Genomic DNA, 69,525 nt, shown 5'->3' on the forward strand with positions numbered 1-69,525 from the left:
ACCTAAAATGAATATCCTTGTGCCTCACACTGGCAGGCAAGCTTTATGTGAAAGCTCCAGAGAAAAGTCTACTTAAAAGGTCATCAAGTTGCAGGCAAATCCAGCTCTATGCAGCTATATCCCTGAGGTTCCTGTTTTCCTGCTTGTACACGTCATGTTTCTGCCCCCTCCTTCTGTCACATGCCTACCCCTTTGTAAGCTTCTGGAATCTTCTTCTACTTTAAGTACATCTGCCTCTAAGAACCCTTTTCATTACTTTGGAGTTACCCAAACAATCCAGGATCATCTATTAAAAAACAAAAAGACAAAAAAACTCAAAGATTTACTTTATGATGTATGGGGGTTTTGCTTGCATGTGTTTGTATACCATACAGGTGCCTGGTGCTTAAGGAAGACAGAAGAGGATATCAGGTCCCCTGCAACTGGAGTTGTGGAGAGTTGTGAGCCACCAGTGGGCACTAGGACGTGAACCTGGGTCCTCTACATTAGGTTTCAAACCTGGGATAAATGGCTGAGATATGTATCTATCACATCAAAGTGGACCTGGCTGCCAAGTTCTCCCCATGTGTGCCCCTCAGTCTCTACCTGTTACAGGGTCCTCCTGGGTGGCATACCTAGCTTCCTACCCCTCAACTTCTCCAGCCCAGGGGCTAGAGTGCCCTTCCCTGTCATCCTTCCTTATATAATCTAGCCATTTGGGTTACCTGATCTTTTTCATTTACTCTTTTTGACCCTCCTGGATGATGCACCTGGTTCTTCTTTCTTTCCTCTCTTTTTTCCTCCCTCCTCTGCTTACTTGAGCCAGGGTCATTACACCCTGGACTCTCCCAGCTGTGTCTGCCACTGGCTATGCTCTCCCTTTTATCTACAGTAAAATTTTCCTTCCCCATACCTAGGAGCAATCATATCCTTTTCCTCTCTCTTGTCTTTTTTCTTTTCCTTCCTTCCTTTCTTCCTTTCTTTCCTTTTCTTTTTCTTTTCTTTTTTTTCTTTTTTTCTTTTTTTTCGAGATAGGATTTCTCTGTGTAGCCTTGGCTAAACTGAAACTCACTCTGTAGACCAGGCTGGCCTGGAACTCAGAAATCGCCTGCCTCTGCCTCCCAAGTGCTGGGATTAAAGTCGTGTGCCACCAGCGCCCAGCCCTGGTTTTGTTACTATTATTTTTAACTCTACTAGAGCAGTCTTCCTTAAATAAACTTTTCTTGCCTTTTGAATCTTTTTTGTTTTGTTTGTTTTTGTTTTTCCAAGACAAGATTTCTTTGTGTAGCTATGGTTGTCCTGGAACACTGTAGACTAGGTAGAACAGGGTAGCCTCAAACTCACAGTAATCTGCTCACCTCTGCTTCAGGAGTGCTGTGATTAAAGGCATGACCCACCATTGCCCAGCTGTCTTTTGAATCTTTACTTCAGAAAAATTTATTACTGCACCCCTAGATAGTTTTGGAGGGTTTTTTTTTTTTTTTTTTTTTTTTTTTGAAGTTTATATTTCTTTCTTTATTTATTTATTTTTGTGTTTTTTTTTTTTAAGTTTTTTTTTGTTTATATGAGCACAATGCGGCTGTCTTCAGACACACACTATAAGAGTGCATCAGATCTCGTTACAGATGCTTGTAAGCCACCATGTGGTTCCTGGGAACTGAACTCGGGACCTCTGAAGAGCAGTCGGTGCTCTTAACTGCTGAGCCATCTCTCCAGACCTATTTTTGTTTTTTGAAACAGGTTTCTCCATGTAGCCCTGGCTGTCCTGGAACTCACTCTCTAGACCAGGCTGGCCTCAAAATCACAGTGACCCAACTACCTACCTCTGTCTCACGAGTGCAGAGATTAAAGGCATGTGCCACCCAGATTTGGGGGGAATGGTTTTAGAATCTGAACTCCTTCTTCTCAGATTAATCTGGTGATACTTCATAGACCTACAGTGTAAAGCTCAATGGTAGTCCAGGATAGGGCTGAGCCTGTGTGTTGCTATTGGAGGCTCCAAGTTGGAAGATACAATTTATAAAGGAAGATGAGGAAGCCCGAAGTTAAGGAGGGCCCAGGTGGCATAGCAGTCTAATAAGAAGGTGAGGGAACCACATGGGCACAGAGAAGGGTCATTTAGCTGAGGAGAAATGAACAAAGAGAAGGCTGTCCAGTATGAGGGAAGTGATTCATAGGGGAAGTCAAAGTCTCTTTTTTGGGCTCAGAATCTGGAGAGACAAAGATGCCAGACCATTATGCTTGGTCATTTTGCTGTTAATTATTTCAACCCAGGATCTCATGCATGCAAGCCATTGTCCCAGCTCTTTTACTCGGGTGGTTTTTTTGTTTTGTTTTGTTTGATTTTTCAAGACAGGGTTTCTCTGTGTAGCCCTGGCTGTCCTGAAACTCACTCTGTAGACTAGGCTGGCCTCAAACTCAGAAATCCACCTGCCTCTGCCTCTGCCTCCCAAGCTCTGGGATTAAAGGTGTGCGCCACCACTGCCTGGCTTTTTGTTTTGTTTTGATGAACAGGTTCTTACAGCTGAGGCTGTCTTAAACTCCTTCCAGCTTCTCCCTCTCAAGGTATAGGATCACAAGCATTCTTAGCTGTTAAATTTTGAGTTCTTTTCTTTTTCCTTTTTCAAATAGCATTTTGTGTAGCCCAGACTGGGCTCAACTCTGGTGTCTGGGGGTGATCTTGAACTTCTGACGCTTCTGCCTCAGCCTCTCAAGTGTGTGACCCAATGCACATGCTTTCTGTGATGCTGAGGATCAGACCCAACGCCTCTGACCCAAGGCAAGCACTCTAGCAATTGACCTACATTCCCAGTTCTAGATTTAGGTTCTAATAAGATTTACCTGGCTTGCCGGGCAGTGGTCGCGCATGCCTTTAATCCCAGCACTTGGAAGGCAGAGGCAGGTGGATTTCTGAGTTCAAGGCCAGCCTGGTCTACAGAATGAGTTCCAGGACAGCCAGGGCTACACAGAGAAACCTTGTTTTGAAAAAAACAAAACAAACAAACAACAACAACAAAAAGATTTACCTGGTTCAAGAAAAAAAGCCAGGTTCAGAACTAAGTGTTTTTAGTTAGGAGAGATGACAGAGGTTCTGTTTAGTCAACAAAATGATGGACTGGGTATTAGGTCTATCTTGCACCTTACTGACCCAAATTGGTATAGTTATGCTCTAATTGTATTTTAAGAAAAAAGTTTTTATTTAACAGGAAGAGTGATATGTAGGAGGAACTAAGGTAGGAGGACTAAGGAGAGGAAGAAGAGTAAGGAGAGGAGGAGAAGGAGAGAAGGAGCTGGGGGGGGGGAGGGGAACATGGAGGCGGATGTTGGAGTGTCTCCACCAGCCAAAGATAGTTGATATATCAAGGTTGGGTATTGGGTTACACTTCTAATTGTATGGGCATCTTGTTATTGAGCATTACCAAACTTATAAAGCCTTTGATTAACATTTTAAAAAAATAGTATAAAAGCAAATATGAGAAGTGGGGATGGGATAGGGGTTTTCTAGGGAGGGGAAATGGGGAAAGGGGATGGCATCTGAAATGTAAATAAAATATCCAATAAAGATTTTTCACATTAAAAAAAAAAAAAAAAAAGATTCACCTGGCTCACACTTCAGCAGACTGTCAAACACATTTACAACACAGCTATCCAGCATGGCTCCGGGATGGAGAACAAAACATCCTGATATCTTCCTCCTGAGGCACCACACACTAGACTCCAGTACCACTTACACAGAGACCCAGGGCTCTATGCCTCTCCCCAGCCTTACTTACTAGTACTTGGCCTTAAATGGTGGCTGATTGATTGCCCCAAGAATAAAGGGGAAGGGAAGGCCAACCCACCACTTGATAGGTTTGGTTCATGGGTGACTTGAACAACAAAAGGACTGCTTAGGAACCCCTTTTGAATGACTCTCTGGCTAGGCACTTAGTTCCAGCCGCTTGGTACCTGACTACTTTCGACCCCACTTCATGCCCTACATTCTGTCCTATTCTGATCTGTGGCCAAGCTGTGGTTCTTCAACCATTCATTTATAGAGCAGTAAATTCCTGCTCTGGGTGGGGTGAGGTGGGAGCACCGAATGAGGATGTTTCCTTGGGAAGGTGGACCTGCCTGTGTTCCTTAGAGGTCTGCAGAGAAGCTCTGCAAAAGCTTCTTCATCAAAAAAAAAAAAAAAAAAAAAAAAAGCTTCTTCATCTGGGGTGGGAGCATAAGCAACTCAAGAGAAACTTCCTCTCCCGTGTAGGAGAAAAGCCACCAGAACAGTTCCAAGCCTTCCGCCTGCGGATCCCAGCGCCCTCTCCAGACCCGCTCAGAGTCCTGAGGGCGTGGCCGGAGGATTGATTGACAGCTCACTCGGACGGCCTGGAGACGCTGGAAGCGTGCTCCAGCCTACTGATCCCTAGCTCTACCATCCGCAGCTTCTGCGATTTGGTTCTGGCGTAGACCAGACCGGAAGTTCTGCTCAACGACGGTCTATTCTTAAGAGGAACACCGGAAACGTGCTCACGACTATCGTTCCGCCTGCGCCGCGGCTATCGGTTCCGCTTCGGGGCCCGGAAGTGCGGCCTTCAAGTTGACAAGCAGGAGGCAGCCACCGCAGGGCCTGGTGCCTGAGGAGTCGGAGGTAGGGTCGAGCTGGCATCCCCCTGCCTCAGAGTCACAGAAGAGGCTGGGGCGTGTCAGGAAAGGGATGCCCGCGTGAGGATAGGTGTGCACGTTGCGAACGCAAGAGGGCGCTGCAGGATCGGGGCAGGGTGCGGGCAAGGGTGCGGAGGCGGGAAAGTGGGGGCCGACATAACGGGCCTGAAGGAGGCTCTGGCATAGAGTGGGCATGATACAGGTTAATGGAGCAAGGTGCATGACACGGATGAGGGAGTTGCGGTGGAGAGAGTGTGCCTTTGTCCTGGGGCGTCCAGGATGCTTGCTGCATCCGAGGAGTCCAGGCGCCCGGGAAATAGGGTGAGGGTGGGTTTAAGGAGGAGTTATGGGTTGGCACATTATTTGGAAAAGGAGGGCGCTTGGCAGACGCAGGTTCAAAGCCTTGGTCCGTTTGAAGAATTAATTCATCGTCATTGAGGTCCCTGATAAAGTAGGTTCACAGGCTCCCTCTGGCTGCCGCGTGAGGGAAAGGCCTGGGGGTGGGGGTGTGGAAGGGACCTGTATGGTGACTTCCAGCAGCCCAGGCAGTGGTAACTGGCACAATGTATACAATACTCTGAGACAAAGGGAGGAATCTGGCCGAGCCAGAGGGAAGGATTTTATTTTATTTTATTTTGGTTTTTTTTTTTGGGGGGGGGGTTGTTGTTGTTGTTTGTTTTGGTTTTGGTTTTTCGAGACAGGGTTTCTCTGTGTAGCCCTGGCTGTCCTGGAACTCACTCTGTAGACCAGGCTGGCCTCGAACTCAAATCCACCTGCCTCTGCCTTCCAAGTGCTGGGATTAAAGGCGTGCGCCACCACTGCCAGGCGGGAAGGATGTTTTTGTGTTAAGGATCTAGAAACTTGAGTCTGAGATCTCAGTAGTCCCTTTGTAAGGGCTAGGATTTAATGGGGCCCTGCTCTGGGGCCATGGCCCTAGAGAGACAGGCTGGTGGACAGTGGTCAGATGTCAGGGCGTATCCTGTATCTTAATTCTCTTCCCTTAGAGCAGTGTATGCAATCTGATTCAAGGAAACACCCCCTTTTTTTTTTTGCTGAATAAAGAAACAGGCCTAGAGACCTGGAGTTATCTGCTTGATGGGTTAACTGACAAATCTGATTCCCAGCTTCTTTGCGGGGGGTGGGAGGGGGGTTAGGTGTGTGTGTGACAGAAGAATATGTTCCCATTTCCATCCCAGTTGCTCAGTATGAGGTAGTCTCAGGTTCGTAAGAAGTATGGGGATTGCTAAACTACACTGAGTTTGAGCTTGATGGCCTTTTACATCCCTTCTGCAGTTTCAAAGCCCAAAGTGAGCACCTCTTAGGTGATGTAAAGAAAAGACAGGGTTGCAAAGGCCTTGCTTGGGTATGACGGGCACAGATACTTAGCCTGAAGAGGTGCTTCCAAATCATTCTGCCAGAAGGCAAGTTCACCTCCACCCTTCTGAAAACCTCCACGTAACACTTGTTAATGGAACCTGGTTCTTGAGGAAGTCATAGATCTGCTTGGTGCCTTAGTGATGCTAGGATAAGGAAATCTGACTAAGGTAGACAAGAAAAAAAAGCCACCCCCACTGTCTCCTCATCTTGCAGATGGCGGCCACAGAGGCCGTGCACCACATCCACCTACAGAACTTTTCACGCTCACTACTAGAGACTCTCAATGGGCAGAGACTAGGCGGTCACTTCTGCGATGTGACCGTGCGTATCCGTGAGGCTTCTCTGCGTGCTCATCGCTGTGTGCTGGCTGCGGGCTCACCCTTCTTTCAGGATAAGTTGCTGCTTGGCCATTCGGAGATTCGTGTGCCACCAGTGGTGCCTGCGCAAACCGTGCGCCAGCTGGTTGAGTTCTTGTACAGCGGCTCGTTGGTGGTGGCACAGGGCGAAGCCCTGCAGGTACTCACTGCAGCATCGGTGCTTCGCATCCAGACCGTCATTGACGAGTGCACACAGATCATCGCTCGTGCCCGTGTCCCCAACACCCCGGCGCCTGCGCCTCTGCCACCACCACCTGTGCCCCCTCCACTCGCACCCGCGCAGCTGCGCCACCGTCTGCGCCACTTGCTGGCCGCCCGCCCCCCAGGCCATCCCAACGCTGCGCACAGCCGCAAGCAGCGCCAGCCGGCGCGTCTTCAGCTACCTGCACCCTCAGCACCCATCAAGGCCGAGGGGCCTGATGCAGAGCCGGCGCTGACTGCGGCCCCTGAAGATAGAGGTGAAGAGGATGAAGACGAGGAGACGGATGAAGAAACCGACGCTGAAGAAGGTGAAGGCGGCGGCGGTAGTGGCGCCGGTGGCCCAGGTGAGGGCCAGGCTCCTCCTGCCTTCCCCGACTGTGCAGGGGGCTTCCTCACCGCTGCAGCTGACAGCGCGCGAGAGGATCCTCCTGCATCCACTAGCATCACTGATTATAGTGGTGCCGGGAGAGAGTTCCTTCGGGGTACTGGGGTCACTGAAGATGTGTTCCCAGATAGTTATGTGTCTGCTTGGCATGAGGAAGGCAGCGGAGGTCCAGAAGGTTGTCCGGTGGAAACGTCTGCTCCACCTGACTGTGCCCTGGCTGGGCCTCGCCCAACCGGTGTGAAGACCCCTGGTCCCCCCGTGGCTCTCTTTCCCTTTCACTTGGGTGCTCCGGGTCCCCCAGCGCCAACACCTCCTACTCCATCTGGGCCAGCCCCTGCACCCCCGCCCACCTTCTACCCCACCCTCCAGCCAGATGCAGCCCCCAGTGCTCAGCTGGCAGAAACGCAGGCTTTGCCTGCTGCTCCTGCTGCTCAGGCTACAGCCATCTCAGGCACTCCTGTGCGCGCCCCTGGTGCCTCAAGTGCTGAGCAACCGGCCTATGAGTGTAGCCACTGCCGCAAGACGTTCAGCTCGCGGAAAAACTACACCAAGCACATGTTCATCCACTCTGGTGAGTGGGAAAAGAAATCGCTTTACTTGCACAGATTTTCAAGATCTTTAATCATTGGAGATTTGGTTCCTGGGTGGGATTAGGCACTGGAGAAGCTTTGTTTTGTGTTAACCCTAAAAACCTAGAGGTTTGGCTTCTTTCTGTGAAGGGGTCGATTGGGAAGTGAGAGCCTGCCTTTCTAAAAAAGCCTTCAAGGCCTTTGGAAAGCTAGACTCAGCCTGGGGTGGCCAGATTAAAGGAAGTGTGGGTGGCCAGTTTCTGCTCTAGGAGCTACGGGAAGAGCCTTGAGGTGAAGGAATATAGGACTATTTCTCTGAGTTGGGGAAGAAGAGTCCTTGAGGTTGGGCAAGATCTGTGTGTGTAGCCCAAACGGGCAGTGGGTGCCGTTCCAGACAGGGTTCTTCTTTAAGGGTCCCTGGTAGACAATGGCATAGTTAAATGGTGATGCGGGTGCAAGAGGGGGATTCCCTGCAGAGCAGGATTCCAGCGTGGTTTCCTTAACAAGCAAAAGGGTCCTGACCTGACCCAGGAGGGGAGAATAGAGAAGTCCCTACAGGACAGGCTCCAGGGAGATCAAGCCAGACTAACATGTGGTTTGCTTTGTCTTCTGTAGGAGAGAAGCCACATCAGTGTGCTGTGTGTTGGCGATCCTTCTCTCTACGAGACTACCTGCTCAAACATATGGTCACACACACTGGTGTGCGAGCCTTCCAATGTGCAGTGTGTGCCAAGCGCTTCACTCAGAAGAGCTCACTCAACGTGCACATGCGTACACATAGGCCTGAACGAGCACCCTGCCCGGCCTGTGGCAAAGTTTTCTCACACCGAGCACTGCTGGAGAGACACCTGGCAGCTCACCCTGCACCTTGATTGGGAGCCAGCTTCACACATCTGGCTGGTATAGTCAGACGCCTTGGACTAGGTCCATTCCACCAAGAAGGCTCTGGAGTACAGACCCTTTCCCTTCCCCACTCGGACCCTGTTTTCCCTGTGGACTTGGGACCCAGAACCCTATTTCTCTCCTACACTTGCTTAGCTTCTCTCGATGGGACAGCGAGATGATCAGGGCCCCTCCCAGCTCAGAGACCATTTCCAGGTTGAGCTGGGCAAACACATTCTTGGAACCTGATGCTGGATTTGTGACCCAACCCCTGCCAGGTATGGTGTCTAGAGTTGTCCTCTGCCCCTGTGCTGGGCTAGAATTCTCTGACCTCACCCCCAGTCTGGGGCCACCCTTCCCTCATTAGGCACCTATGGAGGCCCAGATGGACCTACCTTGGGACTTTAGAATTCCAATCTAATAAAGTACATTGGGCCAGTACATGCCTCGTAGGCTTTCTGGGCTGTGGGGTTGGGGCTTGGTCCCTGTGTCCCTGACTCACACTTTTGCAGTGCTCTGAGATTTCCTGAGCAGGTAGGCACAATTTGGTTTGATACCCTAGTCTTGTATTTTGGAATTTATGTGGGTAGATAGGCTGCATATATAACAGTCCTGAAGTGTTCAGCCCTGTGGGCAGGGGAGTCCCAGTCCCAATGTTGGCTGCTACATTTCTACAATGCAGAAATGGAGCCCCCTTTCAGCCAGAAACCCTTTAGATTTAAGATTCCACCTCCCCCATTTTGACGGACATGAATATTGGACACTTACCTGTGAGATGCTTAGGAGGGTTCTTTGGGGGCCAGGCTGCTTTGAGGGCATTTGAACCCTGGATGTTAAGCACTAAGTACTAGAGAACCCAGAGTGAACTGGATGGCTGTATCAGGTGAGTGGGAAGCAAAAATGGCTAGGACCCAACTTGCCAATTGAATAATCTAGTGATCTAATGTCAAAGAAATCAGTGTTAGTATCAGCTCAGAGAGGCATCATCCTCCCTGTCTCCTTCTCATATCTTATGCATCTGTACCTCACTGTAAGGATCTGGTGCCAGGGAAAGAAGGGCTCTAGCCTGCAAGGCCAGGCCCCAGCTCTACCTGTGTCTTCTGGGCCCATAGAGTTCCTCTGTGGCTGGGTATCAAAAGCATTGCTCAGTTTCTGAGTCCCAACGTTATGAAATCTGCTTAGATTCAGCACAACTCAAATAGCAAGTCAAAACAAAAGTGTAATCCATCAGCTACTGATAGGTCAGGAATGCAGACTCCCGTCCCACCCTCAGCCAGAGTGTTGCACAGCTTTTAAGCCTTAATTGTGCATTTTTGCAATATCAAAATAAAGTACTCTTTTGGTTTCAAGATCATAATTTGTAGAATTATGTAGAAGACCAAAGAGCACAGTCATAATTTGTAGAAGGCAAAACCTAGTTTTAACAGTGTAAACAATTAGTGTCTCTAAAATCAATACCAAGTGCATTACCCTTATGTTACAAAGTCTGGCTGCCAGTAAAATATGTTCTTGTATATGAATACAGCTTTAATACCTCATTAAACAAATATAAACCTGGTTTTTAAGACAGGACAGGAATTATGCCTACATCAGAAGAGGGCATCAGATCCCATTACAGATAGCTGTGAGACACCATGTGGTTGCCTGGAAGAGTAGTCAGTGCTCTTAACCTCTGAGCCATCTCTCCAACCCGAATTATATAATCTTAAACGTTTTGTTACTGATGTTACAGACTTTTAACCCTACCCAATAATTTACAAACCAAAAATACATAACCATGACACACAGACCATAGTAAACTCACTCATTTAAGACCAGTCAGAAACAAGTATGCAGTAGCCAGAACATTTATAGGTTTAAAACAGACAGACAAAACTTTCCTGACCTCCCCCAGCTGTAATTTCAAGGGAGGAGCAACTAGCTACCTGCTTAATCCAATTCTCGTGGGCACAGCAGACCTGTAGTGGAATGAGCTGCTGGCTTCCCTACTGGAGAAAGCTGCCCACCAGCCCAAGCACTGCCTTCTGCAACCACATTATTTCACTGTTCTGGTCTTGCTATGGTAGTAACAGCATGGAATGAGTTAAGACTAAGTAAAGGGGTGGATGACAGATGAAGTTTGACCCATTTCTCTGAATATGAAACACAAGAGCAACAATGAAATGAAACAAACTACAGACACAAACTGACAGACATGGACAAACCCTGCATGCTCAGGATAGCCAATACACTGGATGAAGAGGTGGAAGAGAACAAGATGTCCCAGCAGCAGGACCCATACCAGATGCCCTACCAAAGGGGCCCAGGAGGCAGATGAGGTGTCCCTCAATCCTCTCAGACTCTGAAAGCAGTACTGCCTCCAGCCTCCTTCAGTGAGTCAGCCAGTGGTGCTCTAAACAGAACCAGAAACAGGCTTACCTCTGGAGGTCTTGAATAAATCCGGGATTTCCCAGCCAATGCAACAAATGTTGTGGAGTCTATCTAGATCCAGCACAACTCAAAACAGTAAACAAAAATTGTTTTGTATTGCAATCAAGCCACTATTGATAGATCAGAGATACAGAACAGCCTCAGGAGTTGAACTGTGACCTCGAGGTAGAATGTTAACAACACTTTTAAGCCTCAAAGCTACAGGCATCTATGCCAAGTTACACTTACAATTTTCTACTAATCACGATTCTAGGATGAAGGACTTTCTTGGGGGCATCTCCCTATGTGGTACATTTATCCTGTTTTCACTCTTTGATTTATTTAACTGTGGTGGAGCGACTTACCTGGCATACAACTTACCAACCAGGATGGCAGTTACCCAAGGAGGCCTTGAGAACTTCAATGTTATTTGACCCCTATTCAAAATGGAAGCTTTATGCAAAATGGCTTCAGTTTGGTTCCTTCTTACACCAAATCTCAATCCACAGGAATACCAGTAGAGCAGGCTCATGATGGAGAGCAGAAGTATGTTTAAATCCAGAAGATAAAGGTGTTCTAAGTATTCACTAAGTTGTTAACTGTCTATCTAACAGGCAGCCTATTCCCCGAACAAAGGGCTCAGTTTCATAAGTCAGGCAAATAAAACCACATCTGACTTTTCACTTGGCTAGAGTCAGGCAGGTCTTATTTCCCGGCTCCCTAGTTTCCCATACCTAACAGACAAGAGCTAGAGACAAATGTTAGCCCTAAGAGGAGGGTGGTTGGTGGTGTCCAAGGGGGTGGGGCAGTCCGGGTGATCAGGCAGGGGGATGGAACTGTAGGAGGACTCCCAGCCAGTAAGAATTAAGTAACAAAAGGACAGAGTCCAGGGGTTGCATGCAGTTGCTGATAGTATTTGGTCATACCTGGGGAGTGGGTAGACAGATTTCCTTAAAGGCAGGAAGTTAGGGCTTTGGAGCGTTAGAGCTGAGACTGCACATCAGCTACTTCAGAGAGAGCCAGTGCCATGGGTGTTTGGAAGAAACTAACCTTCCTACTGCTGTTGCTGCTTTTGCTGGTTGGCTTGGGGCAACCCATATGGCCAGCAGCTACGGCTCTGGCCCTACGTTGGTTCCTGGGAGACCCCATGTGCTTTGTGCTGCTTGGCTTGGCCTTGCTGGGCAGACCCTGGATCGGCTCCTGGATGCCCCACTGGCTGAGCCTGACAGGAACAGCTCTTACATTATTCTTATTACCTCCACAGCCACCTCCAGGGCTACGCTGGCTGCACAAAGATGTGGCCTTCGCCTTCAAAATGGTTTTCTATGGCCTGAAGCTCAGGCGATGCCTTAACAAACATCCTCCAGAGACCTTTGTGGATGCTTTAGAGCGGCAAGCGCAGGCACGGCCTGACCGGGCTGCCTTGGTGTATACTGGGGCCGAGGGCTGCTCAATCACAAATAGCCAGCTGGATGCCAGGTCCTGTCAGGCAGCATGGGCTCTGAAAGCAAGGCTGAAGGATGCCACAGTCCAGGAGGCAAGAGATGCTGCTGCTATCTTAGTACTTCCGTCCAAGACCATTTCGGCTTTGAGTGTGTTTCTGGGGCTTGCCAAGTTGGGCTGCCCTGTGGCCTGGATCAACCCACACAGCCGAGGGATGCCCTTGCTACACTCTGTGCGGATCTCTGGGGCCAGTGTGCTGATTGTAGATCCAGGTGAGTGCCCCGGAGGCAGAAAGGGCAGAAAGGGACAGAAGCAAGGGAGGTCAGAAGTTTCTGGAAGCTAGGCAGAGAGCCTTTTGTTGTATCTATTCCCAGGCCATGCAATCAGGGTCAAAAGGTAGGTTACCAGGAAAGTAATTCTAGGATCACCACTTGGGAGTCCTTCTCTTCTCTAAATCTTTCAACTCTATTTAACTAATTTTTAGTTAATTTTTTTTTTTTGAAGTTTTTGCTTGCTGTTGTTTTCAAGGCAGGATCTCATGATGTGAAGCTCTGGCTATTTTGGAACTCAGTATGTAGATCAGGATGGCCCTGAGCCTACAGAAATCAAGCTGCCACTGCCTCCCAAGTGCTTGGAATAAAGGTGTGGGCCACTATGTCCAGCTTTATTTGAATAAGTTAATATTTTACCAATTATAAGGTTCCTTTTATTTTTAAACTCTATTTATTATTTATTTATTTATTTATTTAGAGACAGGGTTTCTCTGTGTAGCCCTGGCTGTCTTCGAACTCTCTCTGTAGACCAGGCTGGCCCCAAATCACAGAGATCCACCTGCCTCTGCCTTCCCAGTGCTGGGATTAAAGGTGTGTTCACCACCATCCAGCATTATAGGGTTCTTTATCTAGGAACAAGAAAGCTTTTCTCTGGGATCTGCTTTTTTTGTCTCTGGGTTTCCTTGACTTTGGAAGAAGCTAAGATTTGCCTCTTTTCTCCTCTGATGGTCTCTGTAGACCTCCAGGAGAGCCTGGAAGAAATCCTTCCCAAGCTGCTAGCTGAGAACATCCACTGCTTCTACCTTGGCCACAGCTCACCTACTCCAGGTGTAGAGGCTCTGGAAGCTGCCCTGGATGCTGCGCCTTCTGACCCAGTGCCTGCCAACCTTCGAGCTAAGATTACGTGGAAATCCCCTGCCATGTTCATCTATACTTCAGGGACCACTGGTGAGGATGCCTGTGGTCCTGCTCTGACCCTCCACCCTCTGATCTTGACCCCATTCATCTTGCACCATGCCTTCAGTTTGTCCTCTGACACCCAACTCTGCCCTTGATCTGGACCTCTGCCTTTGACTCTGACCCCCTAATGTGGCTCTATTTTGTTTTGATTTATTACTCCCAGTCTGAAAACCAATCAGAGAGTGGGATTTGGTGCTGTTCACATGTAAATGCCAGGACTCAGAAGGTCAAGAGACAAGAAGATCCAGAGTTCAGAGTCTGCTCATTTCAGTGGAGCACATACTAAGATTGGACCAATACATGAATTAGCATATCCCCTTGCAAGCAGTACAGGCTAATTCACAAAGCATTCCATTCAGTGTCTTTAAAAGGGAATAAATGTTCAAGCTGGGCCTGGTAGCCAATGCCTGTAATTTCAGCACTTGGGAGGCAGAGGCAGATGGCTCTCTTGAGTTTGAGGACAGCCTGGTCTACAGATCAAGTTTGAGAACAGCCAGGGCACAGAGAAGCACTGTCTCAATAAACAAACAAACAAATAAATACATACAAATATATAAATACATAAAGGAATGATGATTCTTTTTGGCAGAAAGAAAGGAAAGATGGAAAGAAAGAGGGAAGAAAGTATAGGGAATCCACTTGAGAAGACTGCTCAGACATGCATTAAGCCAGAGGCGATTCTTTATTAGCTAGCTGGTGACTGCTGTAGGTGTTGAGAATCTCAGTGTAGACCAGAGCCTTTTTCACGGTGAGCTTCTAATCACAAAAAACACATTCTAGGTTGACATACTTCAGTTAACAAGAACAGTTAGCACAGAAGCTAGAAAGCAAAGATTATTACATTTAGAGACTTTCTCAGAACTATGGACTTTGATGGTCCTTGTCTTAGTTCTCGTAGGTGGTGCTGTCTATGTGCTGAGTTTTACAGCCTGAAAGATATTTCCATCTTGGAGTCAGCTGTGCTAAGTCCTCAGGGCCTACTAAGGTCCAGGGCCTCCCTACAGAAAGGAAGGAAAGGAGGCAGGGTGAGAGTGAGGGAGAAAGAAAAGAAGGTTGGATGGATTGAAGACCAGTCTAAATTACATAGTGAGTTCAGGCTAGCTTGAGCCACAGAGAGATATCTTGTCTCAAAATAAAACATACTGAAAAAAAAAAAAAACACACTCAACCACAAATTTTCATGCTTTACTGTTATTCCTATTTTGGTACTTTGAGACAGAGTCTTGCTCTAGCAGCCCCAACTGGCTTTGAACTCTCTACACGGTTGCCTCACCCTCTTGAGTGCTGGAATTACAGGTTTGCATCACATTACCCAGAAAATCTCCATCCCTGGTCTCCTTTGAGAGGTTCAAACCCAGGCAGACCTGACTGTGGAGACTCACCCTGCAGTTGTGGTCTCTCTTCCTACCCAACCTTTATGGCTCTTTCATTGTCTAGGACTTCCGAAGCCAGCTATCCTGTCACATGAGCGGGTCATACAAGTGAGCAGCATGTTGTCCTTCTGTGGGTGCACACCTGATGATGTGATCTATGATGTCCTGCCTCTGTACCACACAATAGGGCTTGTCCTTGGAGTCCTTGGATGCTTACAACTTGGTAAGTCCTTTAAGGATCTCCCTAGCACACAGGACCACAGTGGGTATTAGTGTGGGACAATCAAAAGAACAAGATGCTATCCTCTTTACCTTCAGTTTGTTTTCCCTGTTCCAGATTTTGGGTCACATTGCTTGGCATACAGCCTCTGGTGACCTCAAACCTCTGATTATTTTGATCATACCTTCCAAGAACTGAATTACAGATCTGAACTACCATGTCCAATTTTAGAAACTTTATTTACTTATTTTCCTAGAAAGATGGTGTCTCACTATGTAGCCATGTCTGGCACAGAACTCAATTTGTAGATTGGGCTGGTTTCACAGAGATCTATTGGCCTCTAACTTTGGAGTGTTGGAATCGAAGGCACGTACTGCCATGCCTGGCTAGATGTTATCTTTATGCTTATAAATATCACAGTATGCATCTGTAATAAAAACTGATAACTATTAAATTTAATAGTGACCTTTTGATGTTAGTTGATGCCTACATCTTGTCAGAGTTTCCAAATTCTGTAATTAATTACATTTTCTCTGTTAAAACAGTACCCTCCTCTTGTCCCTTGCATTTCTTGTTAGATCAAAAATGTTAGCCTGCCAGTGGTGGCGCACGCCTTTAATCCCAGCACTTGGGAGGCAGAGGCAGGTGGATTTCTGAGTTCCAGGACAGCCTGATCTACAGAGTGAGTTCCAGGACAGCCAGGGCTATACAGAGAAACACTGTCTTGAAAAACAAAACAACAACAACAAAAAACCAAAAACAACAAAAATGCCATTGGTTTTTACTGGTGACTAATACCCATATGCTCAATACAACACTCAGGAGACAGAAGCTGGAGAACCACTGCAGCTCAAGCTCAGCCTGGTCTATATACATAGCAAGGTCTAAGCCAACCATGGCTCATTTGGTTTTCAGCACCAATATCACAGGACTCCCAATCACCTGTCACTCTAGCTCTAGGAAGTCTGACACCTTTTTCTGGCCTCTACCATGTGTAACACACACACACACACACACACACACACAGAGAGAGAGAGAGAGAGAGAGAGAGACTCATGCCAACATATACATAAAAAACAAATAAACAAATCTCTCATAAAAAATCAAAACAGGACAAAAATAAAATGTCTTCTAGAGGCTAGTATAGTTTATTTATTGTGTAGGGTTGGGGATGGAGCCTAGGACCTGGTACATGCTAGGCCGCCCTGTAGTGAACTCAGGGCAAATGCTCTACTATTAAGCCATACTCCCAGCCCCTCTCTGGGAGATTTTAGGTAAAAGCTCTACCACTGAGCCAAACTCATAGCACCTCACTGGTGAATTTTAGGTGTGTGTTGGTCAATGCCAAAAAGTGTGGCATTATTTTGCATTTGAAATACCACAATCAGGTAATCACATAGCTAGCTGCTCACAGCAAAATGGAATATGATCATCCATTTTTCCCGACCAGGAGCCACCTGTGTCCTGGCCCCCAAGTTCTCTGCCTCCCGATTCTGGTCTGACTGCCGTCAGCATGGTGTGACAGTCATCCTGTATGTGGGTGAAATCCTGCGATACTTGTGTAATCGTCCTGAGGTAAGGCTCTAAAATGAACTCTCCAACATGTAACTCATAGGCATGGAACCCCAGATGACTTTCCAAAGTTATCAGACAAAGATTTAGGTAAGGAGTGAAGACATTTACTCAGATATAGAATATAGGTTTAGCATGTGTAAGACCTGGCATCAAAGACAGACTCAGCTATGGGTCTCTTGGCTATACAGAGAGTTGAATGTTAGCCTGGACTACACTGAGACTATATCAAGACAGAGTCTCATAGGACAAGTTCCAAACACTCTCCACATTTTCTAGTGGGCCGCTTTGATGGTTAGTCACCTGGGCTAGTATGTGTTAGATTCCTTTTCTCGTAAAATACAAAAACAACCTAAGGGGAGCAGGAATTTAGAGAAGCTCATCATATCACATCCACAGTCAACAGTCTCAAGTAATGAATTAATGTATACATGCTAATACCCACTTTGATGTTTCTCCTTCATTCAATCCAGCCTATAAAATTATACTACCCACATCCAGGATGGGTCTTCCAAAGTCAATCTCTCACATGCATGCTGAAAGAGTTAAAAAATTTTAAACCTTCCACAGATGGAGTCAAGAGTGAAGATCAGCTTGTTCTGTACTCTGGGTCCTAGGAAACTAGCTATCCACAAGACAAAATAAATAAGATAAGAGTTCAGAGCTGGGAGTTCAGGACAGTGTAACCAAACGCTATGGGGACCAGGAACTAAAAACTAACCATAAGATAGATTGAACGTATAGGCTCTTAGAGAATAGCCTGTTCCTTGTACCCTGTCACAAACTAAATAATGGGCTGGGACTTTCCACAGGTGCTCTCCAATAGCCCTCCCTTACTCCCCCTGGGTTGTGGTTCCCCCCTGAGTTGTGGTTTTGGGCTTTAAATTCTCTCTGTCTCCAAAGCCCTGGGGTCAGACCCCATTGCCCCTGCGTGGGCTACAGGTCTTGACCTCAGTATACTGATTAAAATATACCTCTTGCTGATTACATCAAGTTTGGTGTCTTGCAGTTAATGGGTGGCCTCGAATTCCCAAGGCTTGGGTGAGGGCCTCCATTCGTGGGGGCCTTACAGTGCTACAGGCTAATCTAACCTACACAATCCTTCACTGAGACTCTCCACAGGTGACTCTAGATTGTGCCAAGATGACAAACTATCACAACAGGTGACTGTACTTTGTCCAGTTTCAGTAGCTTCATTTGGAAAACGTAGATAAGAACAGTCCCAATCTGGACCTTACTTAGCCCTGGATCTCAGTTTACAAAAACAACTACTAATAATAGATACTGGAAAGGAAAAAAAAAATACTTCCTACCTGAATGGGGGATCTGTAAACATGAAATGAACTGACTATATGAAGTACCTAGAACAATTTGGCTCAGGATAAACACACTAGATGTGAGATGCTCTTATTCTTACAGTGCAGTGAGCTGTGGTCTCTAGGAAACTATCTCTAGTCAATACACCCCTCCCCCAGTCTCTCCCTACCCCTTCAGTCTCAGATCAAAAGCCCCATGAAACCCCTTTCCAGGAAAGTGCATTCCACAGGTCACACTTCAAGATTTCAAGTAATTCCCCAGTTCACCTAGAGAATGAACGTCACCAACAGAAATGTTTATAGATCATGGCTTCCTAATCTACATAGTGCCAGATGATCAATAGTTTGCCTGACATTAAGATCATATTAGTTTGTCATCCTGGCACAATCTAGAGTCACCTGTGGGAGTCTCGGTGAAGGATTGTGTAGGTTAGATTAGCCTGTGGCACGCATGTGAGAGATTGACTTTGGAAGACCCATCATGGGTGTGAGTGGTGTAATTTTATAGGCTGGCCTGGATACTCCAGTTCCTCCTAGCTAAGTAAGTCTGCAGATAAAACCTACTTCAAGCAACTTTCTCTAGGCAAAACTCCCCTATAATGTCTGCAGGGATACTTTAGGTAAAGGTTCTAGTAATTTTTTTTCTAAGATAGGATCCTCCCTATATAGTCCGAACTGGCTATGTGGCTTATTTTGAAATCCAACTAATAATCCTCCTGCCTCAGTTTCCTAACTAGAGGGATTATAGGCATGCCTTGCACCCATGTTTAACTGTTCTTAAGTACCACAGATAGAGTCCCTAAGTATAGGTCTCACCACCACTTTCCAGGTAACTCCCAATTAACACCGAAACTACCTTCTTCAGAAAGAGTTCCTAGCCATACCTCCCAGGGTACCACCTGTGACCATTCTCTGCTTGTCCCTGCAGCAACCAGAAGACAAGATACACACAGTGCACTTGGCAATGGGCAATGGACTTCGGGCGGATGTGTGGGAAAACTTCCAGCAACGCTTTGGTCCCATTCGGATCTGGGAATTCTACGGCTCCACAGAGGGCAACCTGGGCTTAATGAACTATGTGGGGCACTGTGGGGCTGTGGGCAAGACCAGCTGCCTCCTTCAAGTGAGTGAGCGGGACTCCCAGTGTAATGGTGGTCCCAGGGCTGAGCTCCCAGTACCTTTGTCAATGCTTCCCACCCCCTATCCCAGATGCTGATTCCCACTGAGCTGGTACAGTTTGACATAGAGACGGCAGCGCCTGTGAGGGACAGACAGGGCTTTTGCATCCCTGTGGAGCCAGGTAAGGAAGTCAGGAAGCCTTCTTTGGATGTGTGAGGGGTAGTCAGTCACTTTCACTTCCTTGGCTGGAACAAGCTGCCCAAAGTTCTTTCATTATTTTTTTTCTTCAGATTTTTTGGGTATAATGTCTCATATAGCCCAAGTTGGTCTTAATCCCCCTGCCTCCAATTCCCAAATGCTAGGATTACAGGAGTGTGCTACCACCCTGATGTCCAAAGTCTTAATATTGGTGATAGGTGGTGGTGTCTGTGACCCTTGAACTTTAGGTCTATCTGACCATGACCTGGGGACCTCTGCCTTAGAGGATTTCGGCTCTCCCCAATTCCCATTTCAATCTTACTCTAGTCTACTGGATCAATGTCTGTTGGTTTTCTCGAGCTTTCTATAGGGGCCACAAGCTCCCAGATCATAGTCCCTTCCTGTACCTTCTCTCCTGGGGTTTTGCAAGGGCTCAGGTATGTCTTTCTTCCTGCCCCCACTTGCCAGTTCCTCATCTTGCTTTGTTTTCTTATGAACACCCAATACTACTACTTTCTCTCTTTTCAGAACTATTTGATTTCCTGAGTTTCTCTGTCTTCCTCTTGGTGTCTTGGTTCCTCTCACCTTAAGTCTGAGTATCTCCCATCAACATATCTTGAAAAAAAAATTTTTAAACAACTATTTATTTTACTTATATGAGTACACTGACACTGTCTACAGACACACCAGAAGAGGACATTAGATCCCATTACAGATGGTTGTGAGCCACCATGTAGTTGCTGGGAATTGAACTCTGGACCTCCAGAAGAGCAGTCGGTGCTCTTAACTGCTGAGCCATCTCTCCAGCCCCCATCTTTAAAATTTTATTTTATGTATATGAGTGTTTGCCTGCATTTATGTATGTGCACTTGGTGTGTGCTTGGTGCCTGAGGAAGGCAGAAGAGGGTGTCAAATGCCCGAAAAGTAGAGCTACAGGTGGTTGTGAGCCACTATGTGGATGGTGGGAACCGAACTTTAAATCTTCTGAAACAGCAGCCAGTGTTGTTGTTTTGTTGTTTTTGTGGTTTTTTTTTTTTTTTTTTTTTTTTTTTTGGTTTTTCGAGATAGGTTTGTTTTTTCTCTGTGTAGCCCTAGCTGTCCTGGAACTCACTCTGTAGACCAGGCTGGCCTCGAACTCAAAAATCCACCTGCCTCTGCCTCCCAAGTGCTGGGATTAAAAGGCGTGCGCCACCACTGTCCGGCCCAACCAATGTTCTTACCTGCTGAACTATCTCTCCGGCTTTATCAGTACATTTTAGCTCTACCTTTGGCTGGGTGAGGAGTCCAGAGTGAGAAACCTCTAGCAGGACGGCTGCCTCCAGAGCTGGTGGGGTTTCTATTTAGGACTTATTTTCGATTTACACCCCCAGGAAAGCCGGGACTTCTTTTGACCAAGATTCGAAATAACCAACCCTTCCTGGGCTACCGTGGTTCCCAGGATGAGACCAAGCGGAAACTGGTTGCAAACGTACGGCACGTAGGAGACCTGTACTACAACACTGGGGACGTGCTGTCCTTGGACCAGGAAGGCTTCTTCTACTTCCGAGACCGCCTTGGTGACACCTTCCGGTCAGGCATGGGTGGACTGGAAGGGCAGGGCTTCTGGGATGTCCTACCTCCCTAGGGATGGATGTAGCCCTGTCTTCCCAGGGGTGGGGCATGCCCTTTCTAGGGCGTGTCCTCTTTTCCTGGGGTGTGGCTTCTATTCCCAGGGACAGAACATCCTTTCCTGGGGCTGGGATCTCTCTTAGGGAGGATAGCATCTCTGTCAGGGGGCAGAACATTCCTATCCTAGGGCATGGCTTCTCTCCTTTCAGGTGGAAAGGCGAAAATGTATCCACTGGAGAGGTGGAGAGTGTGTTGTCTAGCCTAGACTTCCTAGAGGACGTCAATGTCTATGGTGTGCCTGTGCCAGGTATGGAGAGTTCGCCTGACTTTATACATCTTGCACCTTGTGTGTAGACGATTTGTTATTACAAATTAAGGGCCCTGTTGGGATACAGAGAGGTTAAAATATATGTCCAGTTGCACCGCCAGTAAGCAGAAATAGGCCTGCTCAGAGTGACTAGTTGCTTTCCAGGGTGTGAGGGTAAGGTTGGCATGGCTGCTGTGAAGCTGGCTCCTGGGAAGACTTTTGATGGGCAGAAGCTATACCAGCACGTCCGCGCCTGGCTCCCTGCCTATGCCACACCTCATTTCATCCGTATCCAGGTAAGTGGGAGGTAGCAGGAGTAGGTGGATAAGGGAATTGGTGTCACATTCAGGGGTCATAATTATCGCTTTGCAGGACTCCCTGGAGGTCACAAACACCTACAAGCTAGTGAAGTCACAACTGGTGCGTGAGGGTTTTGATGTGGGGGTCATTGCTGACCCACTCTACATACTGGACAACAAGGCCCAGACCTTCCGGAGTCTGATGCCAGACGTGTACAAGGCTGTGTGTGAAGGAACCTGGAAGCTCTGACCACCTAGACAACTGGAAGGCTATTCAAAAGTGTGGAAGTCGACACTAGTCAGCTTCACAATGTTGTCAGGGTTCCAGATGCCCATGGCCCAGTAGTCCATAGAGAATAAACTTGAATGTCTATACAGAAGTCTCTGTGTGGATCTGAATAGATGAATGCAGCTGTTCAGTGCTGCTTCCTACCCCACCCTGCTACAGAGTTCTCTGCCAGCTGGTCCAGTGAAGAGAAGAGGGTGCAACTCTGAGTCTTTTGTGGCCACTGAAGGACAAGGCTTGGGTCAGGGTAGAATACCCGATATAGATGACAGATGTCCTGTTAACTGTTGTCAAGGGGGTGTACATGGGAGGGCTGCGGATGCACGATCTGACAAAGGCTGAGGGGCAGGACTAAGTAAGGCAAAGGTGATCTGGAAGAGACTGGGAGAAGAGTGTTTCTGGAAGATTAAGGCCCTAGAGTATATTTGTTGAGGACCAGGAGGATGACACTGGGTCCCTGAATGTAGCCCTGGCTGGTATGAAACTACATAGACCAGGCTGGCCGTGAACTCAGAGATCTGCCTACTTCTGCCTCCCAGGCGCTGGGATTAAAGGCTTCCACCGCTATGGCCAGCTCTTCATTGTTTTTATTATGTTCAAGCATGTACTTAGGTGTGTGCATGTGAGTGCAAGTGCCCACAGAGATCAGAGGCTTCCCTTTGGAGTTGTGAGCCACCTGGTGTAAGTGCTGGTAATAGAACTCGGGTCCTCTGCAAGAGCAGCATATGCTCTTAACCACAGAGCCATCTCTTCACCCCTCGTGTGTTATTTTAAAGCACAAAGGACTGACAGAGCTGGTGTGCACCCATCTCGTGTTACCAGGTGTTTTAGGGTTACGTTACTGTTTCTATTGATGAACCATGACCAAACACAAAATGGAGAAGAAAGGCTTTATCTGGCTTACATATCATAGTCCATCTTAGTAGGAAGTCAGGACAGGAACTTAAACAGAACAGGGTCTCGCTGCAGAAGTTCACACAGAGTCCATGGAGGAGTGCTTGCTCCTCGTGGCTTGTCTAGCTTGCTTTCTTACAGAACTCAGAACAACCAGCCCAGAAATGGGCCCCACCTACAATGGAGTGGTGTCCTCCCACATCAATCACTCATTAGAAAATGCTCTGCAGGCTTTCCCACAGCTGGATTTTATGGGGGCATCTCCTCAATTGAGGTTCCCTCGTCTCTGATGACCTTCACTTGTGTCAAGTTCAAATTAAACTAGCCAGGACACAAGGAAAGGGCAGGTAAGTTTAAAGCCTCAGTGGCATCTAATGCTACTGTCATTCCCTTGTCAAGGACCTCATTCCTTGAAGTCTTGTGGAGGAGTTGGGGGAAGGATTGAGAAACCAGGAGGGGAGCTGAGCAGTGGTGGCGAACGCCTTTAATCCCGGCACTTGGGAGGCAGAGGCAGGCGGATTTCTGAGTTCAAGGCCAGCATGGTCTACAGAGTAGAGTAAGTTCCAGGACAGCCAGGGGTATACAGAGAAACTCTGTCTGAAAGACAGAGAGAGAGAGAGAGAGAGAGAGAGAGAGAGAGAGAGAGAGAGAGAGAGAGAGGGAGGGAGGGAGGGAGGGAGGGAGGGAGGGAGGGGAGGGGAGGGGAGGGGAGGGGAGGGGAGGGGAGGGGAGAGAGACACACACACAGAGAGACAGAGACAGAGAGACAGAGATAAACCCAGAGGGGATATGGACTCTACAAGAAGACCAACAGAGTCAACTGACCTAGACCCTTGGGGGCTCACAGACACTGAGCCAATCAAAGAGCATACATAGGCTGGACCTAGGATGTGTATGTAGCAGACGTGCAGCTCTGTCTTCATGCAGGTCTCCCAACAACTGGAGTGGGGGCTTACTCCAACTCTGTGGATCCTGTTCACCTAACTGGGCTCCCTTGTCTGACCTCAGTGGGAGAGCATGTGCTTAGTACTGCAGTGATTTGAGATGTAAGGGTGGGCTAGTACCCAGGGGGTACATTCCCTTTCTCACAGGAGTAGGGTAAGGGGGTATAAAGGTGGGGGGCTGTGTAGGGCAGGAATTGGGAGTAGAGGTGGGGCTGCAGTGGGATGTAAAGTGAATAAATAACTAATTAATGGGAAAAAAAGAGAACATTTCCCTGTTAAGAGTTGTGAACCTAAAATCATTCAGGAAATGGGCTAAAATGTGGGAATTGGTATAAGCCAGGAAAACCCAGAGACCCAATTTTAAAGGTATTCGCCAGAAGGGATTAGTGTCTGATTTAGTTCACAATCTCTGGGTAGGAATGGTAGTTTAGGAGAAGGAGATAAGACAAACACAGACCAGAAACCACAATGTTATTCTAGCATCTTTGAACTCTAGCCAAGTCAGGACCTGTGGCATTTCTGGCTAAGCACAAGAACAGAACAGCTGTTTAGGGGTCCCTGCCCTGAACTGCCTGACCTAGCTTTATCTCCTGTCCTCATCATTATGGCCTCTGGAAATAAGGTCTGTACTGTCAGGAGGTAGAAGTATTCCTATGAATTGATTGACAGGATTGAGTGTCCCCACCCACAACTCCACCTCCCACCCCCCACCCCCACCCACCACCCCTGACCTCAGAAATGCCCCTGAGAGCAACTCCAAGAACCACAGACTACAGAATGCTGAGGTCTCTGGGAACTGTTCTCTGTAGGTCAGGACCAAAAGTACTTTGGGGGACTCGGTGTTGAACAGAGGACAGGAATACTCCTGCTGGAGTTGTGGCACAGCCCCCAGGGCCAGTTGTTAGTGGGTGAGCTCGAGTTGAGGCCAACTCTCCCCTCCTTCCATCAACCCCCTTCCTCTCCCTCCCCCAAAAGACGTGTAACCACATTGTTGGTGAACAGCTGTACCCAGCTGTCCCTTGGTTAGGAACCATGGTGGCTGCGAGTTCACGATTGCAATGGCTCTGCTGTTTCTTTTTCTTTGACATTTTAAAAAAGAATTATTTATTTTATGTATATGAGCACACTGTAGCTGTCTTCAGACACACCAGAAGGGGACATCAGATCCCATTACAGATGGTTATGAGCCACCAGATGGTTGCTAGGAACTGAACTCAGGAGCCCCAGGAAGAAAAGTCAGTGCTCTTAACCACTGAGCCATCTCTCCAGCCCTAACCTAGTTTTTTGGGTTTTTTTTTTTTTTTGCAATTATTCAGCCTGGTGGTGGTGGTGCAGGCCTTTAATCCAAGCACTAGAGAGGCAGAGACGAGGAAGTTCTGTGAGTTCGAAACCAACCTTGTCTACAGAGTGAGTTCCAGGACAGCCAGGGCCATCCAAAGAAACCCTGTATTATTTGTGGCAAATATTAGCCCCAAGTGATCTTTGTGTATTTTGGACAGAGGCTGATTACTTACCCAAGCTAACATTGGACTTTGATCCTTTTACCACAGCCTACCTAGAAGTACTGGGATCACAGGTGCGTGCTACTGTGTCTAAATCAGAATTAGTCCCCCCCCCCTTTTTTTTTTTTGTTTTTTTGTTTTTTTGGTTTTTTGAGACAGGGTTTCTCTGTATAGCTCTGGCTGTCCTGGACTCACTCTGTAGGCCAGGCTGGCCTCGAACTCAGAAATCTACCTGCCTCTGCCTCCCAAGTGCTGTGATTAAAGGCGTGCGCCACCACTGCCAGGCGTAGTCCGTTATTATTAACATGATTTTTTTTACCCTGTTTCATTAAAACAACTGGATTTCTGATATTCTTTGCATGTCTGGTAGAGAGAATATATTTTTAGGTAGTTGTGGTGGTGTACATGGAACATGAAAACAAAAGGCTTGCTCATGGCTAGTCTGGGCTGCAAAATACCATTTCTAAAAACAAAAACAAAAATCAAGCTAAGTGTGGTGACATATGCCTAAAATCCCAGTACTTAGGAAACAGAGACAAAAGCATTGCTGCAAGTTGGAGGCAAGTCTGTTCTACATAGTGAACCCCAGGCTAGCCAGGGTTGCATAGGAAGACCCTATATTGATAAGTATTTAAATAAATAATAAACAAATACAAAAAGCTGTTTCTTGTAAAGTTTTAAAAATGTGTTCTGGCTGGGCAGTGGTGTCGCAAGCCTTTAATCCAGCACTTGGGAGGCAGAGGCAGAGGCAGGTGGATTTTTGATATTCTCCATACCTTTAATCTTAGCACACAGGCGCAGACACTGGTGGACATCTGTGAGTTTAAAGCCAGTACTACATACAGAAAGTTCCAGGGCAGCCAGGGCTGTTAGACAGAGAAACCCTGTCTCAAAACGAAACAAAAGGATCAAGAACTTAAGGTAGGCGGCTGGAGAAATGGCTCCGTAGTTAAAAACACTTGCTGCCCCTGCAGACAACCTTGGATCAGCTCCCAGCAGCCATATGCTGGCTCACAACCACCTGTAGCTCCAGTCTCAGGGGATTTTATTCTCTCCTATGACGTCTGTGGGTGCTGTGCATGCATACGGTGCATGCAAACTACACAGATATGGCACAGCAAATAAAAAGAAGCTGAGGACAGGCTTGCGCTATATGGAGGGATCATTTCAGCTCCCCTCCAAAAGAACAAACGTAGAAACAAAAAGACCTATGAAGAGCAGATTCTGGAACTTGCTGTAGGAACTGACACCGCTCTTCAGTTGTTTAGGACAATATAACGAGTGGGCAAGCAGTCTAAGGAACACATGAAAACTCAAACCACTCATGAGCAGGTGCAGCTAGAACAGGGACATGAAAGAAAGGCACATGTAAACAGCAAGGAGGGACTCAGACTGGAGCAAACGCTTCAATAATGTCATGAACTGTAGACATGGCTCAGCAGTTAAAAGCACTTGGTGTGAAATCACCAGGACCAGAGTTCAAGTCTGTCACTGGAGTTTGGATTCCAGGATGAACATTAACAAGCAAAGGTGAATAAGTAGGAGACCCTGATACTCTCTTCTGGTTTCCATGTACATACATACATACATACATACATACATACATACATACATACATACATACACACACATACATACACACACATACTACATCCCTAAAACAACAACAAACTGAATTAGTGGGTAAGAATGGACAGTGTTGAAAACTCAGGTTTCTAGACGACACCTTGATGTGCCCATTTGCAGAATTTATTTGCTATTTCTCTTCTTATTTTTAAGACAGGATCTCACTACGTAACCCCTGTCTGTCCTGGAACACACTAGGTAAACCAGTCTGACCTCAAACTAACAGAGATCTGCCTATAGCACTAAATCCTGCTCCGCATTTCTAAATTTTAAAATTAAAAGTATTTAAAGTCTTAGCCTGGCCCAATGACACACAGCTTTAATTCCAACACCCAAGGGCTAAGGTTGGAGGACTACAGATAGTTTGAGGGCATTAAAGTGAGACTGTCTTAAACATACATAGAGAGAATTTAAAATACCAACCTGGGCTTGGTAGTACAAGCCTATAATTTCAACACATAGGAAGCGAAGACAGGAGGATCACCAGTTAGAGGCCAGCAGCTATTGCATTAGGAGACCCTGTCTTAAACAAAAGAAAAGCTCCCACTTCATCATCTGAGCTTAAAGTGATCACCCTAGAATATCTAAGTGGCCCCATGCCACTGCAAAGGCCCCGTAAGTAAGCAGAAATCAGAATATCAATGATTCAATAAGGTAAACGACTATCCACTGCCAAAGATGGAAAAAGAGGTCGCAAGCCAGGGGTCTCAGGTAACTCCCAAGGTGAGTCTGTCTTTGACCTAGTGAGACATACTTCAGCACTTTGATGTCTGAACAATTAGTAAGTAAATCTGTTTTGATCCACCTAGTTTACAGGCATAGTTAATAGGACACCGTGCACTGAAAAATTCTGAGTGACTGTCCAGAGGGTCATAGTTCGCTGGGCAACGGGGAGCGGCCCTTTGTCCTCCAGTTTAATGGTGAACTGGCAATGTGGGGGGGTAGCCTTCACCCAGAGGCATGCATGGTCTGAGGCACCCATGTGCTGTCTAACTTCTCACAAAGCAGAAGCCTCTTCTCCTTATACTGGATAGTCTGGTGTTGGTCAGGGTAATCTTGCAATCCCTGACTCACTTGGGGTGCCTTACAACCTCCTGTTGGCTAGAGAGGATACCAGAAGTGGTGTATTAGGGGCTGGAGGCATCCAAGCATGCCTCTCCAGCTGCTCATGGGCCCTCTGGCTGGTGAAGCTTTCTATGAATGACCAGCTGAAACTTCCAGTCAAAGCTACACCCACAGTCCCGGCAGAAGTGGCGCCGCTGACCTGCGTGGCTCTTGCGGTGGATGACCAGCTGCGACTTCCAGCTGAAGCTGCGCCCACACTCCACGCACGCATAGCCCCGAAGGCTAGAGGAGCGCCGCATGGCCGGCTCCCAGGCCACCTGTGATGGTCTTTCCAGGCGTGGCCCACTCCTGTGTGTGCGGAGATGGATGATGAAAACCGACTTCCAATCAAAGCTGAGGCCACACTGCTCACAAATGTACAGCTTCCGAGGCGTGGGCCTATCTGGGGCTTCAAGCAGTGGTGTGGGAGACAAGCCTGGAGGGTCCTTGCAAGGGCTCTGTCTTTCACTTGGAGTGGCTTGAACTAGCCTTTGATCTGCAATGGCTCCCACTTCTGGGGGATGGCTCCCGAGGGACTCTGGTCCTTTGTGTGGTATCTCCTGTTTTGGTCTCAGCTCAGAGTCAACATGTGTCTCTGGCTGTAGCAGCGGCAGGCTTGCTGGGGTGAAAAGAATGTTCATGTGGGGTCTTGGACACAGGGGGTGCTTGCACAAAAGTATGGGGGTGGGCACCTTTTGGTAGAAGAAAGATGCAGCCAGATGCTGGGCCGCTGTACTAAGAGCCCCAGTGGGGTCCTAGTACATGTGGGAGGTGTGTGGAGGATGGGGCAGGGAAGATAGGACAGGGAGGGCCATTGATCCTCACCCTGGGACAGCACTGTGTCATACTTCTCTTGCATCACACCCCAGCACAGCTCTTTTTGTGATGAGTCCAACAGGCCCCACTCCTGCAAGGATGCAACCAGTCACTGCTTCTCCCAGGCAGCTTCACATCCCTACCCACCACCCCGTGGGTGGCAGGTTACTGAATTTCCATCTGCAGCAGGCTAAGGACTAAGCCAGAACTGGCATTTGTGAGTACTGGGTCAGCTTTTATCTATCAAACCGACCATCACTGTCTTCTCAGTGGTCTATCTCAGTGATGGCCAGAAGGACTGAAATTGTGGGTAGGTCTTGGAGAAAGACACAGTGGCTGTCCACATCCTTCTAGTCACTCACTATGAACAGGATGTGCTGGAAAGTCAGCATGAGGCCTGGAGACTGCCTGAACGTCAGCTACCTTCTGTCAAGACTGATTAACAAAACTGAAAATTCTTCCTTGGGGTGAGAGATTTTTCTTTGGGCTTTATTGGGGGTGCTTGTGAGAAAGAGTGGGTCTGTGTAGCCCAAGTTGGCCTCAAATGCACTATGTAGCTGAGGCTAACTTGAAAGTTCTGCTTTTCCAGTCTCTGCCTCCTGAGTTCTGGGATTACCAGTGCTGGAGATAGAACCTAGGACCTCATGCATGCTAGGAAGGCACTCTACCAAGTGAGCGACATTTGCAAAACCTTTATTTATTTCATTTTATTTTTTAGGAAGAGGACTAAGGAGCCAGGCATTGTAGGTGCACTTTGATCCCAGTGCTCAGAGGCAGAGGCCAGCCTGGTCTACATACTGAGATCCAGGACATTTGGGGCTGTGTAGACAGACAAAACAAAACAAAAACAAAAACAGGGTGGGATGGGAAGGAAGACTAAGATTAAAAAGAATAATGAAGCTGTGCATGGTAGAGCATACCTTTGATCCCAGCACTCAGGAGTTTCTTGGCCTACAAAGCCATGGCGGCCAGGGCTTGCTACACAGAGAAAAAACCTTGTCTTGAACTGCCCTCCCACACACACACCAAAAAAAAAAAAAAAAAAAAAGGAGAAAGAGGATGAAGAAGAGAGAAGAGGAGGAGGAATTTCAGGGCTGTGATGAGGTGAGTAGGCAAAGGTGATGGAGAAAGAACAAGAACGCTTAGGTGCTTGGTGCCAGCTGGCAGCTGGTTCAGGCAAGAGGGGTAGTCTGGTGGCAAGACAGGGCCCTAGCTATGATGGCCTTACCAAGGAAAGAATTCCTTGCCCGGATATCTGCCATATAGGTCTTTGATAGGTTGAGAAGCCAAAGCAAATGTGGAGAAAGGGAGGCAGCAGCCCCAGTTACAACTAGAGGTGGCACTAGTCTCTGGAATGGGGAAGGACACTGGACAGGGGTCAGAGAAGGGTTTCTTAACATTGAAGCACACCCTAACAACATTCTGTTGAGAGGGGAGGGGCTCAGAAGCAGAAAGAACCTGGAGAGGACAGATCCCTACCCCTTCCACGTTAACGGTGTACACTCAGGTAGCAGGTTCCATGTCACTGTACTCTGAGAAGGAGCAGTAGAAGGCATCTGAGGAATGTTTGGGAAGGGTGTCTTGATCTGACCTCAGGACTGCAGGAATCCTGCAGTGGCAGTCCGCTCTCCAACTGTACACATAACAGCTGGCTCATGGCCTGTATATACTGCAAACCTTTCCAGTAAGTGACCTCTCTGGAGGTGAGGAAGCCATGACCATTCTAGCCATGCTGGTCCTGGGGCCTAAATCCTTTCTAATGAGAGGGCTACCAGTCTATTCTTCAGCTCTTAGGACTTGATGGGAGGGAAGGTATTTACTACCAGAAGTAGTAAAAGACACATTGAGTCATGTGTAGGGGATCCTACAAAACTACAGGGCAGAACACAGCCACCAGAGACACTCCACCTCCCACATGCAAGGCCTGCATTTCCTGCTAGAGGCTGTTTACCTGGATCCTTCCTGATTGGGAGGATATGGAGGCTGTTTCCTGATGTTCAAGATGTCCCTCACGGTCCTGTGCTGGAAGGAGGGCACTTGGAGATACTGAGAAAGAGAGGCAGATGGGAAGGAGTGTCAAGCTATTGTCACTGCATTGGCCTTTGGCCTGCCTCTGCCATGTGACAGGGGGAGGTCAGCCCTGTTGCTTCTCAGGAACCCAGCTTTATGGTCTCACCAGAGTTCCTATCTCAGCTGGGATTGTCCGGTGTTATTTCAGGAGTCTACGCCCTGACACAACCTCTCCTAGGACACCTTACTCTGAAACCCCCACCCCTACCCCGGGGATTTGAAGTTCAGATGTTGCATCCCCTCACCCATCTCCTGCCCATCAGCACTGATTTCCTCCTTCACACTGCAATTGATCTGCGTAGATCTCTCTACCCAGGTGTCCTGTGGTGCCTCCGCAGGGCCTGCCTTGGAGGACGCTGTTGCTGCTGAGATGTGGTGGCTCCCTGAGGACTCCTTCATCTTCTGGACTAGAGGAAGCATCTTTGGTCTCAGGATATGGGCTGTGATCTGAAGAGAAGCATGTCACAGGGGTGCTGCCTTCAATCTGTCCCTCTAAGAAGCTAATGCCATTACACTCACCCAACCCAGCAGCTGCCCAGGATCATGCTGTAGCTCCTCAACAAGGGCTGCCGCCTCCTCAGGGCTCCCTGGTCGCTGCCCTCGAACCCAGGCCTGGATCTCAGGGGGCAACACACCCAGGAACTGTTCCAAAACCAGCAACTCTATCATCTGATCTTTGGAGGATGATTCAGGCTGCAGCCACTGGTGACACAACTCTCGAAGCTGGACCAGTGCTTCTCGGGGTCCTTCAACCTCCTCATAGCAGAAACCCCGGAAACGGAGCCGTGCAGCCTCAGGCTCCTCAAGGGTGGACCTGGAGTCTCTGAGGGATAGGTATGGGGTACCCAGAGGAGATGGCATTCTTGTTTTGAAGGGTCTTTTTGGAGATGACAGAGGGACCTACAGAAAAGGAAGAATATCATCTCAGGTCAGAAGACATATACTAGACCCCTCCTGGAAGCCAGTAAAGAGAACCCTGAGACCAGGAGAACTTCAAGGAAGGTCATGGGAGGTGCAGGCCCATAGCAATTGAGACCAGTTGAAAAAGCCATGAAGATAAATGACTGGATGGAAGGTGTCCAGGGACCGTCTGGAAAACTGCAAATGACTGGTTCAAACACTTAGGTACAATAGAGGGGTGTTGGGAGATGAAAGTAGCTCCCCCAGTAGACAAAGGGTCAAGCATGACACAGGTCGGACCATCGTCCAGGGTGACCTGGAGCCCTGAGGCTTCAGGCAGAAGGCCGACCACTGTGCTAGCTGAAGAGTTGGCTCTGGGGCCCAAGTACATCACCTGGGGCAGAGCTGAAAGCCTGGTTGCATTCCCAGGGGCTTATATGGGCTGGGCTGGGCTGGGAGACAGAGCTCGCTGACCACATCTGAACTGTAGATGCCTCATACTGCCTCAGCCTCACATACTACACATTTGAAACCCCGAAACAAAAGCCAAATCAAACAGCCCCGTTTTATGTGGAGTCGTAAACTGGAACCTGTGCCCCAGCTCTTAAGAGGTTCTGGATTGAAATCGGCTCTGCTGGGACATCTGTCCTGTTCAGGAGAAACTCAGAGCTGGGGGGGTACCGGGCTGTGACACAGGAAAAGGGTGGGTTCGATGGCTGGGAGGAGCTCTTGGTGATCCGAGGCGTAGGATTAAGAAGCTGCGCCTGCCCAGCTAGGAATGCGCTCACCTCTGACGCGTGGGGAAACCCCGGGAGCTTGGGGCACTTCCAGGAACGTACCGAGCACGTCCCAATGCCACTCACAGAACGCCCCGCCTCGCGCGTTGCCCTACCAGCCTGGCCAATCCTGCACCTCCTCCGCAGGAACGAGTCCCTCCGCTTGGACTACGTCTCCCGTGAGCCCCAGCAAGGACGACAGCAAGCTGCCAGGGCCTCTCACGCGCAGGCTTTTCGTTCCTCTCCTTGGGGTCGCGCTGCTGCAGAGTTCCAGGGGATCCCCTCTCCTGACTTGACAGCCGTTCTTCTCTTGCAACCTCAGCCGTAGGGCTCACGCACTGCTGACCGGAATGCGGGTTAGCCTTCTTACGCATGTGCGCTGCGGACCTGGTTTCAATTGGCCAGTGAGATGTCCTGACCAATCAGAACTGGCGCTCTCCGAAGGCGTCTCTCTCCATGTATCTCCTAGGTAACAGATGGCGCACAACTTACGGCCTCTGGCTATTCTCTGAGTTACTGTAAGGGTCGCCCTGCCTTGGAGGAGGCCTTGGTGGAGGTTCCTTGGCCTCTTGAGTCCAGGCGTCATCTCAGACTGTTCCAGACAATCCCGGTGGGAATCCCGATGGGAGGCAGTGTTGGGCGGGAAAGACCCAGTATGGCCTCCGTCAGATCTCCGTTAAGCTCCCTGTATATTGTGGGAGCAGTAGGTCCATGGATGAGCAAGCACTCAGAGGAGGTAACCATGTAATTACTCCCTCACTAATAGTCTTCAGATAACAATACTGAAGAATAAGGATGGAGGTTTCTGTGTGAGATTATGAGGTATACTCAACCCTTACTTTAGAGGATGTAGTTAAGACAAGGTGACTTATATTAATTTTTCTTCCCAATAGGTAGTTGATGGCATTTTGCTTGTTTGTGGGAACAGGGCCTCTTAAAAAAGACAGTTAGAGGCTTTTTAATTGAATTGCAGATGGGGTTAGTTTTATTTCCACATATCAAGTGGACCATGATATAAACCACTGGATCCTGATTTGAGGGAGTTCCCAAGGGAACTCTCTCCTGGAAACATCTTTGTTCTAGTGCTCTCCTCCCTGGCCGGCTGGTTTCTAAGCCTTCTGTGTGCCACGGGGTAGACCTGGTTGAATCTTGGGATAGCATACTTCTTATCCCTGGGCTTGACATGGCCATTACCATCTTTATTTCTCCTTGGTATTGGGCATTAAATTTAGGACCACATATTTAATAGGTAAACTATCACTGAGCTAGCCCCAACTCAATCCTTAATTACTATGGTTATATTGGGTTGGCCAATGTAACCATAAAAAAAAATTATTTTTTGAGGCAGAAGCTAAGTTCCCCCCAGGTTAGCTTCTCAGCCATGTTAAAGCAGAGGACCTGTGGTGACCTACTGACCTGGCTCTTAGGGTAATGAAATAGAAATTACACAGCTAATAGTTAGGTCTACGATACTGGGGTGTTCATGTTTCTTCTTGGGGTTGGGAGACATTTTGGCCAGCAGTCCTTCCTGCCCAACTGTGTGTGATCTTAGAAATGATAAATTTTAAGGTAAAAAATTGATTAGGGTTGGGATTCTTCAGTCACTCATGTTCTTGTAAATGTTACATTTCTGGTGGGAAAGCCTTCCCCAATGGAGGTGTTACAGTTCTGAAGGGAAAAGTATCCTGGAAGTTGGGGGCCATGGAATAGCACAAAGTCACAACACACTACAGACCTCAGACATGAGATTTATTGGGAGGGAAAAACTTAGAAGGTGGTTGCCTCTGCTCAGGTGAGAAGCAGCAGAGAACTGAGCAGAAAAAAGGGTATATATAGTTTCTTTGGGGGTTTGGTGAGTTTTCAAGTCCTGGGCTTGGGCTTTTTACTCTGTAGGGAGGAGCTTGGACCCCATGCATCTGGAGAGGCTGGATCCAGCTATTAGGGCTCTCTGAGTGTTTTGTGGGCAGAGCTTGGCCACCCTCACTCCTCAAAGGGCTTACACTTGTAACCCCAACAAACTCGTTTACCAAGTGGGACTTGGAAGTCTTTGTTCTTTCTCTCCATTTGGAATATAGGTTTATGGCTGCCCAGAAAAATCATGAGACAGACCCCAGTGTCAGCTCAGTATTTGATTTCCTTTGAATGTGGGTTGACTCATCTCCTAGTTTCCAAGTGTCATTGTCATGTATGTTACCAGTCTCCCCATCTTCACCTCTAGACTTACATGAGCTAAGTGTGGAGTGTGGTGCATATGTTTGTTTGGTTTGAGGGGAGTGGGGGTTGTTTTGTTTTATGACAGGGTTTCTATAACCTCCAACTTCAGTTTTCCCAGTTTTGAGAATATAGGCAGGTAACATTTTGACTTATAAAGCCCAAGGACATTTTTACAGGCGCAGCCTGTTAGGAGGGGCCAGCCCACTATAAAGTTTCTGGAGAAGACTACACATAGGGGAGCACAGACCAGTTCCGGATATTGGAAGAGATAGATTCAAGGAGGGTGGAGGTAAAAAGCAGTCAGCTCACAAGCAGAGGAGGCTGGTGAGGAAGAGAAGATGGCGTTGATTCCAGTCTGTGGGGCCAGGAAGGCTCAGGACATCTGCTTCAAGTTTCCTTGGGGAAACCTTTTAGGAACTGTTGGGTACTGTTGGGCAAATCATTTGCTCAACATATCTTTGGTCCTGGGCCTTCCTGGCATTACATAGCTCCATCCAAGAGGAGCTGACAGTGGGCCTACCCACTACAAGGTCTCAACTATGGACCCCCAACTGCTATGTAGACCTGCTTGTCTCTGGCTCTTGGGTGCTGGGATTAAAGGTGTCCATCCATACATTGGACCTTATTCTTTTTTTTCCTCCAAGCTGTCTCAGTAGCCCCCACACTGGAGGGTTAACTCCAGATCCTCCTGTCTCAGCCTCCCAAAGTGCTAGGTGACAGGACTGGAGATCCCGAAGGGCTGTCCTCAACTCTGCACATGCACTCACTCATCCAACAGCAGCCACAGCGCGACCTTGTTCTTCCCACCCTCCTCCCTCCCATAGCCTGATCCACAAAGGCTCATCTTTCAGCAGAACTGCTGCTCTGGAGCAGTTCCACTTTCCCAGAGCTCCTGGCTTCCCCCACCTACCTGTGGCCACCAAGGCATATAGATGACTCCATCCTACACTGGGCTGCAGATAAGCTGCATCTCTACCCTGTGGCATCTCTGAGAACCCAGATCAAAGCCAAATCCTCTGTGCTGACTCCGATGGCATGTCTGTGTGCATCCATTTAATATTATCTGCTTTGTTTTAAGGTAAAACAAGCATTATTGTCCACGCAGGTGTATCTCAACTCAGTTTTTTCTTTTGAAGATAGGGGGTTCAATGCTGAGCTGTGATGGAGTGTGCCTTTAGAGGCAGGTGGATTTCTTTGGATTCAAGGCCAGCCTGATCTATAGAGCTACATCCTGTTCCATGATGATCAGGGCTACACAGAGAAACCCTGTCTCAAAACAAAACACAAGGCCTCAAACTATCCTTGAATTGCCTCCTGTACCTCTACCCCCTAAGTGTGGAGATTCCAGGCGTGCCACACCAAGCCTAGTTCTTTGAACTAATTAAAACCCAAAACTGAGGTAGAAGGACATAGTTCAGTTGGTGCAGTGCTTGCTAAGAGGGGACAACGTTTAATCTCCAGCACCGAGTAAACCTGGCATGGAGTTGTATGCCTATAGTCTCAGCATTCAGAAAGTAAAGGCAGGAGAACAGAAGTTCAAGGCCAGCCTGGCTACAGAGACATTTCGAGGCTAACCTGGGTTACATGAGACCCTGTCTCAAAACAACATCAGGGCCAAGAAGACGGCTCAGTGGTTAAAAGCATTACAACTTGAGTTCCATCCCAGCACCCAGATGGTGGAAGGAGAAAACACTGAACATTGTCCTTTGACTTCCGAAAGCATGCATGCCCTTACATACATGCACCCACACATATAATTATCCACACACACAATTATGAACTATAAACAACTGCAACAAAACCAGGAGGCATGTCCTGGAGTCAAGAGACATGGACTTTCACATCTAGGTAAGATATTACAGTATATATCTGTTTTAACTTTTAAATACTGGCATTCAGAGATACCAATACAAGGCCTACAGCTGCTTACTGGGCAGCGCCCAGCACATGGCTGGCTGTGAGTCTTTATTTGGATTTATTTGGATCCTATTAGAACATTTACATTTTTTAAAGACAGGGTTTCACTGTGTAACTCTAGTTGGGACCTGGAACTCACTATGTAGACCAGGTTGGCCTTAAACTCACAAAGACACACAAGAGACACACCTGCCTCTGCCTCCTAAATCCTGGGTTTAAGGGCATGTGTCATTATATCCAGCTGCTAGAGTATTTTATAGCATCACCTTCCACTGGTCCAAATCTCCTTCCCTCATTTCTCAGAGCAGAAAGCTGAGATTCAGAAACAAACCATTTATTTGCCTGAGGCTTGCACCAAGGAAGCGAAATGCACTGGAGCTGTATCTCCAGCTGCTAGTTTGAGAGCTCCTGCCTATTGCGAGCTCTCTTCCTGTTTTCATAGCCACAGTCAGGAAACACTGAAGTGTCATCAACATGAAGATCAAAGTCTGTGGGTCACCCACTAGTTCTGGGGGCAGTCGCTGCCCACCCCACCATTCCCAGGGGGTGCATGCATTCTATAGATTCCTCTCCAGTACAGTTCAGGATATAGCTGTAAATGAAACTGACTGGCAAGTCTTCCTTGTACCTGGCTCACATAACAATGGATTTGTTGAGAACACACGCTCTTCCATAGTGAGTGAAAGGAATTCCAGAGAAGGGCACAGCTGTGACCTTAGGCCTCAGCTATCTTTGGTACTGCTGGTGGGTCTAAGGTAGAAGTGGCCTTTGGAGGTGCACCATCTAAGGATGCCCCAAGAGACCTGTCCTGGGAGTTCATGCTGCCCCTGGGCCTCCGCAGGGCCTTCTCTCCTGTGTGGATCCTTTGGTGATGGAAGAGGGCAGGGCGCTCACGGAAAGCGCGACCACACTGCGTGCACACGAAGGGCTTCTCACCCGTGTGGATGCGCCTGTGACTGAGCAACACTGCACCCTTGGCAAAGGCCTTGCCACAGTCGCCGCAGCGGAAGGGCCGTTCGCCAGTGTGCAGCAGCTGATGCTGTGTGAGGTTGGAGCTGTGGCTGAAGGCACGGCCACACTGTGGACAAGAGAAAGGCTTCTCTCCAGTATGCACGCGCTGGTGCTTAAAGAGCGAGGAGCCTTGACTAAAGGTTGCGCCACAGAGGGAGCAGGCGTAGGGCTTCTCACCGGTGTGCGTGCGCTCGTGCTGGATAAGATGCGAGTTGCGGCAGAAGCGGCGGCCGCACTGTGCGCAGGCGTAGGGTCGCCCTCCTGCATGGATCTTTCGGTGCTGGCTGAGGTTGGAGCCGTGGCTGAAGGCCTTGCCACACTCGTTGCAGTGGAATGACTTCTCGACAGTGTGGATGCGCTGATGCCGCACCAGTGAGGAGCTGTGTCGGAAGGCCTTGCTGCACACCATGCACACATAGGGTGTCTCACCGCTATGGATGCGCTGGTGCTGAGTCAGGTGGGATGTCTGACTGAAGGCCTTGCCGCACTGGGCGCACTCATATGGCCGCTCTCCAGTATGAGTGCGCAGATGCTTGAGGAGGTCTGAGCTCTTCACGAACACTTTGTTGCACGCCCTACATTCGAAAGATTTGTCGCCAGAAAGAAGACCTGGGCTAGCCTGGAGGGTCTCTCCCAGCTCATCCCATATTGGGGACTCTGGAACACTGGGGTCTTCCTGAGACTCATGCCAAGCCCCACTCATCCCACATCCTTCCTCAGCCCCATGGAGATCTGGGATGCTTTGGCAAGTTCTCCTAGGGGTTAGCTGCATCTCTGGCTTTTGCTGCCCTGCTATCGTTGCCTGTTTCCCTGGGGCCAGAAGGTCAGAGAAGACCTTCACTCTGGATGAACCATTTTCAGGAACCCCTACTGGGGAGGTCAATCGCAGGCTGACTGTTGCCTCATTGCTGCTGGAACCTAGCAGTAGCTGCTCCCAGTAAATCACTGATACCCCTGTGGGTTTTCTCTGTAGAGATGGGCAGGCACTTTGGTGTCCCTCTAGAATTTTTGCATCAGGGTAGGCATCGGCAGGAGGAAGGAGACTAGTAGGTATCCTATCAGGCCTGTCACAGGTGGCCCCTGGAGGTGCTCCAGAAACATGTCTGTCTCTTGCACTGTAATTTGATCCTGAAGGTAGAAGAAAGATAAAGTTTCCTGGGTCATCTGGTCAGGAAGTGACCACAGCAGACCATCAGCTCCTGCACACTGCACACAGCCTGGGCAGTGAAGGGGACCCAATGAACTGAGTATAAAAGGGTGGGAGAAGAAAAACAAACAAACAAACAAAACCCAGAAGTGTAGGCTGGCCCTGGGAGAAGCTGGTAAGGAAGAATCTGTCCTGAAGCCCTTCTCTCAAGCCTTGCTCCCCTAACCTGCTCTCTTTGTGTTCATCCCTTGAGTCTATGCACTATTTCTCAATCCTGTTGCAGACTGCTTTTCCCTGGCATCCTCCCTACACTACTCAGCAGTGTCCTGTGCACACCGACAGGAACACTGTCAGGAACAGACCGGCCAGGAGGAGTGTTCAAACGACAGTTGGGAAGAAGGAATGACCCTACAAATGTGACAGCTCAATGCGGGAAACGAAGCCACACAGCACAGCTGGTGGGCATGAATGGCTCAAAGGAGTCATTTCTTGCATTGACACAGCACCTGTGCCCTTCAAGTTTTTCCTTTAGGGGCAGGAAAGGCCACTTGATGAGGAAAACGATTCAGAAAGGGAAGGGAGTCATTTCTAGACAGGAAAGGAAGGTGTCTGTAATACCAGGAAATAGAGAATGTAGTAGCCCAGGTTGGCCCTGAGTACACCCTAGGTGAAGCCCAACTCACCAAGGCTGGCTCTCCTGTGGGTAACCCTGCCTGGGCCTGTATTTGTCCTATTGGGAACCCAGGGTTCCTCTCCACGCTGGAGTTGGATGATTACACGAGGCCGGGAGACAGAAGGTCCTAGGAAGGGAGAAGGAGCATGTGAAGCCAGCCCCAGCTCAAGACAGTCCGGCCCCAACAGAGAGCAGGATGTGGGATGTCACAGATATCAACCATGCAATCAATGCACCCCAAACCCCAAAGGTCATACCACACAGGAGGATCACAGGCCCAGAGTTCCCATAAGGAACCACTGGATCAGCCGTTCCAAAGGAAGGTGCTAGAACCCCAGGCACAGAAGAATGTAGCCAGCCAGCACCCCAGGGATACAGGAAATGGTTAAGTTTATCAGACCACATGTGTCCAGGGTCCCAACCTTCCTCTCACATGCCTATGGATAGAGGGACATCCTCATAAATAGCTAGGGACAGAGGGGACGGTTGTAATGGCTCCCGAACTGCTGTGCTCAGCTGGCTGCTATACCTGGTCCCAGCTTTGCGTCCAATGGAGGACTCAACTCAGGGCTTTACCTATGGAGTCTACAAGTGCGAAGTTTTCCAGCATTACGTGACGGTACAGGGCCCTCTGGGCTGCATCCAGGAACACCCACTCCTCCTGGGAGAAGTACACGGCCACGTCCTCAAAGGCCATCAAGCCCTGCAACAGCAAGAATAAGATCGGCTGTGCTACGGCTGTGTGAGGCAGGAACCGGTTTCCTATCCTAATGGGGATGCTTCGAAGACACTTATCTTCCTTCCCTGTAGTACTTACTGGTTGAGAAGACAGAGGCAGGCACATGTCTATGAGTTCAAGGCCAGCCTGCTCTACATAGGGAGTTCCAGGACAGCCAGAGCTGTGTAGAGAAACTCTGTCTCAAAAACACCAATTTAAAAAAAAAAAAAAAAAAAAAAAAGACCTTTGGAATAAGTAGACAATCTCAGTTACTGTTGTGTGGGGGTGTGGGGGTGTGGGGGTGGGAGAGGGCTCAGCAACCTGACAGACATACAGAAAATCAATCCTTCTTGCCTCTACACCAATGCTCCATTTCCTTTCTGCTTTTAAACAACGCCTACCCTTGCTCAGCCACCTGTTGGACTCTTCCCCTCACAGTCATAGGCATCACAAGCCTTTCCTCACTGCTCTCAAATCCTGAGCGAACAACCCTAATCAAGTCTGTGAAACTATCTGTCTTTGTATTGATGAGACACCTTGACCAAAAAGCAAGTTGGGGAGGAACAGGTTTATTCCGCTTACACTTCCAGATCACAGTCTACCCCTGGAGGAAATCAAGACAGGAACTCCCAACTGGGCAGGATCCTGCAGGCAGGAGCTGATGCAGAGGCCATGGAGGGGTGCTGCTTACTGGCTTGTTTCACATGGCTTGCTCAGCCTGCTTTCTTATAGAACCCAGGACCACCAGCTCAAGGATGGCACCACCCACCATGGACTGGGCCTCACCCCCATTGATCACTAATTGAGAAAATGCCTTATAGTTAAATCTCATGAAGGCATTTCCTCAACTGAGGCTCCTTCCTCTCTAATGACTGTAGCTTGTGTCAAGTTGACACACAAAACCAGAGACCAGCCAGTATACTATCCCTCTTCAATTCCCAGGTCCTGGCTCAAGACACTGGACATCTATCACTTCAGGCCCATCAAATCAGTCCACTCTGGGATATCACACACACCTGGTCTTTCCCATGTCTACAGTAGTTCCATCCTCCCAGGTGCTCAGGCTGACAAATGGGAGAGTTCTTCACACAATACAGATGCATACTCACAATTCAGCCACTTGAACCACTACCATAGCTAATCGCGCCCAGGGGCCACCATCATTCACATGGACCAAGGGGTCCACATCTGTTCTACACTCAGAAAAAGAAAAGATGTTCTTAAAATCTTAACTGGGGGGTGGTGGTGGCACATGCCTTTCATCCCAACACTCAGAAGGATCTCTGTGAGTTCAAGAACAGCCTGGTCTAATTGTATATTTCCAGCACAGCCATGGTTACATAGTGGGACCCTGTCTCAAGGTTCCTACATATCAAGTTGCAGACCAGCTAGATCTACATAGTGAGACTGTCTTTCAAAACAAAACCCCCAAAACCTGGGGCTAGAGAAAAGGCTCGGTGGTTAGAATATGTGCTTCTGTCTGTCTGTCTGTTTGTTTTGTTTTTCAAGACAGGGTTTCTCTGTGTAGCCCTGGTTGTCCTGGATCTCACTCTGTAGACCAGGCTGGCCTCGAACTCAGAAATCCACCTGCCTCTGCCTCCCAAGTGCTGGGATTAAGGGTGTGCGCCACCACCGCCCAGCTGTGATATTCTTTCAAAGGGCATGAATTCGGCTCCCAGTGTCCACATCAGATGACTCACAAGTGCCTATAACAAAGCTCCAGGGGAACCAACACTCATATACATATACCCACAAATGCACATAAAAATTTAAAAAAAAATTTAAATCTTAACTGGGAAACTGTCCTGTCTGTGTTTAAAGCACTCCGTGTCTTCCAATACCTTTGGGACACAGTCCCAACTCCTCTGCCTGCTATTTCAAACACACAAAACCTCCCTTTCTTGTTCGTTCCACGTCTAAATTGCTAAGTTCCAGGCTGGGATGTAGTTCAGTTTGTAGTGTTTGCATGGTATGCTCGAGGTCTTGGGTTTCATCCCCAGTACTGAATAAACTAGGTGTGATGGTGCGTGCCTGAAAATCTAGCACTAGGGAAGCAGAGGCAGAGGGACCAGAAATTCAAGGCCATTTCGTGGCTACATATCTAATTTGAGGCCAGCCTCAAGAGAGAGAAAGGGGAGGTGGGGGGAGGGCTGCCTTCAAAATATAAAAGTCGCGCCTTGGCTTTTTGCACATACGGGTGCTTTCTTTAACTTTCTCCCAGACCTCACCCCCTTGGCTGTCACAAGTGAGGCTTCCACACCGGCACGCCTCACCTACCTGGACTATGATGTTGGAAGCAACTGGGTCCCTCCCCACAGTACAGTAAGAGGACAAGCCAGGACGCCTGATGGGTCCATGGAAGGATCCCTACACTCACCCGCGCTGGATCTGTCAGGGGCCAGGTTGCCGCCACCGGAATCTGCAGTGGGGGCCGGGCACGACGGGCGGGAGACCTGGGCATAGCCCGTCCCCGCCCACGGCCTCGTGCAGCCCTCCTGGGCCTCAGTTTCCCGGTCAGAGAAGGGCGTTGTACGCCCAGAGGACTGCTGGCGGGCTGCGGCTAGGGGGATGGAGACTGCGTGGCTTCGGCACAACCCTAAGGGTCTCAACTGCTGCCTATGAGCCAACAGGGGAAACTGAGGCTAGGAGACAGGGCCGCCGGCTTGCGGTGCCGCCGTGTGCTGAGCCACGGCTCGAATCGGGCAACTGCTAGTACGGTTCTCACTTGCCCTAGTCTTGGGTCCCCAGAACCTACTAGAGAGTGCAGAGTGGGCCAGGCCCTTCATGCACCAATCGGGATCACCCGTGTGGCCTGAAGCCGGTCTGCAAAGTGACAACCCATACCGCCGGAAGCCCCGCCTCTCCGATCCGCGTTGGCCCAATGCACAGCACGGATGTTCGGATAAACGTAGTTCCTGCTGGCTTGCCTGAATGACAGGCGGGGCGGGTCCTTCCCAGTATCCACAGCCACGGCCAAAGCATCTTTCCCCTACCCACCGGCCTTAGCAGAGCGCTGGAAAGTGAAATTTACTATTACCATCGGTTTTCCGCGAGGCCTGAGCACCAACAGAGAGGGTCTCCTGGGTAGGTCCCCGTGCCGGGTAAGCGGCCCTGGACCAAAACCTGGAGATGCAGATTGGAGATTTCGGGAGGCAGGCGACACAAGCCGGGAGCACAAAAGGAAAAAAAAAAAAGTATGGGGAATCGCTTCTAAAGAGACAGAGCAGCAGTGGGCGTGGTGACACACATCTGTAGCCTCAGCACTTGGGAGGCAGAGGCAACAACTCTGTGATTTCACGGCCAGCGTGGTCTACAAAGCGAGTTCCAGGACTGCTCTTCCAGAGAATCGACGTTCACATCCCAGCACCACAAGGCAGCTCACAACTATCTGTAATTCCAGTTCCAGAGGACCCAACAGTTTCAGACAATCAAAACACCAACGCCAATGCACATGGAAAATAAATAAAGAGGCAAAAAAGCCTTAGATCAGATCTAAATTCAAAGCCCAACCTGAGCCCAGCACGATGGCACACACCTTAACCTCTCAGCACTCAGAAGGCAGAGAGGCAGAGAATCATTGTAAATTTAAGGCCATCCTAGACTACATAGCGACTTCCACGCCAACCAGGAACACATAAGGAAATAACACCCCAAATCCTAGCTTAGGCAGTTTCCGGCTGTGTGGCCAGCTGCAGTGACAGAGCTGGGTTTTGGCCTCTCTTTGCAGTCCCCTATCCCCGTCTTGTAAAGAGTGAAGGTCAATGTTGCAAGCTCTTATTGTTTCAGACCCTCTCCCAGATCAGCTAGTTTCTTTGAAGCTTGGCTCCTTGTTCTAAGGCCACCTTGTTTTTCCCTTTTCCCACACATCACAGTATTGATTCTTCATTTCTTTGGGACCAATCTAAGTGATATGTGAGATTTTGGAAAGACAGGGCAGTCTCCGTGAAGACTGACCCTGTTATTGGAGGACAGAAAAGGGCTTTTCTCTGTATTGAAGTATGTGAGGAATCTTGTTTCAGGATTCTCATTTCTCCTGTGTTGAGTTCCTTAATTCTACATATGCTTGTCTCTCAAAATAGAGACAGTTCCTTGGGTCTTTTGTTCAAGAGTGGGTTAATGCAGACCCTAAAGTGCAGTAGGTTCTCAAACGGCATGGGTTGAGAGCTGGATGTGGCAGCAGCGGCTTTTCCAGTACTCAGGAGGCAGAGGCTGAAGGACCAGGAGTCCAAGAGCAGCTGTAGCTATAGTGTGAATTTGAGGCCAGCCTGGGCAACAAGAGACAATAAGTACAGAACTCAGAAGGCTGCACCATGAGATTTGACACAAATTTGAGGCCAGCCTAAACTATAGAGTGAGTCTTACTCACACATACACACGCACATGCACACACACACACACCAGAAGAAGCCAGGACATGCTTGTAATCCCAGCACTTGGAGAATGACTAAGGACAATTAATTCAAAGTCATTTTTTAATCTGCAGTGAGTTCAAAGGCAGCCTGGAATACATGGGGTTCTGAGTCCAAAAGAAGAAAGTGACCAGTGAGACTGCCCAGCAAGTTAAAGGCACTTGTCACCCAGCTGGGAGAACTGAGTCATGCTGGTTGGCCTCTGCCACAGCACACAGGCACCCACACTCACTCACAAGGAATGCTTTGTTGTTGTTGTTGTTGTTGTTGTTGTTGTTGTTGTTGTTGTTTTTGGAAAGAAAAAGCTGGTTGAGGTGGTATGAGCCTTAAATCCCAAAACTCCAGGGACAGGCTGATAATCTTTGTGAGTTCAAGGCCAGGCTGATCTACAAAAGATTTCCAGGCCAGCCAGGTTTAAATATGAAACCTCTCTCAAAACAAAACAAAACGAGGGGCTGGAGAAATGGCTCAACACTTCCTGACCTTGCAGAGGACTCAGGTTTCATTTACAGCACCCACACCAGCCTTCCCACAACTGCCTATAAGTCTAGTGTCAAGGGATCCAACACCTTCAGAACTCCAAGGACACCTGTATACATGTAGTGCACACAAACTCACGCGGGCGCATGCTACATCCACATAAATAAAACAATCTTTACAATATGGAAGCAAGCAGAACAAAACAGCCAAAGCAGGTCTGGTGGTGATATAAGCATAAGCATGCAAGTCCAGCTTTTCCAGAGACTGAGGCAGGAGGATTACAAGTTCACAGTCTTGGCTACATAGTAAGTTCAAAGCCAAGCTGGCATCTCATTGAAATCTTGTCTCAAGAAGTATAGAGGGCTAGGGTGTAGCTCAGTGGTATATGAGGAAGGAAGGAAGGAAGGAGGGAGGGAGGGAGGGAGGGAGGGAGGGAAGGAAGGAAGGAAGGAAGGAAGGAAGGAAGGAAGGAAGGAAGGAAGGCAGCCAGGAGAGATGAGCTCTACAAGCTACCAGAGGGTCTGTAAAGTCTGCCTAAAAGGTGTAACTTTTCTTTCTCCCCCAAATCCCCAGTCTTTTTTCTTTCGGATACTGGCCTAGTATGTTTTTTTTCTGGTACTTCACTCTTTCTTATTTTCTGAAGCTTCTCTCCCTGCTATATCATCTCTCGGAAGGAAGGTTGTGAGGTTAGGAAGATGGCTCAGTGGGTAAGAGTGCTTGCTGTGTATGCATGTAGACCTGAGTTTAAATCCTCAGTACCCTGTCTGGTGAGATTGCTACCAAGCCCAGTGATCTGAGCTCAGTACCCAGGACTAGCTACTACTGTGGGTTGTCCTTTGACCTCCACATAAATCCCGTGGCAGGCACACACAAATAAATGTAAAATTAACATTATTTTTCCCAGGCATGGCAGCTCATGCCTTTAATCCCAATACTCGGGAGACAGAGTCAGGCAGATCTCTGTGAGTTCTAGGCTATCACGGTATCATGATACATGATACACAGTCAGTATCAGGCCACCAAGGGTTACATAGTGAGGTCTGTCTAAAACAACAGCAAAAGTCTCCAGCACCCATTTATAAAAGCCAGGCATGGCTGGACATGCCTGTTGCCCCAGTATTTGGGTGAGTAGAGATAGAGAATTCCAGATTTCACTGACCAGTCAGCCTAGTGAAATAGTGAATTTCAGATTCAGTGATATGCCCTGTCTTAAGACAACAGGTTGAAAAGAACTTAACGCCTTATTCTGGTCTCCAAGGGCACTGCACCTCTACATACACCTTGATAGGTATCTTACACACACACACACACACACACACACACACACACGAAAAATTTAAAGTAAAGTTGTAATATTCAAAATTCACTAGTAGACAAGAAATTGCAGCAGTTTCTAAGTGAGCTCAGATTCCCCATTAGTTTCATCGTGTTTTGGGTGCTCAAGTCAAGGAGTTCAGACTCAGTAAGTGGCAGAGGAGCCTGCAGGTGAAATTTGAAGTACTACTAAGTTCTTCAAAGATGCTAATAACTTTGGGTCAGAATCCACTAAATTGGAGGGGGCACTCTATGTCATTAAAGCTTAAAGTCTAAAAGGAAAGTCCTAAACAAAAGTTAATTCATATCCACGTTATATTTTTTTGTTTCGTTTTTGGTTTTCCTCGATACAGCATTTCTCTGTGTAGCCCTGGCTCTTCTGGAACTTGCTTTGCAAAGCAGGCTGGCCTCGAACGCACAGAGATACGCCTACGTCTGCCTACCGACTGCTGAGGTTAAATGCCACCATTGCCCAGCTCCATTCTCTATGTCCTCTATGATGCAGCTAGCGCACTGCCACGGAGACGGAGAACAAAAGCTTGCCCACCAGATGCCGGGTTGAAACTACATTTACCACAAGACCCGGAGGCCCAATAGACTCTGAGCCAATCACAGCCCAGATAAAAAAGCTTTTTTTTTTTTTTTTTTTTTTTTTTTTTAGGCGTGACTTTCTGCCACGTCCCCGCAGAGGTTTATTTTGTTCGCCAAGAGTACTGTGCTGGGATCTTAAGCGGTGTCTTTTCACTTTGTAGACTCCTCCTTGGGACCCGACAGGAAGCGTACCGCGAAGGATGGCACTTTCCCCGCAGGCATTACCTCCTGCGGTGGAGTGCGGGTTCCGATGGCCGTGGTGCGGCCGCTGGCAAACTTCTCCGGCCAACCAGAAGTTGGAGTCTATGGACTCCCCTCCTTCCCTTTCGCTGTCTTGCCTTGCTACTGGGAATCGTAGATTCATGTCAGTTTTAAGGTCCTAGTGTCCCCACTACGCGTTTTGTGGAAGGTTTCCCGCTTCTGAAGAACAGTATAGAAAGCGGTTGAATGATTAGGGACGCCACCAAAGCTCCCTCAGGCTGCCCAGGGGCAATGAGAGATGCTTGGGGTGAACGCGAGGAAGGAAGCGTTACCCATAACTTAAGTGTCAAACTTGTAGTTACTGAGGACATACTCCATGAAGACATTCCTAAATATTTCTTCCTTATTTCCACATCATAAAATCTGGCTAGCTTAACAGCAGATGGAAAGTTAGATTTCTCCGACCTCTGAGCGCATAGTTCAGTCAGACTCAACCTTCACCTTCTCTTCCCTTTCCTTCTCCTCCCCTCTCCTCTCCTCTTCTCTCTCCCTCCTTCTTTATTCTTCCTCCCCTGCCCTCTCCTGTCTTCCCCTCCCCTCCTTTTCTGTGTTTCTTGCTTTCACTGTCTCAGTCTTGTGATTACAGGCACACACCTGCACATCTGGAATCCTCACACATCTGCAGTCACATGCATGTACACACATAAGCCTCAGATATACATAGCATTTTTAAAGGGGGGGGGAGGGCAATCTTTATTTTAGCACAATGTTTAATTGTGGTAGCAGAGGACCAGTTTACTGACCCGTGGTACATGCTATAAAGTCAGAGAAAGGGAGAAGCAACTTCAGGGGAAGGTATATGAGTGGCAGAGAGAAATGTCCGAAAGGTGACTGAGGCAAATTGAGATAAAGGTAGATTGCTGGTAGGGTCAAAAATTGTACATGACATTTTTTAAAGAAGAATTATTTATTTTATGTATAAAGTATAGTTGTCTTCAGACACACCAGAAGAGGGCATCAGATCCTATTACAGATCTGGTTGTGAGCCACCTGTGAATGCTGGGAATTGAACTTAGGACCTCTGGAAGAATAGTCAGTGTTCTTAACCACTAAGCCAGCCCTCTAGCCCTCCTAACCACTTTTTTTTTTTTTTTTTTTTTGCCTTGTTATGAGTTCACTGGCATTTTTTAAACCTTCCCTGCCCTTTGAGATAGGGTTTCTCTTGTGTAATGGCCATGGCTGTCCTGGATTTGCTTTGTAATGAGGCTGGATTTTGAACATTGCTTAAGGAGATGTATATTATAGCTTGGCTGGTAAGGGGACAACATTCAGAATCTTAAAGCTCAAGTTCTGTTTCTAAGTGGCTGAGTGAGGTTAGGAATAGAGCTAAAAGAGTAAGAGAATCATGAAGGAAGGGCTGGGTGCTGTTGCCTCAGACAGCTTGAAGGTTTGGGGCAAGAAAGGATCTCATTGCAGGAGTCGGGCAGCCAGGCTCTGGGCACAATTTGTAGGCATCTGGGGAAACAGCAAGAAGCTACTTGGGTAAGTCATAGGGACAGTGGTAGGCATATCCAAGGAGTAATATATATGTGACAAAGAAATGTGAGGCAATAGACCAGATTACATGTCATCTGTCTACTCAGGGCAGACAATAGTCAATGAGATAAGGGGGTCCCATTCATAAGCCCTGGAGCTTGAGACACAGGCTTATCTGGGAATGTGTTTGTGTAGGGGATCTGCTCGTCATGAAAATCTACTGCTAGAGAAGTGGCAGGATGTGGAACTGAGGACCAGGTAGAGTTATATACACCCTCTCCCCAATATAATCTTTGCCATCGTTTGGTCTGCTGACCTAAGGCGTTACCATCATGGCAGGAGCAGGTGAACTTTGCGGATGTGACTGTACTTCTCCCAGGACTGAGGGCTCCTTCATGAGGCTCAGAGATGTGAAGCTGGAGAACTTTGCACTCGCTGCCTCAGTAAGGCCCTCACAGTCACCCCAGCACTCTTTCCTAGGCTTTGCGCTTCCTGTTTTCTTCAGGAGCAGCCGTTTTCCCCACAGTTGGAACGTGGGGATCTGAGAATTGCTTCTTCATCTGAACTAGCTATTGTTTGTGTGCAGAACTGGGTTGTAGCTGTAGCCTGCTGCTCTTCCCAGGGAGTCCTGATGCTGAAGCTTCCCTGGGAAGGAATCAAGATTGGGAATCTTAGTCTGTTAACTGGAGTCTGTCTAGGTTAATGACACCTCTACCCCAGGTTTCTGACTTCATTGTTTTTAATTTAATTTTTGTTGTTGTTATTTGCATGTTTGTTGGTTGGTTTGGTTTGGTTTTCCGAGACAAGTCTTCACTATGTAGCTTTGGCTGTCCTGGAACTTGCTCTGTAGACCAGGCTGACCTCAAACTCACTGAGATCCACCTGCCTCTGCCTCTGCCTCCCAAATGCTGGTGGCATTAAAGGTGTGCATTACCTACCACTGCTTGGGTCTGTTTTAGTTTTTTATATGAAATATGGTTGCAGTTTGTAGTCCAGGCTGGCTTCAAATTCACAATTCTCCTACCTCAGTCTTACAAGTTCTGAGGTATATGCCACTATATCTAGTCTTAGTCTCTCTCTCTCTCTCTCTCTCTCTCTCTCTCTCTCTCTCTCTCTCTCTCTCTCTCTTCACCCCCCACTCCAGGGTCTCACTGTATAGCCTTCAGGTGGCTTTGAATGTATGAAGATCCACCTGCCTCCCAAGTGCTCCCTCCTCCCTCACTCTCCTGTCTTTTTGTTTCCTTTTTTTTTTTTTTTTTTTTTTTTTTGGTTTTTCGAGACAGGGTTTCTCTGTGTAGCCCTGGCTGTCCTGGAACTCACTCTGTAGACCAGGCTGGCCTCGAACTCAGAAATCCGCCTGACTCTGCCTCCCAAGTGCTGGGATTAAAGGCGTGCGCCACCACCGCCGGCTCCTGTCTTTTTTTTCTATGAGACATTTATTCTAGGAGCCTGGCTATACCTGGAACTGCAGACATGGCTACTGCATGTGAGGAAGGCCATTGGGCTATTTTTAGAAACATGCTCTTCAGAGGCTTTTTTTTTTTTAAACTTTCTAGTTTGGGGGAAATTTTTTTTTTTTTTTTCTGTGTTGGGGCTCAAACCTACGGCCTTGCACAGGATAGCCAAACATTCCACAACAGAGTTACTTTCTCATCCCTAGTTACAAAGATGAGATGAGATCCCTCTAGTCTGTCAGGAGTGGGTTACCCGAAGAGAAAGCTAGCTACCCATCTATCTTCTCTTTTTCCCAGGATTTGCATTTTCCAAGGACTCTGTGATTTTACAATTGGAGCAGAGTAAAGAACCCTGGGTGCTTAACAAGATAGATGTGTCTTTCTAGTCTCAAGAGAAGCCAACGGGGAGTCCAGGATTGGTGAATGGGAACTGGGGGCAGAAGTAACACCAGGCTAGCGTAGTGCTAAGATCCTTCTGTATCCACTGATTAGTTGCTGAGGCCAGTGGCCACTTAGACCTGACTTTCTGGCTAACTTATTTCTACTGACTTCTAGCCCCTAGATTTCAGTTGTTTTACGTATTCCTCTCTTCTTTGTTTTCTTCTTTCTCTTTCTTTTTTGACATAGGGTTTCTCTGTACAGCCGTGGCTGTCCTGGAACTCGATCTGTAGACCAAGTTGAACTCAAACTCACAAGAGATCCACTCCACCTCTGTTTCCCAAGTTATGGCATTAAAAGTGAGTGCCTCCATGCCACCGCTGCCGTCATTGTCGCCTGGCTTTCCCAACAGCACCATCATGCGTTAGCTTACACTCAGTTTTTTATGAAGCATTAAGTCCAGTGAAGCAGTAAGTCCAGATGTCTCACTATAAGTGGATTTGCCTGCTTTTTCTGAGATGACTATGATGGCTCCTATGGAAAGCTGAATCATGAGTTGGAGTCCCTCTTCTTTGCATATCCAGAACTCTACTGGGTTTTGGTGCCTCAAGATGTCCCTCTTTCTGTGGCTGTTCAAGCAAACACTGTTCTGTGGTCTCTTCTTTCTGTATATGACATAAATGCACTTTTTTATTTGCATAAAATTTTAAATTATATGTATGGGTGTTTTGCCTTCATGTATGACTTTGCACTACTTGGGCATCTGGTGCCCAACTAGGCCAGAAGCAAGCATGGATGCTCTGGACTTGAACTTCTAGATGGTTGTGAGGAGCTCAACCCAGGTCCACTACTAAGCCAGCTCTCCCTCCGACTCCTTGTTTGCTTGGGCTTTTAAAAAAATTACTGGTTATTTTTTTGTATTTTTGAGAGTTTCTCTGTGTATCCCTGGCTGTCCTGGAACTCCCTCTGTAGACCAGGCTGGCCTCAAATTCACAGAGATCCACCTGCCTCTGCCTCCGAATTAAAGATTAAAGATGTGGAACACCACTACCTAGCTTTTTTTTCCTATGTGAAAACATAGTTTATTTTCTTATCCAGACATTTTTTTACAAAATATCTGACAAAACATGGTTCTTTACATTAGTACAGAATATGTGATACTGAAATATATATTATAGCTCTTGAGTTATAAACACACAGCAAATGCATTATCAGTTTATATGTTTTTCTATACATATAGGATCTCATCAGGAAATAAACATAGCTTTTGGCATAAATATATATAGTCTCTGATGCTTTTTCTATCTATAAAAGCCAGTCTAAAACTACCACCATCATGTGTTCTCATTATGTAATATAGGCTGGCCTGAAACAGGCTGTGTAGATCATGGTAGCCTTGAACTCATGGAGAGTGCATGTTTCAACTTCCAGAGCACTAGGATTAGAGGCCGTGCCACCAAACTGGCCAGATATATGCTTGTCAAGAGGCTGCCAACAAGCTGAGTGTTGATGCACACCTCTAACCCCAGAACTTTGGAGGTAGGGGCAGGAGAATCACTGCTAGTTGAAGACCTATCTGGAGTACAGAAGAGAGACTGTCTCAAACAAAATGAACAAACAAAAAACCAGGTTGCCCATTACCAGCAAAGCCCCCCATATGCTTTTCTGGTGCATGCATTCTTTTAGGTTGCTGGCATGGAGTGGAGACAGCCTTTCCTGAGCAGAGTGTTTCAGTTCAGGAATCACACAATAGAATGGACTTTCCCACATCTGCTGCACTCAAAGGCGTGTTTTTAGAAGCTTCCTGATTATGAACAAGTTGGGACCTGCTGCTGCAGCGCTTTCCCACACGCATTGCATTCAGAAGGTCTTTTTCCAGTATGTACTTTCTGACGCTTGACAAAGCTGGAAACGCAACTGAAGATTCTCCTGCACTGGTTGCATTTGTAAGACCTTTCTGTGTCGTGAACTTTTTGGTGCCAAACAACATGGAAGCTTCGAGCAAAGGCTTTCCCACACTGGCCACACTCATAAGGCCTTTCTCCACTGTGAACTCTCTGGCGCTGAACCATTGAGTGTTTTCAGGTGGAACTTTTTCCACATTTACTGCAAGTATGATGTGACCTTAGTTTAAGTGGGTGGCTGAAGGTCTTCCCACATTTCTTACACATGATTTTTTTTTTCCAGTGTGACATTTGTTATTAATGTGATTTGAGTTCTCCGTGAGGCCATTCCCAACAGTTGGGCATCTAAAGTGTCTTTCTTTAGAGTGTGTTTATCAGGTGGTCAAAGAGAACAAAGACCTTCTAGAAGCATGTTCCACAGACACTGCATTTGAAAGGCTTCTGTGCATGACTCCCTGGTGTTGCTTGTGGGTAGACCAAAGTAGGAGGCAGCCCTGTGCTCAGGGTTCTCTTTGCTGGGGGGTGACCTGGTCATGGGGGTGAACTGGAGAAAAACCTTAAACATGCAACAATTGTGGGAAAGCCCTCAGTAGCCTCTCTAACCCTGCTCCACACCAGCAAATTCATACTGGAGAAAAAGCTCTGTGAAAGCTTGGAATGTGGGAAAGCGTTTAGCCAAGCTCTGCCCTCATTCAGCACCAGAAGGTTCACCCCAGAGAGAAGCCTTACAAGTGCTTTGAATGCAGGAAAGCATTCAGCTATAGCCCTAACCTTGCTAAGCATGGGAAAGTTCATGCTGGAAAAAGGCCTTGAGTGTGACTGGTGTGGAGACGCCTTTAGTGACTGCTCCATCATCAGCTGCCATCAGAATCTACACTGGAGAAAAGCCTTGTGATTGCAGCAAATGTGATAAATCTACAGCTCTAACCTATCCAAGCACCAGAAAGGTCATGCTGAAGACAGATTTCCAAGAGCATTGGGCTTAGGAACGAACACCCGAACACCTTCAATCAAAGCTGCAGTCTCTCTCAGCACCAGATTTTTTTTTTTTTTTTTTTTTTTTTTGGTTTTTCAAGACAGGGTTTCTCTGTGTAGCCCTGGCTGTCCTGGAACTCACTCTGTAGACCAGGCTGGCCTCGAACTCAGAAATCCGCCTGCCTCTGCCTCCCAAGTGCTGGGATTAAAGGCGTGCACCACCACCCCACCGCCACCACCACCCGGGGAAAGAGGTCTTTAAAATTCGGCCAATGTGCGAGTACACTCAGCTGGAGGCTTTCTTCTACTTCACTGTAAAAGGACTCATCGCTTAAGAAGTCTTACGCAAGAAGTTTTTGCAAGGAAGACTACGATTATGATAATTGAAACAGAAACATATGTTCCCTCATAGTGCCAAAAATGTGGGAAGCTTTGAGGCACTGCCTTACATTTTCTATTCTGTGTAGGTCCTTTGTCTGATTATGTGATTGCCAGATGCTGCCCTACCTAGGACTCACATAATGTTCCTCCTCATACTTGGGGAAAACAGTCTTCTGTGCTCTCTTACTCTCTGGAGTAAGTGGAGGGAGCCCTTGGGTCATCTCAGTTCCCACTTATCCCCACCTTCAGGTTCTTCCCTGACCTAGGTCTGTCTGTCCCAGAGGGTCTGAACTGGAGCCTGCTGATGACATCCAAGGATGTCCCATCTTGAGTATCTTGTGCAGACTTGTCCAGCCCGCAAATGAATCAACTGTGGACCCAGCCACCTTAAGAAAGGATGATAAAAGCCGTATTACTATTTATGTATTTTTTTAAATGTAGGAGTGCTCTGTCTGAATGTACACCTGCATGCCAGAAGAGGGCATCAGATCACTTTATAGAGTTGTGCGCCACCATATGGTTGCTGGGAATTGAACTCAGGACCTCTGGAAGAGCAGCCAGTTTTCTTAACTGGTGAGCCATCTCGCCAGCCCATAAAACCCTTACTGTTAAAGTCATCTTTTCATTTCAGGGATCACCCTCTTGATGGGGAGAAACTGAAAAGGTAATTGGGCTCTGACAGTGCAAAGCTGCAGCTCCTGATGCATTAGTCTGAATTAACTTAATGCTTAGTCTTCTGGGGGGGTGGACTGACGGTCACTGTGCCTAGTATGTCAAGGACCTCTTGGTTCTTAGACAGCTTTGGAGAGTGGATAGTAGTGTGGCAATCACCAGTATATCCTAGGGCAGCAGGAATTGGTCTCTTTGTTCTCAAGAACAGCAAGCCGGGCAGTGGTGGTGCACGCCTTTAATCCCAGCACTTGGGAGGCAGAGGCAGGCGGATTTCTGAGTTTGAGGCCAGCCTGGTCTACAGAGTGAGTTCCAGGACAGCCAGGGCTACACAGAGAGACCCTGTCTCGAAAAACCAAAAAAAAAAAAAAAAAAAAAAAAAAAAGACAGAGAGAGAGGAGGGGGGCAAACAGCTCCTTTTATAATAGGCCAGGCCTACCTGGCTGTTGCCAAATAACTGTGGAGGTGGAGTTTAAACAGAATACTAACATCCATAACCTGGGAAATGGGATAACACCTAGCATCCTCAGGGGCAGTTTAAGTGGCAGATGAAGGTCCAGGACTTGGGAGAGAAAGACAGAACAAATAGTCAACATGCTACCTACTGGATGGACTCCCTCAAAAGCTTCTGAGGAGCCTCAAAACCTGATATTGCTCTAAAACCACTTTAAAAGATGGCTTTTTTTCTTTTTCTTTTTTTTTTTTTTTTCGATTCACAAGCTTCCTGATGAGCCTTGAAATAATTAAATGTGACTTCCAGGAAGGCCTTGGATAGAAAGATATCCTGTAGAAACTGAGAAGAGCCACGTTTGAAGAGCAACGTGCTGTCACTAGAGTGGAGACGGGAGAGACAACGATGAATGAGGAGCTTAGAACATCTGTGACACATTTACAGAGACAGACTGGCAGATGGCTGGTGTCAGTCTTGAATACCACTGTATACAATTACGGGGAACATGAGTGGTGAAAGGATACCATGTTCTAAGAAGGGGGTCAGGGAGGACTGTTGGACAGAGACAGTATTGGGAGAAGAAAGAGAATTTGTAAAGGTGGCCCTTGGCAGGGTTTTGTGTAGGTTCTAAGAATAGGTTTCATACACAAGTGCTTGGTGTCCCCAAAGTGCAGGCTGCATCCAACAGTAATGACACGCTCCCTTCTGAGAAGATCAAGTATCAAGGGCAGCAAGTTATAGTATGGTCTCTTCTGTCATCACTATGGAAACACTGCTTTGCATGGTTGCCACCTGATGGGCCTAAGTTGAGAGACTGGAGAAAAAGTTGGCATTAAGTGCTGTGCAATGAGAGAAAGACAGGTCTTTGGATCATCAACTATGCCCATGCTTTGAGGGAAGACACCAGACTCAAAGAGCTAGGTTTCAATAACTGAGGATACATACCAGCTCAAGACGTATTACGTGGTGGCCAATAACAGAAGAATGGCAGGGCAGTGGTGGCGCACACCTTTAATCCCAGCACTTGGGAGGCAGAGGCAGGTGGATTTCTGAGTTCGAGGCCACCCTGGTCTACAGAGTGAGTTCCAGGACAGCCAGGGCTACACAGAGAAACCCTGTCTTTAAAACAACAACAACAAAACAACAAAACAGGAGAGCTGAGGTATAAGGGGGAAAGTAGAAAAAGTGATGCTTGGAGAACACTCAGGAGTCAGGGGACCATAGGATGAAACGTCAAAATTGGGAGAGGTAGACTGAAAGGAGGTATGGCTACTCTGGTGTCAGGACAAGAGAGAACAACCCACTCAAAGAACAACTCCACACCTGATGTGCACTCACAGAGACTGACCCTCTTTGGCCATAGCTTCATTCCAACTATCCTGGTTTCCCTTTTACCCGCTCTGTATTGTGGAAGCAGAGATTCCTATGGAAGACTACATGGTTTGTGAAAAGTCAACCTCAGGTCAAGGTGACTCATCCCACGACAGACCATTAACTGTAGTGAAAAGCACATGTGCTGTTGTGTGACCGAGAAACTCGGCATCTTGTAAAAATGTGGAAAGTCTCAGAGGCCGCAGTCAAAGGTCGTGTCAGCGCCTATTATGTCAGTAGCACCAGCAAGGAAAGGCGAGCCAGGAAATGGCTGGGCGAGGGTCGTGACCTGGAGGTCTTTCCGACCTCGTTTCGACGGACATCCCCATAGGATACGGTGCACACGCTCAGTCTCTGGGTGGAACCCACCGGACACGCCAAGGTCATCGGGACTCTGGGGAAGGTGATATCACGGAGGCCTAAAGTCCTTGACTTCTCAACTCGGGTTTTCACGACCCGCAGAAGCGGCCTTGCGGTGGTAAACCACGCGGGGACGCAGCCCGCTGCACAGACAGCAGGGGAAGTGGCGGGTCAAAAGCCACAAGTCCCACCGTCCCTCCGAAGCAGTCAGCGTTCCTTTGGCCCGCCCACAAACGCGCTTCTGAGTTTTCATTGGCCAGAGAAAAAAAAAAGCTTCTGGATGACGTAGTACTCGTCGCGCGATCAGGGATGTATGTGTTTCTGTCACGATCACCGTGGCAACGACAGAACGGCGCCGTGATGGTTTCTGGGAAACGGTGTGACGTTGTCTGAGCCAATGAAATTTCAGAGGTATGGTTTAAATTGCCGGAGCAGCCGTGGAAGGGGCGGGGCTTCTGGGGCCCTTGCGGGTCCTTTATTGCTTTCTGTGTACAGCACGTTCTCCCCTCAGCCCCTGGCGCGCCACCAGAAGGGACGGACAGAGAACGTCAGAATGTAGTATAACTCACCGCTAGTGTGTAGCTGGGTCTCTTCTCTTCTGCAACCTGCGCCAAGAAGCTCGGGCTCTCCGCGCTTGACTAGTTCCCATGGTCCCCGCAGTCGGGTCTCCGAGACCTTAGGTAGCTTTCTCAGGTTAGGAAGATCGCGAGCCTGAGGGCGATCATCCTCCACTGTCATTAAGACAATGCAAGTGTGAAGGTTGGGCTAACCCGAGAGAAAGGATCTGCCCGTCTGTACGCTGAGGGACCCTATAGCGAAGGAGCCAATTTCTAGTGCAGAGAAATCTGGGATCTCAGGTTCCTGGAGTCTTGTTAGGACATGGTATCCAAAACTGTAAGGGTCTGAAAATCGCTGAAGGAAGACCCCAGACTCAGTATGTGTCGTGAGCACTTATTCCCCAGACTGCCAGTTGGTTCTGCCGGGAGGTGCCCTTGGGGTAGACAATAATGCAACGAGCAGCCATCAGACTGGTTTTCTAATGTTTAATTCCACACTCGGGGTCACACGCAATTGTTGTGGTTGAGGAGCGGACCTCCTCTTCCACTATCACACACAGACAAAAGAATGTAACTGCTGTGGCTAGTATTCCTAACAGAAGGATAGATGACATATCATTACACGACCTGACCGGCGCGTCTCAGGCTCAGGCTCCGACATCTCGGTATCACCTCTTTGCATTCAGCGAGTCTTGCTCCGCTGGCGTGGGCCAGTTCTCTGGGCCCACGGATGATCAGTTGGTGGTTTGTGTCTCGTTCGTTCACTCGTCGGGCTGAGTGGAGTCCAGACCGGCGTGGAGTTCACAGGCAGGTCATTTTGGACCGACTTTCCTTCTCTGGTCAGGGTTCTTATGCTCTATCCTACTCTTATCCATCTTTAACACTTTACTGCAAACTTCACACTTCTTAATGCACACTTAATGTGCATGGCTCATCAGCTGGTTATCTCTCTGGCTTTCGGCTGGTTTTTTATCTCTCCTAGCCTGGTTGTCAGCTGTCTCTACAGCTGCCGCCTTACATGTTCACTACATTATGCAAAGACAAAAAGCATTTATTTTGCAGATACAACCAGCATGCTGAGGTCAACCATTTTTGAAATGGTGACCCCAGACAAAGGCAGGCAGGCCTTATAGGGAACTCCAGAAGGATTAGGTAATCTAACATTTAATTGGTGCGTGCTGGGGGGGGGGTCACAGGTGGTCAGTGGTCTGCATTTCTATGTCATGAATGCTTAACCATAGGATGCGATCCCACAGATGGCCCGTTGTGAGAATCCTAGTTTTTTTTGTGATGATCCCCAGGGTAATCTTTCAAAGGGGGTTTTATGATATTGTTCTGGATTCTATGGTCTTTCCCTAGAGATAGTGTCTTATAGCCATTTTTGAAATTAGGGCCTAGTCTTTAAATGGAGACAAATGGGGTTTATGTTGTTCTTTCAAAACTTTCAGTTTCCTTATGTGTTGTATATTACTATTCTCTGAATTTAAAAAAGAAATGCCTTCTTTGGATGTGCAGCACAAGCAAAAGACCACCCCAACTGTGTGTGCTGATATGGCTATCTGCTTATAGACAGAGCGGTGTGAAGGACCACCAGCCCTCCTCTAATACCCAAAGACGACCAAAGTCAGAATTAAGAGTCTGGTTGGCAACTGCCTAGAGAAAAACACTTTTCACAGAGCAGCCTCGAATACATTTTACAGGATGCCCTTTAAGGCAAAGAACACAGAAAAACTACATATTGGTTGGTAGTTGCAGAGGGAAGTATAGCAAGCCAGCAGTTCAACAAAAGCCAAAACCACTTACTTAATTGGGGCCTTTTGAGTTTGAATTTCTAGACCAGCGTTGGTTATTTCCCTCCTGGGACTTTCCCTATAGCTACCTGCTGGAGAACACACTGAGAGGGTGGTGAGGATGGGAAGGTCAGCCAGGAGGTGTGCGCTACTGGTGACTGGCAACAAGTGCCCGTGGAATCAAATAGTTGATTTTGGAACCTGCTTAACTTCGGCCAGCTAGATTACCTGCTGTGGGTCTGTGAGAAAGGGATATCAAGGTTGACCCTCGTTTGGGGAATATGGAAGTTTGTGTAAAAGAGACAATTGTTGGGTTTTGTATTTGAGGTGTCTGAAACTAGAGACATCCGGGGATGGAGGGCATCTGTTCTAAGCAGACAGACATAGGTTGAGTTGGAGCACTAAGTTTGGCCAAGTAGACCTAGCACAGAACAACAACGCACTGGCTGGGTGTGGGGCACTGGTTTACAATCCTAGTCAGGAGGCTCAGACAAGATGATCATGAGTTCAAAAAGACAAAGTGAGTTTAAGGCCAAAATGATTCATTTAGCAAGACCCTGTCTCAATTGTAAAGGATTTGCCTAGCGCGGACAAAGCTCTGATATTGATCCCCAGCATGTCCCCCACCCCACAAAACAAACAAACAAAGCGGTGTGGTGATCTTCCTTGGGGAATTAGGGTTTTGTCAAGCTGATCATGCAGAAACAGAAAGGGTTAGCCTATACTGAGTTCCAAGCCATGGGTGCATAGTCAGTGGATTAGAAATTAGGACAGCTGTGGGGGAATAACTCACAGCAGAAGCAGGGATAGAGGAGACAGGGATTGCTCATGGTTCTGGGCAGCTGAGGGTAGAAGCAAGATGAGGAGGAGGGGCAAGATGACAGGGAGGGTTTGTATATGTTCTGAAGAGGGCGTGTGACTAATGTGACATGCTTACTGGAGAAATGAGATCCCAAGGGTTGTTTGTTTGTTTGTTGGGCTTTTTTGCTTTGCTTCATTTTGTTTTTGAGACAGGGTGTCATGTAGCTCAGACTGGCCTCAGACTCACTAAGTATTGGAGGATGTCCTTGAACTCTTGATCTTGCTGACTTCACTTCCCAAGCCCTGGAATTATAGGCATTGTTAGCCACCATGCTTAGCTTCATTTCTTATGTTGGAGAGACACAAAGATACTGGTCAGACCAGAGTGTACATACTAGCCACCTACACACTTGTCTATTCCTCTAGGACACGATGGTCTGGATGCTGCCGACTAGTAGGACTTTTAAGGAGTGGTCCCGGGGTTGTCAAGACTAATGTCTTCTGAGTTTCCGGTTGAGTACAGTGAGCTATCAGTAAGCAAGAGGATGGTGAGCTAAATGGACACTGAGATGAGATGCCAGCGATTGTGGTGGCCAAACTGAGCCACGGGGCCATGGCCTGGGCATATCCATTTAACCATCTTTGATTTTCAGCTCTCCATTCTCCCTCTGTCTAAGCTGTCTCATCAATAGAGAACACAGGGACCTTCAAAGATGTAGCTATGCCTTTCTTCCAGGAGTCGGAACTCCTTGGAGCAGCTCAAAGCCATCAATTCTATCAGATGACTGGGAAATGAGGAGGTCATGGCATTCTTTGATTCAACCCTACGTCACGCCTCAGCGCAGCCCAGCTTCTGCTTCCTATCTTTTTTCTATTCCAGGTTCAGATTATCCCAAACCTAGGCCACTCTTCTTTCCTGAGTGGCCATTGTAGGTGACCTGGGTTCTGGTACTCTAGTTTGTACTTTGCTTGTCTCTTTCCCTATGTGGCCTCATGAACACATAAAGACATTTTTCTTAGATTAAGAAAAAATCAGCCAGGCAGTGGTGGCGCACGCCTTTAATCCCAGCACTTGGGAGGTAGAGGCAGGCAGATTTCTGAGTTCGAGGCTAGCCTGGTCTACAGAGTGAGTTCCAGGACAGCCAAGGCTACACAGAGAAACCCTGCCTCGAAAAACAAACAAAAATCATAAGCCAGGCAGTGGTTGATTATGCCTTTAATCCCAGCACTTGTGAGGCAGAGGCAGGCGGATTTCTGAGTTTTGAGACTAGCCTGGTCTACAGAGTGAGTTCCAGGACAGCCAGGGCTATACAGAGAAACCTTGTCTTGAAAAACAAACAAACGCAAAAAGAAAAAAAAAGACAGAAAAGAAAAGAAAAAAAATAGCCTGGTGATGGTGATACATGCTTTAATCCCAGCACTAGAGACAGAGGCAGACAGATCTCTAAGTTTGAGACCAGCCTGGTCTACAGAGCAAGTTCCAGGACAGCCAGGGCTACATAGGAGAACCCTGTCTTAAAAAAAAAAAAAAAAAAAAAAAAAAAAAAAAAAAAAAAAACCAAATTAAACTAAAAAACAAAAAAAACGAAAGGAAGAATGAAAAAATTATTTAAAGACATGTCTCACTATGTAGCCCTAGCTGGCCTCGAACTCAGAGATTCTTGGCCTCCCTCCTGAGTGCTGGACCCACAAATAAGACTTTCTCTAGAAGACTCAAGAAGCATCACTCAAGGCAACTTTGATCACAACTGTTTACTGCTATCCTTTTTGTAAACACAAGTCAGAGAAAGCCAGACATGGTGGTACACACACCTACCTGTACACATTTATGGTCTCAGCGTTTAGGAGGTGGAAACAGACCATGAGTTTAAGGCCAGCTTGGAATACATGAGACCCTGTCTCATGGTTAGTTCAAATAGTAGTAACAAGTTCAAGGCTACCATGGACTACATGAGACGCTGTCTTGGGAAAACAAAATTGGGGGCTGGGGAGACAGATGAATCAAAAGTATTTGGCACACGAGTATAAAGGCCGCAGCTCTCCAGTGGGAACCCTCTGGGGTGAAGCCAGTGCATCTTTGCGGTTGAAAGTCTCCCACACTGACTGCATCTAAAAGGCTTTGTTTCTGTGGTCACCTTCTGGTGCTCTTCACACTGAAGGCCTTCTCACACCCATTGCACATGATGACTTTTACCCCAGAGCAAGATTTTTTGGTGACTGACTGGGGTTGAGTTCTTGGTGGCATTCTGGCTCATCCTGCAAATGAGATGACTCTCATCAGAGTAAGTTATCAGGAAGACTGAGGGCTTTCTGGAAGCTTGTCCCATAGCCATTGCATTTGAAGGGCTTCTGTGTCTCATAGGGTCCCTGCTGCTGGCCATTGGTGGCCTGCGGTAGGAAGGCTGACCTAGACTTATGGATGCTACACAGCTTTTTCCTTACTGGGATTCCTTGGTGCTGGAGGTCAGGGATATCTGGGTTATGTTTCCCTAGTTCTCTCCAGACACACAAGCTTCTCTGGTACTTGTTGACAAGGAATTTCCTCATCTTCCACTGTACACTGACAACCTGGAATCCAAAACCAGTCTCTTCCTTGGATTCTACTGGAGGAAGATGCTACCTATAAGTCCCATACAGATGCGCCAGTTAAGAAACGACTCGACTGGGAGCCCACAGAGACTGAGCCACCAATCAAAGAGTGTGCATGAACTGGACCTAGGCCTCCCCACACATATGTAGCAGATGTGCAGCTTGATCTTCACATGGGTCCTGTAATCACTGAAGCTGTCTCTGGCTTGGATTCTACTGCTTGCTTTTGGATCCGTTTCCCCTAGCTGGAGTGACTACCCTGTCTGGTCTCAGTGGAAGAGAATTTCATGTGGCCTGCTGTGACTTGATGCACCAGGGTGAGCTAGTGTTGGTGGGGGGTGGGGTGGGGGGGTGTGTCTCTCCTTCTTGAGGAGAAGGGGAGAAAGGAAAGAGTGAAAGGGGGGGTGAGTGGGACTGGGAGGAGAGGAGGGGCCTGAGATCAGATGTAAAGTGAATAATAAAATCAGTGGGAAGGAAGGAAGGAGGGGAGAAAGGAAGGAAGGAAGGAAGGAAGGAAGGAGGGAAAGAGGGAGGGAGGAAGGGAGGGAAGGAAGGAAGGAAGGAAGGAGGGAAGGAAGGAGGGAGGGAGGGAGGAAGGGAGGGAAGGAAGGAAGGAAGGAAGGAGGGAAGGAAGGAGGGAGGGAGGAAGGGAGGGAGGGAAGGAAGGAAGGAAGGAAGGAGGGAAGGAGGGAGGGAGGGAGGGAGGGAAGGAAGGAAGGAAGTAAGGAAAGAAAGAAAGAAAGACAGAAAGAACGAACGAAAGAAAGAAGACGGCCGGAAGGAAGCAAGGAAGAAAGGAAGGAAGGAAGGGCGGGAAAAAAGAAATGAAATGAAAAAGAAAGGACTCCACATAAGTGCTATGAGGTTGCTGGGAGAGTTCTAGGTGAGCGTAAGCTAGGCTAGCAGAACTCAGCTCTCTTGACCACAGGCTGAGGAAAACCTGAACAGAGGTGTAGACGCAAAATAGGGTGTGGTATAGTACAGGGAAGAGACACTCCTCTCCACAGGGTTTCAACAGGGCTTGGCCTGCTGGCGAAGGCTGAGCACCATGTAGGGCAGAGTCTCCTTTCAGCAAAAACCTGACTGAAAAGTAGTAGCTAATGCTTAAGCACTGGCTAAAAGTTAGTTGGTGTTCAACTATTTTTAAAATGATTTATTTTTCTTTTATGTGCATTGGTGTTTTGCCTGCATGAATGTCTGTGTGAGAGTTCAGATTCTCTGGAACAGGAGTTACAGCTGTGAGATGCCCTATGAGTGCAGGGAACTGATCCCGGGTCCTCTAGAAGAGCAGTCGGGGCTGAGCCATCTCTCCACCCCTTCAAATATTATTTAATGTGGCTGGAGAGATAGCTCAATGGTTAGGAGCACTTACTGTTCTTTCAGAGGACCTAAGTTCAGTTCCTAGTGCTCACGTCAAATTACAACCATCTGTAACTACCAGCTCCAGGAGATCTGATGCTGTCTTTAGACCTCCATAGACACTACATGGATGTAGGCAAAACACCTACACACAAACAAAAAAACCACATGTCCAAATCAGCAACAAAAATAACAGCATATACATAATAAATGAATTCAAGAAAATGTTTTTAATCTAAAGTATATATTTTTAAAGATTTATGTAAGTGGGGTTGAATAAATGGCCCAGAGGTTTGAAGCACTGGTGCTTTTCTAGAGGTCCTGAGTTCAATCCCCAGTAACCACATACTCAGTGGCTCATAACCATCTATCTATAATGAGATTTGGTGTTGTCTTCTGGCCGGCAGGCAAAACACTGTATCCATAATAAATAAACACATCTTTAAAAATTATGTATTTGTGTTTTGCCTGCATGTATGAATGTGAACTATGTGCATGGCTGGTCAAAAGAGGGTGTCAGATCCACTGGGACCAGAGTTATGGACGGGTGTGAGCCATCATGTGGCTGGTAAGAACTGAACCTGGGAATTGAGGATCTGATGCCCTCTTCTGGTGTATCTGAAAACAGTGATAGTGTACTCATACATAAAATAAATACAACTCTAAAACAAACAAACAAACAAACAAAACTGAACCTGGGTCCTCTGCAAGAGCAGCAAAAAAATTTTAACCGCTGAGCCATCTCTCTAGCCCCATAATTTTACAAGACAATTTTGGAAACTAAAACCAGGCATGAAAGTGCGTAAGAGATAGAGTCAGGTGCCTGCTTCAGCAGCACACATGCTAGCATGGGACCAATATAGAGAAGAGAGAGAGAGAGAGAGAGAGAGAGAGAGAGAGAGAGAGAGAGAGAGAGAGAGAGAGAGAGAGAGAGAGAGAGAGAGAGAGAGAAACAGGAGGATAAGTGGCTACATGCCGGACAGTGGTGGCGCACGCCTTTAATCCCAGCACTTGGGAGGCAGAGACAGACGGATTTCTAAGTTCGAGGCCAGCCTGGTCTACAGAGTGAGTTCCGGGACAGCCAGGGCTACACAGAAAAACCCTGTCTCAAAAACCAAAACCCAAACCAAAAAAGATTTATTTTATTTATATGAGTACACTGCAGCTGTCTTCAGACACACCACAAGAGGGCATCGGATCCCATTATATATGGCTGTGAGCCACCATGTGGTTGCTGAGAATTGAATTCAGGACCTCTGGAAGAGCAGACAATGCTCTTAACCTCTGAGTCATCTCTCCAGCCCCTCAGTTTCTATCTTAAAAGAAAGAGAAGGGCTGGAGAGTCCTGAGTTCAATTCCCAGCAACCACATGGTGGCTTACAACCATCTGTAATGGGATGCAATGCCCTCTTTTGGTGTGCCCGAGGACAGCAACAGTGTGCTCATATACATAAAATAAATAAATCTTTTTTTTTTTTTTTTTTTTTTTTTTTTTTTGGTTTTTCGAGACAGGGTTTCTCTGTGTAGCCTGGGCTGTCCTGGAACTCACTCTGTAGACCAGGCTGGCCTCGAACTCAGAAATCCGCCTGCCTCTGCCTCCCAAGTGCTGGGATTAAAGGCGTGCACCACCACCGCCCAGCTAAATAAATCTTTAAAATAAAAAACTTAAAAAAAAAAAAAAAGAAAAGAAAACTGGGAAATTCACAAATCCAGAAAATTAAAACGATTTTAAAATTCTCTATGACCAGGTAGTAGTCGCACACACTTTTAATCCCAGCACTCAGGGGCCAGAGGCAGGTGGATCTCTGTGAGTTCGAGGCCAGCTCACCCTACAGATGGAGTTCCAGGACAGTCAGAGGTACACAGAGAAACCCTGTCTCTGAAAACAAACAAAAAAGCGGGGGCTGGTGAGAAAAATTAAAGTACTAAATCAATGGAAAGATAGCCCATGAGCGCTGATCTGAAAGGCTTAAGGTAGCAATACTCCCCAAGATTATCTAGTGATTCTAATTCAGGACTCAAACCTGTTCTAGGCCTTGCAAAATTTCTCCTGGAGGTAATAGGAGGGGCTGTGTTTTTCTACATTCACAGGGTCGGGGAGAAACATCGAAGGGGATTAGGAGGCTAACCTGGGATACAACTAGGTTGCTCTGACAGTCCCTGGGGCAGCAGGCATTCAAGCAGCTCACAGGACCCTTCAAATGACAGATGGCCCCAGTCTCAGCACCTGTCCTTTGACAAACCTAGGACTTCTATTTAAAGGTTCCAGAGTTTGTCTGTGACCTGGAGGAGCGAGGGGGACTTATCCAGAGAGCTAACAAATGCAAAGTTGTCCAGCAACACCCCTTCTGGGTCACATTAAGGAGTTCTCATTTTTCTTGGTTAGAGATATATGGCCACATCTTCAAACATCACCAGGCTCTTCAATAATGGGTTCAGCTGAGGCAAGGTAAAAGGTGGGTAGAATTAGAAGCAACAACAACAAAAATAAATTAAAAAAAAAATAACAAAAACAAACAAACAAAAAAAAAACCATGGACAAAGGGACACATCAAGCCTTGACATGTGTGTCTCCGGGTCTTGCTTTATCTTCTACCGACTTTATTCCTGCCCAGTGGGCCCCAGGCCTTTTCTACCCATATACTCTCATACTGTCTCTTAAGACCCTATATCACACAGTACTACTAGGTGTTTGTCATTGATGACTGCGGTATATCTGTACTTCATCTGGAAGCAGCAGGAAGAAGGTGACCAGACAGATGCCACTGTGTACAGGGTCCAGCACCCACCATCCACCCTACCCCATGCCAGCCACATTCCCTTTGAGATCCAGAGACCCCTGTCTCTCAATCACAAACCAAAGCCCCTACACCATAGACCACCAGACAGTTGGTCTGAAACTGTCTCCGCAAACTGTGTTATGTCGCACGCATAGGACTGTACACATCCTCGGCGAGACCTCCTCCCTCATCTTCCTGGGAGAGTTGCCCGGCGGCCTCTATCTCAGGCTTCCTCTGACACCCCTCAGTGCATGAAAGCCCCCACCGCCACCCCTTGAAACCCTGTGGCTGCCCTCCAGCTCCTCCGCCTTAGCCCTTCCGTCCCCTCACTTGGCATGGCCTTACTCCTGGGACGGAGTCTGCTCAGATGGGATCCTTGTAACTGGTGCGCAGTGGGGAGCTGACCTGACCACGCCAGAAGTCTGCAGCAAATTATGATGTCACTTTCATTCTCTTCCCTCTGTATGCGTGCGTGTGCTTGGTTGTTGCCAAGGCAACAGAGGAGGCTGCCCTAGAACTTCATTTCTCTCAAGCCGCCTTACCGTGTATCTGCCCATGAAAACCCTAGCCCGGAAAGCAGGGGAATCAGTAACCGATAATTACCTGTGCCCTGACCCGTGTGACAATCCCTCACAGACCCCAGTATCGTCGCCAGAAGCTTCTGCTGCTGGAGAGTCATCATCAACAGATTGCTCTGGTTTATTTTTTTAAGTTTTTATTTTTATGTATGTTGGTGTTTTGCCTGTATGTGTGCCTGTATGTCAAGTCCTCTAGAACTGGGATTACAGGCGGTTGTTAGCTGCCACATGAGTGCTGACCCCAGGTCCTCTGGAAGAGCAGTCAGTGCTTTTAACCTGTGAGCCATCTCTCCAGCCCTGACTTTTTTTTTTTTTTTAAAGATTTATTTAGCCGGGCAGTGGTGACACACGCCTGTAATTGGGAGGCAGAGGCAGGCGGATTTCTGAGTTCGAGGCCAGCCTGGTCTACAGAGTGAGTTCCAGGACAACCAGGGCTACACAGAGAAACCCTGTCTCGAAAAACAAAAAAAACAAGCCGGGCGGTGGTGGCGCACGCCTTTAATCCCAGCACTTGGGAGGCAGAGGCAGGTGGCCAGGGCTATACAGAGAAACCCTGTCTCGAAAAAACCAAAAAAAAAAAAAAAAGATTTATTTATTTTATGTATATGAGTACACTGTTGCTGTCTTCAGACACATGAGAACCAGAAAAGGGCAACAGATCCCATTACAGATGGTTGTGAACCACCATGTGGTTGCTGGGAATTGAACCCAGGACTTCTGGAACAGCAGTCAGTGCTCTTACTTGCTGAGCCATCTCTCCAGCCCCTACTCATTTTTTTTGTTTGTTTGTTTTGTTTTTCAAGACAGGGTTTCTCTGTATAGCCTTGGCTGTCCTGGAACTCACTTTGTAGACCAGGCTGGCCTCGAACTCAGAAATCCTCCTGCCTCTGCCTCCCAAGTGCTGGGATTAAAGGCATGCGCCGCCACCACCACCACAACCGCCCTTTGGACATTTTTTTTTTTTAAAAAAACAGGATATTCCTATAAAGCTCAGACTATATTACGCAAGACCTTGTGTAAAAAAACAAACAACAACAACAAAAACCCAGAAAGGGTCTTAGCTGCATAGTTCATAGCAGGCAAGATATGAATTTCTTCTTCATAGTGTGTTATTGCCTGTGTGATTACTTAGCCCTCAGGTAACAGAGGCCTTAAAAGGCAGAGAATCAAGTTTGGATTGGATAGATAACACCCTGGATTCCATCTTTCAGGCTTGTGTCCTCAATAGCATGTCATCTCCACCTGTGTTTTACAAGTGTGTCTTTTTTTGTTTGCTTGTTAGTTTTTTTGTTTTTGTTTTCTCAAGACAGGGTTTCTCTATGTAGACCTGGCTATCCTGGAACTCACTCTGTAGACTGGGATGTCCTCACACTCAGAGATCTGCCTGCCTTGCCTCCTGAGTGCCATGTACTGGGATTACAGGCTTAGAGATGAGACTTAAACATTCTGTGCATGGTTTTGACGCTGTAGAGCAGAGCTTCTCAACTTTCCTAATGCGGTCGCCCTTTGATATAATTCCTCACGTTGTGGTGACCCTCAGCCACAAAATTATTTTTGTTCCTACCTCATGACTTTAATTTTGCTATTGTTATGTTTTGTTTTTTGTTTTTGTTTTTTGTGTTTTTAGAGACAGGGTTTCTCTGTGTAGCCCTGGCTGTCCTGGAACTCACTCTGTAGACCAGGCTGGCCTCAAACTCAGAAATTCACCTACCTCTGCCTCCCAAGTGCTAGGATTAAAGGCATGCGCCACCACCGCCCGGCTATTGTTATGATTCTTAATGTAAATATCTGTGTTTTTCAATGGTCTTAGGTCATTTGACTCCTCCCAAACCCCCAACAGGGGATGAGATCAACTGGATGAGAAACTGCTGTAGAGGGAGGTCTAATGGGCAACTGTGGTGATAAAAAACTTAATCCCTGCTGTCCTTAAGGGTGGGAAGTCCTCACAACAATGCTTCTTCTTGGCTAGCTCTAAGCTCCATGCACCATCCCAGTATCTGAGACAGAAAGCTTTGGCCCATAAAGTTCTTTACTCTCCAAGGAGGTCTTGGGCGGTAGTATAAACAAGTTCAAACCTGAATCTCAACATACTTCCTGCTTCTTCACTGATGTAGGGTCAAGACACCCCCACAAAAGACAGGTGTGGTATCACATGTCTATAATCCCAGGATTTGGGAAACAAAGCACAGAGACCCAGAGTTGGCTACGTATTGCATTTATGCCCAGCTTGGGCTAAATGAGGCCCTGTCTCGAAACAATAAGGAACCTGTGCCTAGTGGTGTTTGCCTGTAATCCCATCCCTCAGGTGACAGAGGCCAGTGGCTCGCTGAGGATTTGAGGCCAGCCCCAACTACATGACAAGTTCCAGGGAAACCATCATTACATAGCGAGACCTTGTCTCAAAACAAGACTTTCCAAAAAAGCCCTCCATGTCCCATTCATGTCATCTGGGTCAAGTTCAATTTTCATTCCGTTCCACACAATGAATAGAA

The 69,525-nt window shown here is 47.7% G+C and overlaps 4 protein-coding genes and 1 long non-coding RNA gene across 9 annotated transcripts; 3 read left to right on the forward strand and 2 right to left on the reverse strand.

Annotated features, from left to right (window-relative positions):
• Positions 1-4,353: 4,353 nt before the first annotated feature.
• Positions 4,354-8,852, forward strand: Zbtb45 (zinc finger and BTB domain containing 45). Of its 2 annotated transcripts, none has more exons than XM_076927518.1 (3): positions 4,354-4,690; positions 6,211-7,531; positions 8,145-8,852. In XM_076927518.1, exons 2-3 carry the CDS (start codon positions 6,211-6,213, stop codon positions 8,399-8,401), a joined length of 1,578 nt encoding a protein of 525 aa, XP_076783633.1. In that variant the 5' UTR covers positions 4,354-4,690; the 3' UTR covers positions 8,402-8,852. The 2 variants fall into 2 exon arrangements, with proteins under 2 accessions (XP_076783633.1, XP_076783632.1); XM_076927517.1 differs by having other exon boundaries at positions 4,359-4,606.
• A 2,870-nt stretch (positions 8,853-11,722) lies between these two features.
• On the forward strand, positions 11,723-21,887 carry Slc27a5 (solute carrier family 27 member 5). Its single transcript, XM_076927498.1, has 10 exons — positions 11,723-12,535; positions 13,274-13,483; positions 14,933-15,091; positions 16,539-16,663; positions 18,905-19,099; positions 19,186-19,276; positions 20,664-20,862; positions 21,111-21,208; positions 21,374-21,504; positions 21,581-21,887. The coding sequence occupies exons 1-10, from the start codon at positions 11,848-11,850 to the stop codon at positions 21,755-21,757; spliced, it is 2,073 nt and encodes a 690-aa protein (XP_076783613.1). The 5' UTR covers positions 11,723-11,847; the 3' UTR covers positions 21,758-21,887.
• A 4,958-nt stretch (positions 21,888-26,845) lies between these two features.
• On the reverse strand, positions 26,846-32,928 carry Znf446 (zinc finger protein 446). The gene is given in 8 exon segments (XM_076927548.1): positions 26,846-28,482; positions 28,689-28,770; positions 30,631-30,725; positions 30,995-31,196; positions 31,269-31,649; positions 32,542-32,654; positions 32,657-32,709; positions 32,711-32,928. Coding segments are annotated over 8 exon segments (1,572 nt in total). The 5' UTR covers positions 32,800-32,928; the 3' UTR covers positions 26,846-27,925.
• LOC143440767 (uncharacterized) lies at positions 28,933-31,222 on the forward strand. The gene is made up of 2 exons (XR_013108193.1): positions 28,933-29,146; positions 31,088-31,222. It is a non-coding gene; the product is annotated as an uncharacterized LOC143440767 (long non-coding RNA).
• A 1,019-nt stretch (positions 32,929-33,947) lies between the features above and the next one.
• On the reverse strand, positions 33,948-43,254 carry LOC143440736 (uncharacterized). Of its 4 annotated transcripts, none has more exons than XM_076927503.1 (4): positions 43,143-43,254; positions 39,964-40,090; positions 39,398-39,514; positions 33,948-38,695 (listed from the first exon to the last, which is right to left on the reverse strand). In XM_076927503.1, the coding sequence occupies exons 1-4, from the start codon at positions 43,143-43,145 to the stop codon at positions 37,272-37,274; spliced, it is 1,671 nt and encodes a 556-aa protein (XP_076783618.1). In that variant the 5' UTR covers positions 43,146-43,254; the 3' UTR covers positions 33,948-37,271. The 4 variants fall into 4 exon arrangements, with proteins under 4 accessions (XP_076783618.1, XP_076783619.1, XP_076783617.1 ...); XM_076927504.1 differs by lacking the exon at positions 43,143-43,254 and adding an exon at positions 42,861-43,043; XM_076927502.1 differs by lacking the exon at positions 43,143-43,254 and adding an exon at positions 42,483-43,043.
• Positions 43,255-69,525: the final 26,271 nt, after the last annotated feature.

The sequence above is a fragment of the Arvicanthis niloticus genome, chromosome 30 (assembly GCF_011762505.2).
Source record: "Arvicanthis niloticus isolate mArvNil1 chromosome 30, mArvNil1.pat.X, whole genome shotgun sequence".
Lineage (NCBI taxonomy): Eukaryota > Metazoa > Chordata > Mammalia > Rodentia > Muridae > Arvicanthis > Arvicanthis niloticus.

What these genes read in the sequence shown, in the direction of transcription:
- Zbtb45 (XM_076927518.1), top strand. Translation starts at nt 6,211, where the DNA reads ATGGCGGCCACAGAGGCCGTGCACCACATCCACCTACAGAACTTTTCA. An exon ending in GCACATGTTCATCCACTCTG is followed by an intron (nt 7,532 to 8,144) that starts GTGAGTGGGAAA and finishes TGTCTTCTGTAG; the next exon opens with GAGAGAAGCCACATCAGTGT.
- Slc27a5 (XM_076927498.1), top strand. Translation starts at nt 11,848, where the DNA reads ATGGGTGTTTGGAAGAAACTAACCTTCCTACTGCTGTTGCTGCTTTTG. An exon ending in CCTTGGATGCTTACAACTTG is followed by an intron (nt 15,092 to 16,538) that starts GTAAGTCCTTTA and finishes TTTCCCGACCAG; the next exon opens with GAGCCACCTGTGTCCTGGCC. An exon ending in CGCCTTGGTGACACCTTCCG is followed by an intron (nt 20,863 to 21,110) that starts GTCAGGCATGGG and finishes CTCTCCTTTCAG; the next exon opens with GTGGAAAGGCGAAAATGTAT.
- LOC143440736 (XM_076927501.1), bottom strand. Translation starts at nt 40,231, where the DNA reads ATGTGCCTGCCTCTGTCTTCTCAACCAGTAAGTACTACAGGGAAGGAA. An exon ending in CGCACTTGTAGACTCCATAG is followed by an intron (nt 39,515 to 39,963) that starts GTAAAGCCCTGA and finishes CTCCCTTCCTAG; the next exon opens with GACCTTCTGTCTCCCGGCCT. An exon ending in CCACAGGAGAGCCAGCCTTG is followed by an intron (nt 38,696 to 39,397) that starts GTGAGTTGGGCT and finishes TTCTACCTTCAG; the next exon opens with GATCAAATTACAGTGCAAGA.